The sequence below is a fragment of the Aristolochia californica genome, unplaced genomic scaffold, assembly GCF_029961685.1.
Source record: "Aristolochia californica isolate CCGP_79_NKW_82.1479 unplaced genomic scaffold, dmAriCali1.0.hap1 SCAF_7, whole genome shotgun sequence".
Taxonomy (NCBI): domain Eukaryota; kingdom Viridiplantae; phylum Streptophyta; class Magnoliopsida; order Piperales; family Aristolochiaceae; genus Aristolochia; species Aristolochia californica.
The window spans coordinates 6,182,414-6,253,403 of record NW_027182268.1 but is presented as its reverse complement, the minus strand read 5'-3'; the positions used below and the strand labels follow the sequence as shown (position 1 = coordinate 6,253,403).

General features: G+C 36.8%; 6 protein-coding genes across 8 annotated transcripts in view; 3 read left to right on the top strand and 3 right to left on the bottom strand.

Annotated features, from left to right (window-relative positions):
• LOC137937047 (DIS3-like exonuclease 2) overlaps positions 1-13,511 on the top strand; it is a 16,308-nt gene extending 2,797 nt beyond the window's left edge. Inside the window, exons 3-8 of one of the 2 annotated variants that reach the window (XM_068782078.1) lie at positions 1-52; positions 157-225; positions 441-2,678; positions 12,192-12,263; positions 12,360-12,609; positions 12,706-13,511. The exon at positions 1-52 is cut by the window's left edge and continues 2 nt beyond it. In XM_068782078.1, the coding sequence (XP_068638179.1) occupies positions 1-52; positions 157-225; positions 441-2,678; positions 12,192-12,263; positions 12,360-12,609; positions 12,706-12,773 (2,749 nt within the window). In that variant the 3' untranslated portion in view covers positions 12,774-13,511. Of the gene's footprint in view, positions 53-156; positions 226-440; positions 2,679-12,191; positions 12,264-12,359 lie in introns of both variants that reach the window. The other variant, XM_068782077.1, reaches the window with a different exon arrangement.
• Positions 13,512-23,863: 10,352 nt separating this feature from the next.
• Positions 23,864-38,175, bottom strand: LOC137936000 (calmodulin-binding transcription activator 3-like). Of its 2 annotated transcripts, none has more exons than XM_068780472.1 (13): positions 37,824-38,175; positions 35,409-35,528; positions 34,163-34,278; positions 33,710-33,798; positions 32,054-32,096; positions 29,904-30,084; positions 29,662-29,787; positions 27,956-28,272; positions 27,027-27,611; positions 26,200-26,885; positions 25,129-25,714; positions 24,677-25,000; positions 23,864-24,206 (listed from the first exon to the last, which is right to left on the bottom strand). In XM_068780472.1, the coding sequence occupies exons 1-13, from the start codon at positions 37,861-37,863 to the stop codon at positions 24,108-24,110; spliced, it is 3,312 nt and encodes a 1,103-aa protein (XP_068636573.1). In that variant the 5' UTR covers positions 37,864-38,175; the 3' UTR covers positions 23,864-24,107. The 2 variants fall into 2 exon arrangements, with proteins under 2 accessions (XP_068636573.1, XP_068636574.1); XM_068780473.1 differs by having other exon boundaries at positions 29,662-29,784.
• A 2,748-nt stretch (positions 38,176-40,923) lies between these two features.
• Positions 40,924-46,247, top strand: LOC137936638 (cyclin-dependent kinase C-2-like). The gene is made up of 12 exons (XM_068781440.1): positions 40,924-41,305; positions 41,856-41,937; positions 42,112-42,202; positions 42,296-42,325; positions 42,524-42,633; positions 42,722-42,794; positions 42,884-43,004; positions 43,188-43,305; positions 44,385-44,524; positions 44,686-44,743; positions 44,888-44,958; positions 45,097-46,247. Exons 1-12 carry the CDS (start codon positions 41,196-41,198, stop codon positions 45,632-45,634), a joined length of 1,542 nt encoding a protein of 513 aa, XP_068637541.1. The 5' UTR covers positions 40,924-41,195; the 3' UTR covers positions 45,635-46,247.
• A 419-nt stretch (positions 46,248-46,666) lies between these two features.
• LOC137936567 (probable mitochondrial adenine nucleotide transporter BTL3) lies at positions 46,667-50,181 on the bottom strand. The gene is made up of 4 exons (XM_068781315.1): positions 49,426-50,181; positions 48,398-48,701; positions 47,317-47,790; positions 46,667-47,178 (listed from the first exon to the last, which is right to left on the bottom strand). The coding sequence occupies exons 1-4, from the start codon at positions 49,851-49,853 to the stop codon at positions 47,110-47,112; spliced, it is 1,275 nt and encodes a 424-aa protein (XP_068637416.1). The 5' UTR covers positions 49,854-50,181; the 3' UTR covers positions 46,667-47,109.
• A 3,473-nt stretch (positions 50,182-53,654) lies between these two features.
• Positions 53,655-57,365, top strand: LOC137937527 (uncharacterized). The gene is made up of 7 exons (XM_068782592.1): positions 53,655-53,841; positions 54,891-55,008; positions 55,135-55,205; positions 55,631-55,912; positions 56,036-56,132; positions 56,512-56,617; positions 57,058-57,365. The coding sequence occupies exons 1-7, from the start codon at positions 53,818-53,820 to the stop codon at positions 57,134-57,136; spliced, it is 777 nt and encodes a 258-aa protein (XP_068638693.1). The 5' UTR covers positions 53,655-53,817; the 3' UTR covers positions 57,137-57,365.
• Positions 57,366-62,830: 5,465 nt separating this feature from the next.
• LOC137937084 (protein CURLY FLAG LEAF 1-like) lies at positions 62,831-64,004 on the bottom strand. Its single transcript, XM_068782133.1, has 2 exons — positions 63,673-64,004; positions 62,831-63,561 (listed from the first exon to the last, which is right to left on the bottom strand). Exons 1-2 carry the CDS (start codon positions 63,904-63,906, stop codon positions 63,148-63,150), a joined length of 648 nt encoding a protein of 215 aa, XP_068638234.1. The 5' UTR covers positions 63,907-64,004; the 3' UTR covers positions 62,831-63,147.
• Between the last annotated feature and the right edge of the window lie 6,986 nt (positions 64,005-70,990).

Sequence of the window (70,990 nt, the reverse complement as noted above, 5' to 3'; positions counted from 1 at the left end):
AGGAGCCGCTTTTAGAGCATCATTCCGTGTAAATGCTCATAACAGGCTTGAGGTAGGCCTATTCTATATGGAATAGTTGATTCTTTTGTTTTATTTTGTCTGTTTATTATTTCTAATTTAGTTATTGAATCGAGTAATTTTTGGATATATTTTCAGGCTTATTGCACAGTAAATGGAGTGCCTACTGACATTCTCATAAGCGGGGTAGTGGCTCAAAATAGAGCAGTGAGTTACTCTTTCTGGTCTTTAATTCCTTTATATGTAATTTTTTAGATATAGAACACTGTACCCTGGTGTGACTTGAATACAAGGCCTTACTCTAGAAGTCTTCCCTTGTGGCCATTGAGCCAAAACGAATGTACTATCCCTTATGTGATAGACAACTTTATTAAAAAAAAGTGTGATAGACAAGTATAACAAAAATATCTTGGTTATTGTAGGTTGAACGAGACATTGTGGCAATTATGTTGGATCCAGAAACCTCCTGGACCTGTATGAAAGCTTGTTGTCTTGAAAATTCTATACCAATGGATGATTTTAATGTGGTCTCTGATGTCTCCGAGATGATTGATGATAATAGTAAAGGGAAAGAAAATGTGGATTCTGGTTTTGAATATCCTTTATGCGGCAATACATTGCTTCAAGGGTCAAAGTTTTCTGGTGAAGTGCTTCATCTGGATATGGCAAATGGACATAAGCGTTCTTGTAATGGGTCATATGGGCAACATTCGACCACTGCATCTCATCTAAATGGTGGACTTAGCTGTGAACAAGGCAGTTGTGTGACTACAGTGGAAGAGGTATGTGCTTTGTTGAGTGCCTTCCCATCAAAACGACCTACTGGTAAAGTTCTGACAATCCTTGAAATGTCACCTCGTCGTGAGTCAATTATAGGTTTTCTCAGTGTTAAGCAGTTCATTTCTTATAAAGAAGGGTATAAGAAAGAGGTAAATGGGCATCTCTTGAAGAAAAATCAGAATCCCATATCATTTGGTGCAGAAGATTACATTCAATTAACCCCCACTGATTCAAGATTGCCAAAAATGATGGTTCCATTGAGAAGCTTGCCAGCCCACCTCCGGGAGAGACTGAAGAAGAGAGATGAAACAGTTGGGACAGAAGTTGTGGCTGCGAGAATCGATGATTGGAGAGAAGAATGTTCCTTACCACAAGCAGAAGTAATGCATGTTTTTGGTCGATGTGGAGAAATTGAACCCCAGATAGCTGCAATTGTATTTGAAAATAATATTTATAGTGGTAAATTTTCATCCGACTCTCTGGCTTGTGTTCCTGAAGTCACATTGGAGTTACAAATGACAGAGTTGCAAAAAAGGAAAGATCTTCGGGATCTTTGTATGTTTACAATTGACCCTTCTTCTGCTTGTGAACTTGATGATGCACTATCAATTGAGAGAATTTCTGATGACAGATACAGAGTTGGAGTCCATATCACTGATGTGTCTTATTTTGTTCAGCCTGACACAAGTATAGACAAGGAAGCGCAAATCCGTTCTGGTAGTGTTCATCTCTTGCAGCATAAGTTGCCAATGCTGCCACCTCAGCTTTCGGAAGACATTTGTTCACTTAATCCTGGCATGGACAGATTTGCTTTTTCTATGATATGGGAAATCAACCAAGAAGGCGATGTTATGGATCGGTGGATTGGTCGCACTGTGATTCGGTCTTGTTGCAAACTTTCATACTCGATAGTGCAGACCATAATTGATGGGTCATTTGATGCCGAATGTTTTGATGACTCTCAGGATGGGTTTCCTAAAATACATGGTCAGTTCAGGTGGCCAGACATTAGCAAATCTATCGGAAGCTGTCATGAGATCTCCAAAAAGTTGAAAGAGAAGCGATTTAGAAATGGGGCTTTGTGGTTAGAAAGCTCCAAACTTGGTTTTTTATTTGATGAGCACTGTTTGCCATATGATAGTGTATTTTCCAAGCAAACGGATTCAAATTATCTTGTTGAGGAATTTATGCTTTTGGCAAATAGGACTGCTGCAGAAGTGATATCTAGGGCTTTCCCTGATTGTGCTCTTCTGTGCAGGCATCCAGCGCCTAACCGTCAGAAACTTAAAGAATTTGAAGCATTCTGTTGCAAACATGGGTTTGAATTAGATGCTTCTTCTTCTGCCCAACTTCATCTTTCCTTGTTGAAGATAAGGGAAAAGCTCAAAAGTGACCCAATTATGTTTGATATTTTGATCTCTTATGCTTCAAAGTCAATGCAGTTAGCTGCATACTTCAATTCAGGCGATCTAAAAGAAAATGAAAATGAGTGGGCCCACTATTCACTGGCTGTTCCGCTTTATACTCATTTTACCTCTCCTTTGCATAGATATCCTGATATTATTGTTCATCGAGCTTTAGCTGCAGCTATTGAAGCTGAAAGAATCTGTATTCAGATGACAGGTGACAGTAATAATGGGGGTTCAACTCGTTGTGGTTCTGTTAAGAGTTGTTTTACCGGAATCCTTTTTGACAAGGAAACTGCAGAATCAAAACTGGGCAAGGATGCTTTATTAGCTTCTGCATTGAAGTACAAAGTTCCTACTAGTAAAGGTCTGACAGATCTTGCCGCTTATTGCAATATCAAAAAGTTGTCTAGCAGGCATGCAGAGGAGGCAGCTGCAAAACTTTACCTTTGGACTCTGTTGAGGAAAAAAGAGGTACGACATATCTTTGCTTTTGTTTTTTGCATGTCCACCTGCTTCGAGGGTGCTTATGCCACTGCTAAGTACCATCCTCTCTTTCTTCCTTTGAAGTGTATTGAGAGTGTAGTCCAGCCAATGCTTGTGGTTATGCTTAAGTTGAGGTTATTTTTTTTGTTGGTTCCATCATGTAAGACAGAGTTTTCTAGTTTTGCTGTATCCATGGGGACAGTCATAGGGTTCGGCATTTTATCATTGTCATGCAGTACATTCTGATCCCTTTTTTCTCTGTGTTATCTTCATTGCATAGTGTAGTCCGTATCCCAGTACAGTTCTGGTGTATGTTTGCGTGAAGCATTTATACTTCATTTTGGACATGACTTATGTATTTCTTTATTTTTATTTAATTTTTTAGAATTCTTACCTTTGGCTGTCCATATGGAGCACCGTGTTTCTTTTGTGGAAGGATTAGGTCTGTCACATGAATATATGTATCATTACACTTGTTCTTCTTTTTTGAGCCGTAGTTGCCAATATTTGAAGTGCTGGGTAGACAGGTAAAGATAAATGAGAGTCATTCACTTAGTAGTGCATCAGTTAGAGGGTTCTATTTATGCTTGTAGAGGGACTTAAAAGAAATAAATATGGCACTTTAACATGGATCTAGCAATTCTTTTTTAAAAAAAAAGGGATCTAGCAATTGTTAGATAATGGAGGAGAAAATTCATATAGCCAAGTGGGAGAAGTCTCTGATGGGATATGTTGGTCGTGATAATGAGATACTGTGGGCTTCCTTTTTTCTGGTCCATTAGATCTGTCAACAGGTCTGTTAAGAAACTACCTCAGTAATTTGGTATGACTCTCATTTAAGAATTTAACATGTTCATGATTATCAGTAACGAACTGAAATGAACCTTGTCAAATCCTTTGAATATGTCTGAAGGGATTAGAAATGCGCACAGCCTCCTGCAGAGAGTCCTGAAATGCTAGTATTCTTGGATTGTTTGTTGATGCAACTACTACAAAGATTATGCACATCTGACATCTTAGGTCCTTGATCTGTCTTCTATGGACACTAATTAGAGCCGTAAATGGACCGGATCTGGACAGAATATGGCACTATCTGGATCTGTTCCCTCTACAACTATCCAGATATCTGAAATCCGAAAAGTAGATAATTTTCCAAAATCTGATATTATCTGAATCCAAAAACCTGAAAGAAAAATAATAAAAGATCAAAAAATGGAAATAAATCCAAAAAAGATTCTGTTTCTTTGTTCCAGTCAAATCGCTTGCTTCGTTCAACACTGCTAGCAAAACTCTACACTACAACAGAGTGTTTCCATTGTTTCTATTATAGAGCTAATCACACAGTTCTCTCTCTTTCTGGCCTTATGTAGAATCATAGGAGTGAGCGAAGCAGTTGCATAGGCTGCTACCTTGCGCGCTTCTATCGATAGGGCAAGCGAGATGCATGCCTATCAACTGCCTTCTTTGGTGCCAGGCGTCTCAGGGCTTGACTCAACTAACATGGTCACATTCACAAGCTGATTTTGATCTCACAAGGAAAAGCAAGCAATCGTTTAGTGTAGGCCCCATTGCAATGGGCCTTGATCTAGTGAGGTTTTACTTTTTTGGGAAATCATTGCAAGGAAGAAGGATTTAATTGCACCTAGTTTGCTTTGCTCTTATTCGATTTCAATTACTATATGGAGACGGAGGTCGTCCTTAGTAATTACGTTCCAGCACAACACTGTCTTTCATAGTTGAAGTTCAGTTGGAATCCATCTGGTCTAGGAGCTTTTTACTATGAACCATTACCAGTGACTAGATTGAAGAATTTTGTTAAATTTAAAAAAAAAAAAGATTGAAATTTTTTGTTTGTGCCCTAGGAACGTTTTTGGAATTAAATAAAAATTTAAAAAAAGGGGAAATTAAAACCTATGGAATTGTTAGGTGGAGGGAAATATCATTTTTGTGGTTCAATAGAGACTAATCACTTATAGCCTTTCACTTTTACCAAGTCAAGAACAGAAGCCTTAAAAGATTAGCCCTTCTAATAGGATTTTAGGCTTAGTGGAAAAGTTGCTGGCCTAAAATATAATTTTGAAAAACTATGATGCGAATTTTACAAAGACCTTGGATGTGTTTTAAGTCACTATATTGTGTGATGGAAATGTGGCAGAAGTCTGTAAAAATTGTGGAAGCCTACTCAAATCTCTTTGTTTGTTGCTTCTTTCTATGGATGATGGCTTATTGTGATGACTTGTGCAATAATAAGATTTCTTGCGGTTTTGGGTTTATTAGTTGAGAAAGAGGTTCTTTAATTTACTTACTCATTTTAGGATGTGCATTGGAGCCAATTTTCACATAGAATTAGAATAAACACTCATATGTAGCCCTCCACCCATGCTCATGTGTAGGTACAACAAAAAGGGCCCATACGTGAGGGGGGGTGTTAAAGAATAGTTACACATGGATCAATTAGTAGAAGGATTTGGGGTTTATTAATTGGGATGAGGCTTCCTAACTTGTCTGGTCATTTTGGGTTGGGTTGGACCCAACTTTACCATGGTATGAGAGCAAGTCCTTATAAGTGGGCCTCTACCTAAATTGTCAATGTGTAGGAGTCACAATGAGAGCCACATGTGAGGGTAAGTGTTAAAATCTTGGGTGTATTAGTTGGGAAAGATCTTGGGTTTCCTAACTTGGACTAGGACACCTCTTTCCCAATTAATATGCCTATGATCTTTTTACTCATTAATCTATGTGGGACTATTTTTTAACTGTTCAATTTCTGGAAAAGAGAAAAACTTTATTGACTTATTGTAATTTGAGTACAATGAGCCTCTATTTATAATAGAAGAAACAAGTAGAATTCAATTACAACTAAACTATCCTTATCCCAGTTACACCCAAAGTTGAACACTCTTCAACGATTCCCGTCAAGCTAGAATTTATAACTGCAACTTGCAATGAAAAAGATTCTTGGTCTTGAATTTTCTTTTGCTAATTTTTTTTTTCATTAATGCAAAAATTTCATCTTTTGTGCTCTTCATTTCTTGAATATTTTGATCACATAAAAATTACCACAACATGTGGAACAAAATACTTCTTTCTTGTACTTCCTCTTCTTCTCTCCCTTAAGCTGGGGATAAAAAGGACAGAGAGACCCAACTTGGATAAAACACAATGCGGGAGAAGAAAATCACTCCTAGCCGTATGACAAAACTCTATACACTAGTAAAAACGGTCATAATCTGAAACACACTCTGCTTAATTTTAAAGGCGGAAAAATTGTCCAATTTTAGGGCACAACAAAGAGACTATTCACTTTTAAAGGGTAGCTCAAACACAAATCACCTCTTTGGTGAAGAACAAAAGACTTGACTCAAGCTGGATGTTGGGCACACGATTATACTTTTTAGGTAGTGGGTTTAGGCATTGCTTAGAAGTGATAAAAACACAAGATGATAAATTGAAGAAATACTAAAGGAAAACAACTTTAATCAGAAGAAGGTGACTATGCAACACTCATACTTCATTTTTTTATTTTGAAAACTAAGGGAGACTATAATGCTAGAATTTAATAAATTTGACCAAGTATAACTTTCTTTGGGGTGACCAGAGTTACACAACCAAGTAACAAAAACACAAAACTTGAAAGCAACATCGAAGCAAGATATTGCATACCTTGAATGAGTACATCATGGAGCGATTAAGTCTAACCAAAATTCTCCTATTAGAGGAGAAATTTGGCTAAAAAATTCTGATTTTAGGAGAAAAGGAAACTCAATTCATGTCAATGCATGGTGAGATAATAGGAGAGAAAATAAGAAAAAAAATAGATTTTTGGCAAAACTGACTTTTGGCACTTCTGATAACCATATCTCAAAAAATGTAGCTCATAATCACAAACGGTTTGTTGCTCAAGAAACTAGACTCAAAGAGTTTTAAATTTGTTGATTTTTCAGGATTCCATAGATAACAATCTTAGGTAAAGGAGAAAAGGAAAAAGAAGAAAAAAGAAAAGGAGAAGGGAGAAGAGAGAAGAGAATAAGAGAGAAGGAAGGGTGAAGAGACGTCAAGGGGAAAAGGAGAGAGATGATGAGTGCATGTGAGGGAAAGAAAAGAGGAGGAAAAATAGGGTTGTGGACTTATCCCAACCCTCCTCCTTAACTTTATTTATTGATGTAAAAAATACCAATATTACAAGTATACCATTCACCCCAGTAAGAGTGAATAAGAGACAAAAATTATAAACTAATTATATCAATGACTCCCCAACTTATTCATATTTTTCAACACTCCCCTTCAATAAGCAGGTAATGCCTGTCATTCACAGGACAATGATAAAAACCCAAGGGTACCAATAAAAAGTTTCAATGGACTTAAAAAGGGGGGTAAATAGGAGTTAAATAAAGGATAGTAGGAGAAAAGTTGCCAAATAATAAAAGGGTAATGGGGTATCAAAGGAAGATAAGATGAAGAAGTTGGGGTCATCATGTGTTTTATTGTTCGAAGTAATTCAAATTCTTCATCATATGAACCAATGCCGACAACAGTCAGCAAATCATGTGTTAAGTAGGGTCCAAGGCCCATCCCAAAATGACTAGCCAACTTAGAAGCCTCTTTCCCAACCAATAAACTCAAGAGCTTTGTACTCACTAATCCATGTGAGACTATTCCTTAATACTTCCCCTCACGTGTAGGCCCTCTTTTGTGGCTCTACAAGTGGATAATTTAGGTGTAAATGACTAACCAACTTAGGAAGCCTCTTTCCCAACTAATAAACTCAAGATCTTTGTATTCACTAATCTATGTGGGGCTTTTCCTTAATACTCCCCCTCACGTGTAAGCCCTCTTTTGTGGCTCTACAAGTGGATAAATTAGGTATATGCCCTATTTTGTGGCTCTATAAGTGGATAATTTAGGTGTAGGTCATTTTTCGTGGCTCTACAAGTGGATAATTTAGGTGTAAATGACTGGCCAACTTAGGAAACCTCTTTCTTAACTAATAAAGTCAAGATCTTTGTAGGCACTAATCCATGTGGGGCTATTCCTTAACACTCCCCCTCACTTGTAGACCCTCTTTTGTAGCTCTACAAGTGGATAGTTTAGGTGTAGGCCCTCTTTTGTAGCTCTACAAGTGGATTATTTAGGTGTAAATGACTAGCCAACTTAGGAAGCCTCTTTCCCAACTAATAAACTCAAGATCTTTGTACTCATTAATCCATGTGGGACTATTCCTTAATACTCCCCCTCATGTATAGGCCCTCTTTTGTGGCTCTACAAGTAGATAATTTAGGTATATGCCTTCTTTTGTGATTCTACAAGTGAATAATTTAAGTGTAGGTCCTTTTTTGTAGCTCTACAAGTGGATAATTTAGGTGTAAATGATTAGTCAACTTAGGAAACCTCTTTCCCAACTAATAAACTCAAGATCTTTGTACTCACTAATCCATGTGGGACTATTCCTTAACACTCCCCCTCATGTGTAGGCTCTCTTTTGTGGCTCTACAAGTGGATAATTTAGGTGTAGGCCCACATATGAGTACTTGCTTTGATACCGTGTGAAGTTGGGTCCAAGGCAAGCAACCGAGGATTTCTTCTTTAATAATAATATCTCAATCAAAGAGACGCAATAACAGCTGTGGTAATGAGCCAGTGCCCAAATAACACATACCAAATATATAGTTATATAGCAGCAAATAACCAGTAAATAATGAAGTTCCTTAGGAGTAATAAGGACACATGAAATAATCTGCAGCGAGTCTATCCTTGAATAAGGAACTTGTGCACCAAGTAATAAGTTGGAACCGAGTAATAGGCAGAGGTATAACTCCAGAACTAACAAGTTCTGAAACTGAGCAGTGAAAGATGAAGTGAAGCTTGTATTTGAAGGACCATCAACGGTCTTCTGTGGGGAGTGAACTGCTGTCATCAATCTCTTAATCATGCCAAATTTATCATGGATCACCTTAGTCAGGGGAGCACAACAATTGGAAGTGCAGCTTAATACTTCCAAGGAGTAAATTCCATAATCCAAAAACAAGTGCTGGAATTATCAATAAATCACCCAAAATTCCAAAGCATGTGCTGGAATTATCACTAAGCAGGTGCAACAAGGATAAGTATTCGAGACCTTGAAGCATAAAAATCAGCATTATGGAGCTGCAGTCGACGGCCTGTTGGAAGGAAGCATGAGATAGCGGCAAATATTACAGCAGCTTGTTTCTTTGCAATTTGGCAATGTCAACTCAATCAACTGGATTGCACATGTGCTGCTGTAACTGAATTACCAACAACAGCTGCTTCCCATATCAAGGCTGGCCCACCAGGTAGAATTTAACTCATTCAATGGCAACAAGGATGAGGAAGCAAATGTAAAGAAGCTGGTTGATCAAATTATCAGCAGCAAGAGCACGTTTATAAACAGTATAATACCAGCAGCATCTTGGACAGCAGTAAATTTCAATAATAACCAAACTATTTTAACTGTCTGCTGCTTCTATTTTATCAATATCAGTGATAATCTATAAGTTAAAATTCATTCACCAGCTAGATAAAAACAGTAAGAACGACGACATGTTTAGTGTCATCATCATGCTGGAATTCAAAAGAAAGGAGCAGGCAGCAGCTGCTTCTCATATCAAAGCAGGTGACAGATGCAGAATCTGTCGCGACACAGAGAGATTGTTGAGGTAACAGACGTAAAAAACTCCAGCAATTACCAATTATCAGAATTCAGAATTAAGAAGGCTTCTCAGCAGCTCACCATACCAGAATATTAACCTCTGCTGCTGTAGAATCAAGAGAATTCAAATCGAAAAAAGCTCTCTTACTCTGCTGCTCCCCAACGGCTACTGCAAATATTTTCCTCCCAATGTGATTATGCTGCAAGAGTATATAGCAGAAACATTGCCTGGCTCTTCTTCTGTAGCAATGAACATGAATTGCTAAGAGCTGCTGCAAGTTTTCTCAAAAAACAGAGACGAGCAAGTATTCAAACAGACTTGTCTTTTTCCTTCTGCCGCTCCTAATCGACGTCTGCAAATACTTTTCCTAACGGAGAAGAGTCACGGAAGCTCTGCTTACTTCTGCTGCTGCTAATCAAATAAATTCAATCTCTAACTGTTGTAATCCAGAACTCAAGTTGAGTTACAAATCTACTGCTACTTCGATGGCTGCTGCAATTTTCCTCTCAAAAGAAACCAGAGAAGAAAGCCAGCTCTAAAGCTAAGCCAACGCCTGGTACAGCAGTAGGTACAGTCAACAAGATACTAGAATAAATTCACAGCTAACCAGCAGCAGAACAAGCCCAAGTGTATACCATCAGAGAACTCAATGAGAAGCCATATTAATTCAAGGAAGATTGCTGAAAGGAAAACACATTAGAGTCAGTATGCAAAAGAAGCAAGACAGCATGAGGCAATATGCAAAAGAAGGCAAGACAGCATGAGGCAATATGCAAAAGAAGGCAAGACAACATAAGGCAATATGCACAAGGCAAGATAGTACAATTTTAGACTTCTCCTACAAACTTGTCTAAACTTGGAAACTTTTCTTTCAAATTAAGATCCCCTTGTCAATGTGGGACACACCTTCTAATCTGGGCAGCATGCAAAAGGAAGACTGCTGCAATTATGGACACAAACAACACATGTTTCTTGAATTATCACCAGTTGGAACTCCAAAGCTTAATCTCTTTGTTCTCTGGAAAAGGATCTTTCGGAAAAATAATTGTTGAGAGAACCCTTATGGCAACCAGTCTATGAAGCTCTTAAATTGATTAATGACATCAACAACAGAGAATGTATAATCTCATCCACTTATAGTTTGAACTCTTGGTTCATGAAGAAGCAAAAAAAATAGAAACTGATAATATGCACGAGGAGAAAAGTATAAGAAAAGAGGAGGAAGAATAGGGTTGTGGACTTATCCAAACCCTCCCCCTTAATCTTTATTTATAGATACCAAAAGTTCCAATATTATAAGTATACCCTACACCCTTGTAAGAGAGAATAAGAGACAAAAATCATAAACTAATTACATCAATAACACCCCAACTTATTCATATCTTCCAACAAAATTGATACCTAATTTGACACAATTTTTTTTGTTCTTGAACCTTTTATGACCTCTTGATTTTCTTTGTTTTGTAGCTTGAACCTTGCCGACTCCAATGCGAATATCTCCTTAAATATAGATCAGATTGTCATGAAATTTTCATCTTATGAAACTAAACTTCAATAACTTTCATCCAAGTATAACTTTTCTTCGTAAAATATACTTCTTTTGAGAGAAAGAATCTGATATATTTCGGACTCTTTAATTTGGCTGAACTGAATACTCTTTCTTCTTTGGCCAACATGCCATTGACTCTTCCGAGATCGATATCTCCCTCCAGAAAACTCAGATTGAGAATTGGTTGGATAGATAAGAAAATAGACTTATAGATCTTTCTTTTGATATATAATTCTCCATATAAAGTCTCGTTTTTTATAGTATAAAAATGGCTCAAAAGTTGAATCTTTCTGCTACTGCTGCTCAAACCTCTTTTGCAGTCCGACCTTTGTTGCTTCAAATATCAATTTCTCTTTTTAGAAAACTTCGATTGCCAAAATTCTTTTTTCTTTGGAAAGTAGACTCAAAGATCTTTCCATCAATATATAATTTGCAATATGAAAAGTTCAGTATGAAGATGCAAATGCCAAAAAAAAGAACAAGTACTATGACAACTTAAACTACTAGAGATGATAGATCAGAAAAAAGGATCACATTATCTTTGTGGTTTGACCGAGTCAACTCACAAAACCCGCTCTGATACCATGTTGAATTTCTAGAAAAGAGAAAAACTTCATTTACTTGTTGTAATTTGAGTACAATGAGCCTCTATATATAAAGAGGAAACCAGTAGAATCTAATTACAACTAAACTATTTTTATCCCAGTTACACCCAAAGTTGAAAAGACAAGTCCTAGAACATTTGACTAACTGAACATAAATAGAAGACTAACATAATTAAAACACCTTTAACCGAGACACTTCTGTAAGACCTCCTTCCATGAGACTGTTCTTAGACTCCGCCATATTAATTTGGGCTCTGTGAGAGTCATGTAGGACTCTTCGATACTTGTTCTTCAACACTAACACTTGCAATGGCGCCAATAGCCAATATTATATGACTTTCTTTACAAGCAAGTTTCTGCATTATGATCTAGTTTGTGTTTGTGTATCTAATGATATAAATTACTTCCAACTACCAATCCCTTAATTTTTTTTGTCTTTTCTGTGGAAATATTATATTAATTTTAGCATGTAGCTGATTCTTTTTTGCTTTCGCATTAGGAATTATGAAAGCTTGGAATATAGAGAAGAATAAGTGGTATTGCTTCTGCATTTAGCATGTTGTTTTTAATATTTAACTTCTTAACTTTTTATTGCATCTATGTGGAGATATTTAAATATATATATATATACACACAGCAGATCTTCCCTGTTTCTCTTCACCATATGTGTCCTTTGCAGGCTTTAATTTCAGATGCGAGAGTTCTGGGACTGGGGCCCAAGTTCATGTCTGTATACATTGAGAGGCTTGCAGTAAATACTTCACTCTGCTTCCATAACTGTGTTCTTTCTTCTGTTGATTAATTTAATTTGTTATTATATCTTATGATTATATCTGTTGAATTGCAGATGGAGCGGCGGATATATTATGATGAAGTTGAGGGTCTAATTGTTGACTGGCTTGAGACTACTTCCACTTTGGTACTTGATTTACTCCCTAATAAACGGATCCAGAAGAGGGGCAGCCCTGGAAAATTTCGCCCCCTTGAAGAAGTTGCATATGTTGTATATCCTTGCTCCACCAATTGTGGCAAGATGATTGTTGGAGATGGCAATCACGAGTTAAAGACTACCTTGACAAAAGAGGGACAGCCTGACGGTGAGCTTGACAATTTGGAGGAATATAAAACTGATCCTGCTGTTTTCCCGCTGACTGTTCGACCTCTTTCATCTGTTCCTGTGATGGTGTATGCAGCTGGTGGGGATGGTGCTGGACTTGATATAGGAACAAAGCTGTACCTGAGTTCATATTTTAGCCGCTAATCAAGGGATTCAGAATTTGACTGTTTCAACCATCAGGGGCTAATCTTTTTAAGGTACCTGGTGGTAAGTTCAACCAGGTCACAGCCAAAGAAGACAGATTCTGGAACAAATAACTTAGATGTAAAAGGTTTGGCTTTACAAGGTTTTGCGGTTGTAGATAATGCTAGTCTTGTATAGTGTATTCTCAGAAGTGAAGAAAGAGAGATCTCCCATGGCAGTAGCAATGTTGTGAATAAACTGACTTGGACAGTGAAAATCTGGTGGGGGAGGAGAGGTTTTCTGATACGGTTTAGGTTTGGTTTGTTCTGCTGAGGGATGAATAATTGCTTTCCGTCTTACGAAGCTGCTTGCGGGAATTGGATCAAGGTTTTTTTCATAGGTCCAAATTCTTATTTGGTGTCAGGTGATGATACACACCCTCAGCAAGAACATTAACTAGGTTCTGGTCCACTTGGATCATTTGCAATTCTATATTTTGCATAAGCCCAAATGTTTTTTTTCTTTTTGGGCTGTTTATGGTTTCCACTGGCTGTGACTTTCAAACATCAATCATATTTGTTCGTCTTCTTCTTCCTGTTTGTTCTCCTCGTCAGGGTCCTTTTTTTTTTTTTTTTTTTTCAGTTGTTGCGAAGGTGAGCATGGAAGCATGTCTCTTATTCAAACATTTGGTTATTTTGTTCTGATGGTTTTGATTGTGAAGTATGTTAAATTCTTTACTGTAATAGTCTGTACAAGCTTGAAATCAGTGGCAATAGAAATTAGTTTCTTTGCCTTTATGTTCTCTGCAGGACATTCAGTTACTATAATGGATTTGAAGCCTATTGATTCAAAAGTCCACGTTAAGGTATGCTCATTTTCTTGTTTGGACTATTAATTCAGATTTAATGACTTGATGTCATCATTTGATTGAAGTAGTATGTTAATGGAATGGGAGAAGTTGGTTCTAACATCGGTGGATTTTCTGGTCAGTTATCTTTCTTTTATTATTGAGATGGGAATGTCTCCACAATTAATAATCTGAGAAGCAAGAATCTACATGACCTGTGAGCTGAGACAGATTCATTCTGTTTACTGTACAAAGCTAAATTTAACCTTGCAGCTGTAGCCTCTCTGCGCCTTGACAAATGGGAACAACATCAGATTTTGAACTGATGGAGATTTCCATTTCAGTTATCTTGTTCTTAAGCAATGGAGGCTCTCTGTAAATCTGGGTCCTCCTCGTTCACTTAACTGCACGTTCCCTCTTTCATCCTCTCCCTCCCCTTTCCGCCCGAACAATGCCCAGTTTCTTATCTTCTTCCACACAGGAACCCACACGGTCGTGCTCTTACTGCTCTTTGTGAGCGTATCATGGTGCATAAGTGATTAGTCTTGTCAGTTCTGCTACTTTATCTTTCATCTTCTCAACCTCGCTCTTTACTTCTTGCTTGGTGGCTGACCAACTGCCCTCTTTTGATCTGTGATGTTTTCTTCGGAAACAGCATCTCTCTGCATTGCTTCTTTCATCTTTACTTGCTCTGTAAATAGGACTTGAAACTCTGTTTCTTAGGAAAATATGCTGCTGTGCTTACTGGTTAAATCTTCAGAACAAACATCGACTCTTAACCTAAATTTCTTTTGGAAAATCTCAACTTCAAATAAGCTAGCTAAACTTAAAAATAAGAAAATGAATGGTAACATAACTTGATAATATCTACTTCTGAAGTATCAGGTATAGATCTTAATCATGCTCGATAATTTCTAATCTGTTTCTTTATCTGAAGATTCTCAATTTACAGTGAAGTTAATAATATTGTGGTCACTTGAATAGTTCCAGTCCCATTTCATCAACTTGAATAATTCTTGTATCTGTATGGAACTTGAATATGTTCTTACTTTTATTTTATTATAAAATATTGATAAAATAGAAAAAAAAAACTGAAATGAACTCCAATCATGAATTGGTTAAGGTCTTTATGTCATTTTAGTTATTTTATAGGAGCATATAAGTATTATCCCAAGTCTAACAAGGGTTTAGGGTTGCATGAGTATATTTTTAGGCTTAATTAACAACATAACTTTGGAATACCGTATACTTAGGCTAATATTAGGTTATGGTAAACAAAAAAGTTTACAAAATGTGAAGGGGTAGAAGTGAAAGAAGAGTTTTCATTAAAAATTAATGATTTTACACTTTAATATGTAATGATAATAATTTTCTAGACTCACTTTAGCTCCAATTTTTTAGTAAAATTTTTGGTTCAAATACATAAACACTTTATGTTATTCTAACAATGACACTTAGTGCCAAAGATATACATTATTTGTCCCATGATAAAGGACTGGCAATGGAGCGGATCCAAATTCATTCATCCATGCATACAAATGGATGACCCTCTAAGATTGATCTTAAAAAAAATACAAGCTCAAATATGCGAATCCTTGAGTTGAACCCCAAGTCATATGAGGAAGTTGAATAGAACTTACGGCCCTATGGATCCCATTTATCCTTTTCATGTGATTTGGAGGGAATTAACTTACATACTAATTTTTATAGACTAGAAAATCTAAATCCTAGAAAAGTGCAAATACTAGCCTATGGATTAGGGTTATGTTTGGAACACAGAAAGTGGAGAGAAAAGAAAGAAAGAGAGAGAAAAAAGAAAAGAAAAGAAAAGAAAAGAAAAGAGGTTTATTTTCTCTTATTTGGTTGCCTACGGAAAACGAGAGAAAAAGTGGAAGAGAAATATAGTTTTTTCTTGTTTGGATATATGTGAAAAATAAAAAATAAAAGAAAATTAGTAAATTTTAAAATTTCGATGATTAAAATTTTCCTTTAAGTTTTTATTTATTTTATTTTCTCTCCAAATTTCATTATTTTGTGAGAAAAAAATTATTAACTAAGAATGATTTTCTCTCTCAAAGAGTCTCTGTTGCTAAATAACTGAAATTATTTTTCTCTCCATTTTTCTTTTCTGCGAGTTTCAGATATAAACTTGGAAAATCATCACTTATTGTCAATTGATTTCGTATACCATATTTTGTTGAGTCGAGGTAATAAACCTTGTCATATGAGTCCCCATGAATGACCTGATTCTGTTTTATACTGAGAAACTGCTAAAAAATTCACGGAATATTTTTCAAAACATTGTTGGTCTGGTACTAATATCTGAAAATTCCTGGTCCCTTTACAGTAGATGAGGATGATAAATGAAACCTTTCTCCTGTGTAAATGACTTCACTTTTAGTCTTCTTGATTAATAGAAAAAAAATAATAGAAAGGAAAAACGAAGGCAACCTCTCGTTTTGTGCTGCATGGAAGCAAGCGTCAAGGGAGAGCTTCTCGCAGTTCATCAACCTGCATAGCCTTCGTCGCTCGTGATGCGTTAATGATGGATGACTCTGACATTAATTCCATAGAAGGAGTAAATTCAGTCGCCACAAGATCTCCCTTTCCATCAACCATTTCAAAATTTCAGTGTCCATTACCTTCAGAAAAGTATCTAAGGCTCTGTACAGACCATCGTCGCAGGTTCTTGCATTACCGGGCAAAACGTCCGCAAGTGCTTGGAACTTCACCGGGGAGAGATTCGGGTCCGTGGCAATCTCCGCCCAAATACCCATCCAGCAGCTTCCCCACTTTGATTTTCGTGGTAGTTTGTTGCTGCTGTCCGTGCATCAGGAAATATTCCACGATCTTCTGGAGTGTATCGACGTTGTGGATGGTGCGTCCCTCCGTCGTCAAAACTGTTTTGGAACCATGGGATGAAAGTAAACGATTCTCACGATGAAATGAAGCAGCAGAAATTGAAGACAGGGTGACGATAATCATTAATTGTGTGTGATTTTCTGAATCTGTAGCTTTTCTTTTTTGTCTATTTCTTCGAGTGACTATCGCAGACGGTGCTCGTCGCTCTTCCCCACCTGGGTATCAGTTTTTGCAGAAAAAGTAGAAGATCTGATTAGATTTTTGTGGAAACTAGTTGAACAAGACAACAAACATCGCCTAAACGAAAACGATGATAAAGAAAAATGATGCAGTGACTACTGTACTCTCTCCGGAGATATCCATGTAGAATTAACCATATCATGAACTTCTAAATAACATAGATAAAATTCATGAACTCAAAATTGTAATTAGCGTCAATTTCAGGCAAACAGTGCTTCGTCTATCGTCTCCAGCGACCAGAGTATCTCGTCTATTGCAAAGGCTCTTCGATGGCAACGTTCAGGTTTGCGTCTTCTAGACCAAACCCATTCTTATAATCCTCTTTCCATCAAAGGAGACCACCAACTGATGGGAAGGTGAGAGCTTGTAACTAGAAATAGTTACAACCAACGACCACCCAGGAAGGGGAAACACAAAACGATGATGGGTCACCATGTGGTGATGGTTGACGACCCATGTGCATACTTAATATGTATCATTGATTATTGATACATCTTCAAGAATGTTTCCCATAGATATAATATCCTTATACTCAAACAAAGAAGATTAAATTACATGAATCGTGGTGGTAAGTCATTTAGAGCAAGTATTATATTCCACGTATTACAATGCAACTGTTTACTTTGAAGGAGAACCTTATGTGACACATTTATTTATTAATGAACTTTCATAATACTCATTCAGGATCACCTTATATTGTCATTCTCTAAACTTTATGTATACAACCAAATAAGAAAATACACAAATGAACTTAATGAAGTTTTTCAATTGACAAGTTGCGATACAAACATAAAGAAAATTTCAATTATATAAATTACTTAATAGAACTGAGTTTCATATGTTCAACATGTCCCTTATAAGCAACGGGTGGTAGACCCACTTTGTTTGCTTTGAGATGTTCTCGAATAGCAAAAACTTTATGTCAATATGCTTACTACGACTTCCGCTCTTATTGTTCTTGGCCAAAAATACTATTGCGGAATTGTCACAATAAATCCTTAATGGTTTAGAAATTGTGTCAACAATTTCAAACCCTGAAATAAAACTCCTGAACGCCTATGATGACGCTTCAAAACATGCTACAAACTCTGTTTTTGTGGTAGAAGTAGCAACCAAAGATTGTTTTGCACTTCTCCAAGAAATGACTCCTCTATCTAATAAGAAGACGTATCCTAATGTCAACTTTCTCGAATCAAGGAAGCTAACAAAATTACAATCTGAATATCCAATCACTTCCAGATGATCAGATCGTCTGTACGTAAGCTTGTAGTCTTTAGTCCCCTAAAGGTATCACATGACTTTTTTTGCAACTTTTCAATGGTCCAAACTGGGATTACTTTGATATTTGCCCAACATTCCCACTGCATATGCTATGTCAAGTCTTGTGCAAACCTGAGCATATATTAAACGACCAACTGTGGAACCATATGAAATTTTTTCATTTGTTCTCTCTTTAAATTATTTTGTGGACCTTGTTTCAAACTCAATTTGTCACCTTTTACAATAGGTGCAACACTAGATGAACAATTATTCATACGATATATTTCTAGAATTTTTTTAATATAGGTTTCCTGAGACAATCCTAATGTCCCTCGGGATCTGTCTCTATCAATCTTTATACCTATGACACAAGAAGCTTTGCTCGTATCTTTCATACCAAATTTCATCGAGAGAAATCGTTTGACCTCATGAAGTAATCCTAAATCACTTGAAGCAAGTAGAATATCATCTACATATATGACTAAGAAAATTATTTTGCTCCCACTAACCTTATGGTATATACATTGATCTATGATATGCTCCTTAAAACCAAATAAAGAAATAACATCATGAAATTTTAAATACCACTTATGGGAGGCTTGTTTTAGTCCATATATAGATTTCTTAAGTCTACAAACCAAGTGATTATTCCCTTTTGAAATAAAGTCGTAAGGTTGTTTCATGTAAACCTCTTCTTCTAGGTCTCCATTGAGGAAAACCGTTTGACATCCATTGGATTTAACTCCATATCAAAATGAGCTATTAATACCATGATTATCCGAAATGAATTCTTCTTTGAAACATGAGAGAATATATCGTGATAATCAATTCATTCTTGTTGAGTAAATCCTTTGGCTACAAGTCTTGCCTTATATCTTTCAATATTGCATAAAGAGTTTCTTTTGGTTTTAAAAAACTCATTTACTGCCAATGACATTTCACCCTTTAGGCAAGTTAATAAGATCCCAGACTTGATTTTTAGCCATTGAATCCAACTCTTCCTTCATGGCATCATTCCATAATGTGGATTTATGTCCACTCCTGGTTTGTGAAAACATAATAGGATCATCTTTAACACAAATGTCCATGTCAGATTCTTGAAGGTACTCTTCATATTCTGAAGAGATTGCAGGTTTTTTAACTCTTGAAGATCTTCCTAATGGTACTTCAACATTTTTAAGTTAAGAATGTTGAGTAACTAGATCTATAAGAGTATCCTCATGATGAGATGGTTCTTCAACTATTGGTTTACTTGAATAATTGGATCCTCATGATTATCATGAACAACAACCAATCTATGCAAAGTTGTAGGAGCATGTTGAGAACTTGTATGCTCCTCAAAAACTAAGTTTCGAGGTTGACTACTCCCACTAATCTCATTATTCTCAAAGAACCGTGCATTCTTAGATTCGACAATTCTTGTCGAACGAGATGGATGATAAAATTTGTATCCCATAGACTTTTCTGCATATCCAATGAAATATCCACTGACTGTTCAAGAGTCTAACTTTGTCTCATGTGGATTGTAGATCCGAACTTCAGCTGGACAACCTAAACATGTACATGCCTTATACTAGGTTTCCACCTTTTTCATAACTCGAATGGCGTTTTATGAACCGCCTTGGTTGGAAACCTATTGAGTACATAGACTACAATTTTGAGAGCTTCACTCCACAAAGACAATGGGAGATCGGAGTTACTAATCATACTCCTCAACATGTCCATTAATGTTCAGTTTCTTCTTTCAGCCACACCATTTTGAGACGGTGAGCAAGGCATAGTGTACTATGGCATTACACTCCTCAAGAAACCATGCAAAAGGACCTGGCAATTGTCCTATTTCAATGTACCTTCCATAATATTCACCGTTTAGGAGAATAATAGAGGAATCAAAGTTTGGGACCGACAAAGTTTGAAGAACTGTAAAAAATAGATAACAAGCTTAACATGTAATAAAGCTAATTTTTTAAAATATTTACCCATGTAAATAATCCAAACAAATAAATCAGCGTGCCGTTATAATCTTTCTTGTATGCTTAAATTATAATACATATGCAATTTATGTCTCTTTATGATGGGACCCATAAATTTGTTTGTAAAGGAATATTCTAGGCCTGTAAGCAACTAGAATTTTTTGCTTTCCCATCCTAATTAATCACTTAAATATAACATTTACCATGTAGGGTTAAATAATTATATCTCTATAATTAATCATAATTTTTTATGTCATTAACTTTATGTGAATAAACTTAATGTCACTAGACATTTGTATAATTAAGAATGTTGTAGTGATTACTCAATTATTCAAATGTATACAAAAAATATGATATAAAAATAATTGACTAAAATTAAGGTCAATTATTAATTCTTTATATTTAGGTCAACTAAAAATATACATAAAAAATGAATTATGCATAAAACCTAAATAAAATTTTCACAATTGAAAAATTAACATAATATGTACATGATACAACTATATGTGCATGCACAATTATTTCACTCATATGAATTGAGATGGCATAAAAAATAGATACTGCAATTTTAAATATGTATCAAATGTGTATCCAACGATAACACTTAATGGCAGATGGCCTAATGGTCACTGGCGCCAGAGTTATTTCCAGCGCGCAAGTTTGAATCCCCGTAAATGTAAAACTTATTTTGAGAATCGAGTCTGCTCAGTCCTCTTTTAGGCGAGTCGACACAACGAATTGGAATGGGTGAGCTGACTCAACCTATCTGAGTCGACCCTAACCGCCCGATTCGACCCTTAATGTCCGAGTCGCTTCAACTTGTTTGACTCGTCTCAATTAGTCCGAGCCTGTTCAACCGGTCTGAGTCGACTCGTTATTTAAATGAAACAACTTAACCTAAGTTTCAAAATTTTATTTTTTATTTTTTAATTTCTGTGCGTTGGAGGTCGTCTTCAACCTCTAGCCACGAGCAACGCAAGGGGGGAGCGTCGAACGTTGGTCGACATCGTCTAGAGGACACACAACGCTGAGGCAAGACGCCGGTGCTCATAGTGCATGCATAGAGTGTTGCTCTAATACCAACTGTAGAATTAACCATATCATGAACTTCTAAATAACATAGATGAAATTTATGAACTCAAAATCGTACTTCCGGACATGGAGTCAATTTTTGGCGAACAAAGTGCCTCATCTATCTTCTCCAATGACCAGAGTGTCTCGTCTATCGTAGAGGCTCGTCGATGGCAACGTTCAGGTTTGCCTCTGCTAGACCAAACCCATTCTTGTAGTCCTCCTTTCCATCAAAGGAGACCATCAACCGCTCTCCTCTCTCGTCTTCTCAACCCAGACTTCATCTTAGCCACGTCTCTCACTCTTCTTCTTCGTTCCCCTCTTTCAAATTTCGTGATCTTGTTAAACTGTGGACGGTGTCCCGTCTCCACGGAGTGGTAGGACTTGATCCACTTGTCCAAGTTTGGTGGAAAATTCGTATTTCAAAGTGTATGATAAGCAATCTGGAATGGGATGGTTACTGAAGTGCTTTAATTTATGAGAAATCTTCTATGGCACTATAAAAGTGCGGTTAAGTCATGAATCTAGCCATAATCTTTAACGCTTAAACAAGTAATTAACAAGGACAAGAATGGGTCCTTTTGATGGTTGCACTTTGCTAGTCCGGAGAGTACTGCATCGACAGATTCCAGCCCGGTGAGTTCTACTCTTTTTGTTTTTTTTTCTTGCTAGTTTTCATGAAGTTTCATTCCATTTGATGAATCTCGATTTGGATTGGGAAGTTTTGCGAGATTATAATTAAGAGAGAAGAACGAGGAAAGAGTCACAAAGATTTCTGCTAGCCAATACCGAAACAAAAAAAAAAACAAAAAAAAAAAAAACAAGAATCTGAAAATTTTCCTAATGCATGACAAAGAAAAAAAGTTTTTTAATTAATTAGTACACTTATTTTATTTTTTAATATTTTAAATATAAGGTAATTAAAAATGTACCGATAAATTTGATTTTTAAACAGTAAAACAATTTTTTTTAGTTTTTTTAATTAATAAATATTTTAAATCGATAATAAAAGGTGTTAAATAGGTAAAAGTATGATTTTTTATTAATTGATATTTTTAATAATATATTATTTTAAATATAAAGTAATAAAAGTGTACCGATAAATTTGATTTTTAAACTCAAAAATAAAATTTTCAATTTTTTAATTAAAAATATTTTAAATCGATAATAAAAGGTGTTAAGTAGGTAAGATAAAGATTTTTTAATTAATTAATATTTTTAAAAATTATTTTTTTAAATTTAAGGTAATACATAATGTATCGATAAATTTAATTTTTAAACTCTAAAATAATTTTTTAATTTTTTTGTCAATTAATAAATATTTTAAGTCGATAATAAAAGGTGTTAAATAGGTAAGAGTAAGGTTTTTTAATTAATTAATATTTTAATAATTTTTATTTTAAATATAAGGTAATAAAAAGTGTACCAATAAATTCAATTTTTAAACTCTAAAATAAAATTTTCAATTTTTTTCAGTTAATAAATATTTTAAATCGATATGAAAATGTGTTAAATCGGTAAGAGTAAGATTTTTTAATTAATTAATATAATTTTTTATTTTAAAAAATAATGTACTAAAAAGTGTTCTGATAAATTTTATTTTTAAACTCTAAAATATTTTTTTCGAATTTTTTTTCAATATATAGATATTTTAAATCGATAATAAAAGGTTTGAAACAGGTAATAGTAAATTTTTTTAATTAATTAGTATACTTACTTTTTTTAATTTTTTTAAATATAAATTAATAAAAGTGTATCAATAAATTTTATTTTTAAACTCTAATATAAAAAAAATCGTATTTATTTAATTGATAAATATTTTAAATCTATAATAAATGGTGTTAAATAGGTAAGAGTAAGATTTTTTTATTAATTAATATTTTTTAATAATTTATTATTTTAATTATAAGGTAATAAAAAATGTATTGATAAATTTAATTTTTAAACTCTAAAATAATTTTTTTGGAATAATATTTTAATTTATAAATATTTTAAATTGATAAAAAAGTTGGATAATAAATTAAGGGTTTTTGTGTCATTTAATGATGTGGCATCCTATATGGGTGATGACATGTATGTAATATGACGTGTTATTCGACTCATCAAATGGTAATATGGCATGATGATATAACTACACGCATTCAGTCAAGGCTAATTTGTCCTGACTGTACACATATGCAGACCGGTTAAAATTGGGTATTTTCCTAAATAAGTTTAATAGTTTACCATTTGTCTAATTATGTTTAAAAAAGTTGTAAAAACCTAAATGTGCCTTGAGGATAAGAACCTATACTGAACTAGACGGCCACATGGCATGTGCTACAAACTCATTTTTTATTAAAATATTCTTATACTTGAATTTTGGTTATAAATTAAATTGACAATAATGATAAAATTGTTATAATTCTAAGTTTGATTTATATATATGAAACCGGTCTATATAAACCACTTGTGGGAGGGGCTGGAAATCGCTCCTCTTTCTTTATGCTCCACAAGCACAAAGAAACCCTGCCTGTATGTTGTAGATAAGACTGGTTCAATCCACCTGTTGAGCTCTAAGGTCGAACAACAAAGGCCATCAAACTTTAACTGGAATTTCAGTAAGAGTAGCAATGGACAACAAGTACATGGGTGCATCCATGGATTCGAAGCCTCCACCACTGGGTTGGGCTGATCAATCCAAATTCAAAGCTCGGACAAGTCAGAAGGGACTCACCCAAAATAGAAGGGGTAAGTTCAAATTTCACAACAAACTTTTCAGGACACTTACAAGCCCTAGTCAATTTTCTTCTCTAAAACTAACCTTTGCAAGAAAAACCAAGAGCAGTTGAACAACTAAAAAACGGCACTCTGTCAAATTGAAACAAATAAATCACATATATAATCAACAGGAGAACAAATAATGAAACAAATAAACTCTGATATCTTCAACAGGAGACTACATTTGGATCAAACTGCTTACTGATTAAATCACATACTAATCAATCTTACGTTTGTTAGCTCACATTACAACCCAAGATAAGGCTACAGTGAAATATAATTAGTGCTATACATAGGTTTATCTCAAATATCCGAGGTCAACCTCAGCCAAGGCAACCCATTTCAATTTGCTGTAGGCATTAAGGTATCATCTTCCAAAAGGGTTTCCAAGTCCAATCGATCATCCCCCTCAGCTGCTTCCATTGAATCATTTACATAAACCTGTAAAATGACACGAGCAATATCATCATTTGGAGCAAATAAGCAAGAAACAATGCAAAAACCAATCTATTAACCCTTTTTCTTACTGTCTTTCGGTTTTATCTCATCACATTCATAAACAGGGTTTAAGCCCATCAAACATGTAGATATTTGCAGCAACTATTAATCATGGGCAAGAGCATAGAGAAAACTTTTGCCTTTTCTTCAACCTCAAGATGCCTATGAGGCTTGATAGTCAAGAAATCATATTACATGATACTATTTTCAGCTTTTCAGCCAAAGCACAATCTAGTAGACTCAGTAAACTATGGCTGCAAGCCTGTAACCAGGTCAACACTCTGGCTGGACCCAGCATGAACAGAGCATACACTCATTATTTTAGATCTTATATAAGACTAATTTAGAAAAACCAACAAACAAAACTTACAGGGCTCTGTATTTGTTTACAGAAGCAAGGAAAGAAAAAATACCCTAGTCTCTTGGATTTCTGAGACGACATTTAGAAGCCTTCGGTACTGATCCCTAGCTTCAGGGTACTGAACCATGGACCTCACCCTAGCTAGTGCCTTCTCTAACCTTGCTTCTGTCTGCTTTCTGCCCTCTTGCAAGAAATCATAATCATCCTCCTCAGAGGGCCCAATCTGCATGGAGGGGCCCTCAATCAGCGCTTCTGATCGGAAGCCACGTAAACCACTCCTTTTACGCCTCCAGCGCAAGATTGCTTTCTCCACTATCCCCACAGACCAGATGATTTTTTTGTAATGTTTCCTTACCTGGTGACCCCTCACAAGAGCCTGTCACACACACACATTAGTATTTGACACATATCTAACACCCAAAAAAAAGTTTTGTTTTCTTTTTAAAGATGAATGCAGCTAACTAGAGTATCAAAGCCAATTAAGGTAGTTAAAACCAAACACACCTGAATCTTAATAATGCGCTGCCGAATGATCAAAAATTCTTTTCTTCCTTTCCACCCACGAAATTTGTTTTGTATCCTAATAGCAGCGGTGTGTACAGGCTCATCATGATGTCCTGCTCTATTTGACTTAACGGATATCAGAGAGAGGGCACGCTCATCTGACATTCCAAATTTTTCATCACCATACTCAATCAATTTCTTTCTATGAAATGAATGTACTCTGAAGACTTCATGAATTCGAGCTGCAGCCTGTGCAGCATTTCGAACAGCAGTCAGAGAGTCCTTAAGTGAAAGACCTTCTAGCACATCTCCCTCACTATACTGGGTAGCAGTCCGTTTTGCAATTGTTTGAACTGCTTTAGTGTCAGAAGATTCCAATCGTTCAGCATCTTTTGGATTCTCCTTTATAGTGAGTCTTTCAAGATGGGATGTCAAGTGAGATTCTGCAAGGTAACCAGCAATCCCTTTGTGTCCATTACTTGAAGCAAGATCTGCAGGAGTCCTTCCAGAAGGAAACTGTGGTGTCGGATCTGTTAGTGCTCCAGGTTCTCCATTCAGTGAAACTAGGACAGCAACTGTTCTTTCTCTGTTAGAAATTAGTAGAAGGAAGAATCAGGACCATAATAATTCAAAAAATGTTAATTCACATCAAGTCACAGAAACAAGTGAGTGGGAACTCCATCTGTGAATCTGCCAATGTAAGCGGACCAGATTAGTTCCAGGCAAACCCCGTCAGAACTTCGAGTTCCTACTCTACTGCGACAAGAATTAAGAACATCTCACCAAGTTGTGAAAGATAACTACAATATTACATTTGCCTACTCATGCATACAATCTATTCATGCATTATGTACACGAAAGAGATCCAGTGTAGTCCAGAGTATCAGGTCTAATTGCATAGGGCTGAGATGACTCTTTATTAAATTTAACAGTTTCATTACAAGACTAACTGCATTCCAGCTGGGGTATGTTGTCAGATAAGCTTGGACACTCACACCTTGGATGATTGTGACTGTCAGAGTTCTATATTATTTACAACAGAACAAGAGTAATGTTTACAGAAGTCTTTACCTTCCATAAGATGCTGCCCAATGAAGAGCAGTCCATCCATGTGCATCACGAAAGTTGACATTAACACCTGCAGCAACTATCGGATCTATAGCCCAATCATAACCAAGGGCAGCCACTAGATGAATTACACCTTGCCCCTCCTTGTCCAAGACATTTGGACCTTTACCATCTTCAGCTGCCTTCACAATGAGCCATGTGCACAATTTCTCCTTCAGTAACTTTTGAAGCAACTGCTCCTTCACTGTATCCACAGAGAAGTCCTCATTAGCAGTAAGATTCAACATATGACCCCATTCATTCTCATCTTCTCTAAGTAAAGAACTGATTTTATTGTTTATATGAGGTCTCTCGACAACTGTAGAGGAGGAAGGGTCAGGACGCTCAACAAAGTCCAGAGTCAGTAACTTTCCAAGACGTAATCTTAGAAGCAGTTCACTTGTAACTTGCATATCCATGGCCTCTGGAGGCTGAACCCTATATTCAAACTCCCGCACTTCACTACAAGCCAATCTGTTGGAACAGGTGACATAAAATGGTACCCGTCCAGCATTGTGTATTGGAGCAATGCATCGAAGTACCCCATCTCCTAGAACCTCTGCAGGAACCTCCAATTCCCCGAACATACATGACCATGTACAATCTTGTAACTCACGCTGATTCTTCAGGAATGTTCCCATAATCAAAACCTGATAAATCATGGATCAGACAATATATATTGACCAACGTTTTTGAGCCTTCATAAAAAAAAAGTTAATATAATATAATGTAATGTAATGTAATACAATAATAAAACATGACAAATTTCATACAATATAAAGGAAAAATACCTTAGTTTCCAAGCCTGAGTAGGCCCAGTTAGGTGAAAAATCATCAATGCTAAAAAGTTGATCCTGGGCAAGTGAAGGGCCTAATAAGCATCCATCCATCTGCACTTGAGAGGACATGGTGGAATCTTCAATGACATTTCCATTCTCATCAGTTGTCCAGATATCACCAGAAGTAGACTGAATTTGTGTGTCATCCACCTCTCCCAGCTCTATACTCATCCATCTAGAGAAGCTATCATGTTTCTTTAATCCTACGTCTTCTGTTTTACAAATGTCTATCAGCGAGTGTTTGGGAGCAGAAGCAAAGTTGATTTTTTCTTCTCTACTTCCTTCATTTTCCTCACACACATTTGATTTTGCAAGTGGGCCAGCATCTGAGATTGTCATGTGCCTTTGGAGTGCATGTGGCAATGGAGATCCATTTTGGTGATCAGAGACTAAAGATAAAGTTTTAGGACCATTATGATCCACATAAGTATCTCTATGGCCTTGAAATCTAATACTCAGATCATCTGTTGACTCTATTTGAAGTTTTTGGTCCATTGGCCAGGCCGATAAAATGGAAGAACCACTTCCTACATCAATCTGGTAGCAGCAGAAAAATAAGAATTTATGTGATGGCCACGAAAACAAAACAAGGGTTAATGGGCAACTGGTACACATATGATGGAAACACAAGACTCACAAATAATGATAATTCACATTGACACAAAGATTGGCAAAACTATAACAGTAAGTGATGTACCACTATCAAACAGATTGTGCAACTTTCATCTTTGAATGAAAAATGCAAACAAATAAAACAAAAACTTTCTAAATCAATATCAGACAGATTCATCAACACTACATATTTGAGTGAAAAGATTAAATAGCCTTTTAAGTAACAAAATAAGAGGGTACTGTGTACAGAAGGCCTTCACCACTATTACCTGCCATTTTATTTCATTCCCTGGAGCTACCCCAGCCTCTGGCTTGACACCGAATTCATCAACGGAGAGTTGACCAAGTTCTACAATTTCTTGCGGAGGCAAGCCCTCTATATTGGCAGGTTGAATGGAGTGCAGAGGTACACTTTCAAGGCCCATTGAACAATGATTGAAGACCTCTTCCCAAGATGATGTCACATCAATTTGTTTTTTAGGTTCATTAACAGTCAAACCAAACCCTGCATCACTAATTGTTCTGGAAGCAACTCCCTGAGAAAAGTCCAACCCAGGAATGTTTGATTGCTTCCCCTGATAACCACCTGCAACAGTGCCAGAATTTTCATTATTAAGAAAAAAAAAATTGAAATATAAAAGAGCTGAGGATGGCTTTAAGCCAAGCTGGACTCCCTATGAAACAACAAATCCAACATACATCTCACACAATGATGTAAAAACCAAAGTGGCCAGTAAACTGGTACCTTGGCTATTTCAGTTCAATCTGGTTGAACCATTGGGACATCATATTGAATACACATCCAAATACTGCACACATACACATATATACAAGAATATTGCATAAAGCAAAGCATACCATGATGGCTAGAAAGTTGCCTGGTTCCCATGACTATGGTTCCTCTCTCATCTCCAACACTTTGAACTACAAATTTTGAATCAGTTTTTATTCAACTAGCTGAGTTGCTAATATGGTCCAGTTCTTAAGCACTGATCTCAAGGTTAGAGAACAAAGGCATTGTCTTTTCAGGAAGGGAAAACTACAGGCTTCATTGTGATGCCCATAGCTATGAACAGAACCAGAATTAAGTGGTAACATTCAAAAACAAAAAGGAACAAGTAAATTCAAAACCCAGATCAAAGAACCTTGACCAGAGGCAGAAGAAAGATGAAAGGATGAGAAAGAAAGACAGAGAGAGAGAGAGAGAGAGAGAACAGTTAAGAATAAGAAATTAGAAAAGACATTAAAGACTACAACATAATTGGAAAAAATTAAGAATATGAAAGTGTTTTTTTAATCGTATAGATACAGAATATGTTAGAAGTTCTTTCAAAAAATAAAAACCCAAAAATTGTTAACACACTTTACATCTGTCACATAGCATGTACTTCTCTCCCTTTGGAGTATTCTTAATGGGGAGTTTTTTTTTCTAATTGTGAAAAACTAGACTAACTAAAATTAAAATTTAAAATAAAAAATTAAAGCTGTTAATTGGAAAATACTGATGCATTTCTGAAAATCTCAGAAAACTTTTTCTAGAACTTCTCTAATTGCATTTCACTGGGTAAATTCATCTTGTGAATATATCTGCAAGAAGTGTTTATGGCAATGATGATGCAGATAAACACTATATATCTTTTCTTACCGAAATAAGTACATCATGAAGGTCAGTTATTCAATAAATATTTGGATATTTTTTCCCCATTAATATTTTCAATCAATTATCAACTAAAATTTTAGAACATGAAAACAGGGTCAAACTAAATACTCTTGCTTGAACCAGATTAATTTCGCTTAACTGGGCTTCAGCTCAAATATTGAATCCAGGTTGAATCAGGCATGGGCCTGACCAATATTTCAATCCCAACCTAGACCTACTATTTAATATATTTGTATGGATTGGACAGTTCCCCTGATCCCCTTTGCACCTCAGTTAGAACAAAGAACACCAAAGCTCACATAAGGGTGTGTATACCTGAATATTGAGCAGGGAAGCAAGCATTCAAGAGACCCATATCCATCTGATTCATTACAGGTCCATCTTCAGACTGCTGCACCTCAACGAAAGAGTGGTATCTGGAACTTGCTTGATGGTTATCTGCTGCACCGAATTTCGCTTTAGTTGCACTGAAAGGTGGGTTCATGATTTAAAATCAGATTCAGTGTGTTTACTTCAGTAAAAATCTAAAAACATGGTAATGATTCAATCAATTTTACCTGATTCGGTGTCTTCATATTCTGACATCTGTCCACTGTTAAGACTAGAAGTATCTGTAGTTTGTGAATACACTTGGTTATGGTTTGGAAAGAAATCACTATTCACAGAACTGCCATCCATTGGGGGACTTTGAGAGATTTCCTCAGAATCCTTGGCACGGCTATAGCTTGTTTTGTTACCCTGAAGATCATGAAGATCAACACTGATCAAGACATATTGGCAACAAGAAATGAGCAATGTAATCTGATTTTAACACTATATATAGGCTGTAATAACTATAAAAAAAAAAATTCAGTATGAAATTCCTCAACGCACTTAAGTTTCTGCACACACTAATATTCAACAAGTCACTAAAAAAATATAATAGGCTCCTTAGTGAGATTGGATTTTGAAAGTCAAGAGAAAATTTTAAACTCACGGATTTATGAACATTATTAAAATCTCAAGGATTTAAAACGTTGGTGATCATTGAATTTTAAATAAGTCAAATGATTTTGAAAGTTGTGCTTGTGAAATACGATGGACCTGTAAATTATGAGTGGTAGATTGATACATTTGTTTTTTGAAAATGAATTCATACACAATATTAAATCAAAATTAAACAAAAAAAAATCATTTTCGTTGAATAAGATTGCAGAGATGGCAGTATCGTAATTTTAGATTTAAGAGAGGACAACAGTTAGTATCTTAAATCACACAACTTCCTGGTATGTGTAGTCTAAGCAAAGCATCAAGGGCATTCTAATCAATGTCGCAATTAGTGATTAGCTAATAAAGATAAGAAGTGGAGGAGCTGATTAGCAGTCTAATATCTTCTCATTTTCTTGGACGGAAACTTCCTGGTGTCCTTCTCTTGCTTAGTTTTTCATCATACTTCAATCTCACATTATTTTCAATTTTAAGTATACAAGTATTCCAAAACAAATATTAAACAGATACATGATAGAGTAAATAATAGATTACAAATTATACTATTTTTTTTTTATGTACTAATTATACAATTTGTAAAATAGTTTATACATTCAAGAACATAAGTTATGGTTTTGCATAATAATTATAGAATAAATATATAATTAATTTATTCACTCAAAATATTATTTTTTATTAATGAATTAAAAATATCAGAAATTTTAAATTAATTAAAATGATTATGAATCCAAAACTATGTTATCTATGTAACAAATTTATTTACTTATTTTTTTTCCATACTAAAATAATTAATTAGCCACTAACTTTAAAGAAATTATTAAAATTAGAGGAAAAAAGGGAGGGGAGAGCCTCCTGCCACACACTCCCCCCCCCCCCCCCCCCCTTTTTTGTTGCCTCCTCTTGTCTCCATTTACCTACTTCTATTTCCTAGCTTTTGTTGAACTTACTAGGAACAACATCTATTTCTTTTTTAGTAGCGGAATCACAACTTTTACATGTTGAATTTTCCCAAAAAGATGTTGTCTTCAAAAAAGATGTCCAACTCCAGGTGTTCATCATATTTCCAGTTCAATTAGTATAAGTGTTGAGTGGGAAAAAGTCCCACATTAAGAAATGGGAAGAAAAAATGAGTTATAAGATTGAGCAATAAGCCTTTCGTCTCCCTTTATCTACTTCTATTTCCTTGCTTTTGTTGACCTTACTAGGAACAACATCTATTTCTTTTCGAGTAGGGGAATCACAACTTTTACATGTTGAATTTTCCCAATAGATGTTGTCTTCAAAAAAGATGTCCAATTCCAAGTGTTCATCATATTTCCAATTCAATTAGTGGGAAAAGGTCTCACATTAAGAAATGGGAAGAAAAAATGATTTATAAGATTGAGCAATAAGCCTCTTAAGTGGCTAGTCATTTTGGGATAGAACCGGCAATCCAATAATAAGTGTATCTTTTAAACCAAATCAATAGTGAGATGAAGTTAAGCATTTGAAAACTTCCGTCATTCAAACCCGAACCAAGCATTAATCTTTTCTTCTTATAGTTACTTCTCATTGCTAAAAGAATGAGCTAATTATTTTTTCAACATATGAAGATTGCTATTCAGTTAATAAAAAATATAAATTATGAAACCTTTGCTTGACGCATGAGTGAAACATATTACGAACTCAACCATCTAAGTTAGAAAAGTCATTGATCAAAAGAAATTTCATGATTTCTGACCTTTACTTCACGATAATGGACAAGAACTATGTGCATGAAGTCCCTGCAACACCACACAAACATGACATAGCAGAGTTAATAAATACAAAAATAATATTCTTAATCAAACAACATAACGCAATGTTATGCAACCCATCCGGAAAGAGAGACAAATCCAGTTGGACCCAAGTCAACCTAGTTTCACCACCAATTGAACCATTGATGATGTCAGAAAATGTCATCACTTAAATTTTTTGATAAATTTGGAGAAGAGAAAGTGGGGGGGACTCCTTTCTTTATGGAGTAGGGAGGGCAAGGGCTCCTCCCCTGCTACAGAGAATCGCAGGTGCTCCCTCCCCCACCGATGTAGAAAGCAAAGGGGGAGGGGCCAACTGGTCATGAGGGGAAAAGCTTCCCCTTGCAACCCCACTCTGAGATCTAATTGTTTGGGTGAGCCAAGTAACCAGCAAAAACCCAGTTGGTCCAACAGGTTTTGATTGATACCTAGGTTAGAGGTATACCAGACCTAGTCAAAGGATCAAGCCCTGTTGAACCATGTCCAAGCAGTAGGTTTGGTTCAGATTGATAACACTAACATAACAAATAATATTTGCATATCATCCTACACAAAAATGCTAATTAACTTTCAAGATGCTAAAATTTGGGAGATCTGCAATATGTAATGAGCAAGCCACCCAAGTTTTCTAGCCAGTCATCTGAACAATAAATTAACCACCCAAGTTTTTAATGGCAACACGAACAAAAATTTGATAAAGAACTTTTGTCCACATAAAAATTGCAAACAGAGTTTCTTCTTGTCCACGATAACATATTTCTAAAATGAACAAGTAATCTCACATATCTACTAGCACTTCACAATGTTTAAAGCATGTTGAATCATGTTTGGCAAGGCCAATATTTGATGTACAAGTAACCATAAATAAACATAAAGATTAACAAAAAATAATTATGAACAACTGACAGGTCAGAGATATTTTGGGAGTCAATGCTGAGGAAAATTTTTTAAAAAATGTTATGAAGTTGGGTCCAAGGCCCATCCAAAAATGACTAGCTAACTTAGGAAACCTCTTTCCCAACTAATAAACTCAAGATCTTTGTACTCACTAATTCACGTGGAACTATTCCTTAACACTCCTCTTCACGTGTAGGCCATTTTTTGTGGCTCTATAAGTGGATAGTTTAGGTGTAGACCCTTTTTTTTAGCTCTACAAGTGGATAGTTTAGGTGTAGACCCTCTTTTTGTAGCTTTACAAGTGGATAATTTTAGGTGCAGACCCTTGGTTCTACAAGTGGATAGTTTAGGTGTAGGCTCTCTTTTGTGGTTCTATAAGTAGATAGTTTAGGTGTAGGCCCACACATTCTTTAAAATAATATACAAACAAGTATAAGGGTTATAGGTTGCATATAAAAATATTCTGGCAATTTGCTACACTTATGACCCAACAATTCTTGACAAGTAGCAAGAAGCAAGAAAAAACAACTCTTAATCATATGAACAAGAAAGATACTCTATCAAGACTTGACACAAATCAACAAGAAGATTGAAGAAAGTGAGAATGAGTAGTTTCTCCTGTATTATTTCTACTTTGAATTTTATCTTAGATGGTTCTTCGATGTAGAGCATATCGGCTACAATCAAACATGTCAGGTACTCACTCTTCGAGCATCCAATAACTACGTCTTTGGAAATGTTCATTATCCTCTCCATGCGCATAGTAGCAATGAAGCACATCCACGCTTCCAGCCTACAATTTTTTAATCACACATATTCCATAAAGCAATATGTCAGATACAACTCTAAAGTATATTGAAATGAGGAGAAATAAGTGATGTTCATAAAATCCTTCAACAAGAGTAAAAGAAAAAAAAACTTAAAGAAGTGTAAAGGAAAAAAAAAACTAAAATAAGTGCAAAAAAAAACAACATAGAAAAAAATTGAAAAAAATCTAGATTAAACCAGAATATTTTTGGACTATCTCTACAATAAAGTGATTTTTCAAAACACATGTATAGATGTCCTTAGATGTTTCTATGCTTTGCAAAATACAGATATGCGTATCCTTACATGTTTATAAACAAAAATAAGAAAAATGAAAATTTTGTCCTCACTTTCAGCCTCTCATGCGCTTCCTTCACAGTTTTCCCATCTTTCTTCTTTCGCCAGTTGTGGCCATCCTTTCTGAAGTACCTTAATACTTTCCGATCAAAAAGAAAAAGCGAACCACCTAACAAAACAAATGCATTAAACCCAACTAAGCTATCAGTGCTATATGAAATAGAAAAGGCAATAACAATTGAAAACTCCTCATGCATCATATAGAAAGTATGACCAAATAAGCTATCTAAAGTCTAATCTATATTCTGTACACCATGCATGCACAAAAATTAATGTTGTATCATCATCTCCAAGATACACAGAACAGTGGAGGTATCCTACAAACACAATTTAGGGCAAATAGAATCATCAGTAGAAGGAGAAAAAATCTCACAGTGAACTTATTTTACCAGCTAAAGTAATTCCAGCCATCGAGTTTTGCTTATATTAATATAAACAGGCACCTTTCTAGGTAAATAACATAAAATCCTAACTCTGACTAGTCCTTCCATACAAGTAAACTGCTAAGAAGTCTACAAAGACAATTTCCCAAAGTGTGTGTCAATAAGATATGATCTTGGCTTTTTTGGATACTATTCTAAGTTAGCTTTTTGAAAAGAATACATGCTAGTATAAGATTTACATTGATGTGCTGAACACATTAGATAGGAAGTACATGTGATGCCAATCAACTCCTCAAGAAAAGACTAACATGGTTTCAAAATAAGGAGGGAAGAAAAAACACAAGAGCCCTTCTTCAACCCCTTTTTCTTAGAATGTTCCTTTAACTTCTGCACAGGTTAATCAGCAGCAAACACTCCAAAACAAATTAAAAGAATAATTAGAAACAAAAATCATTGCAAAAGTGCATCTTTTCTAAACACTGATAATTTTAGTAGTTAAAATAAGTAGTGGAAAACAGGAGGTCAACATCCTCAGCCAAAGTACTACAAACTACATGATACTTTATTTCTCTGTATCCAGAATTTCAATAGATAAGAACTCACCCAGATATAATCAAACAAGAAGTTCAACAATAATGAATTCATTAACCAACCCATATTGTTGCAACATAAATGATTTTGCACTCACTTTCAAGGCTCAGACAATGACTATAGAGGTTTGACAGTGCTCACAGTTATATCCATTACCACGTAGTAGATATAGCTAAATAAATGACAAAAGAATGATCCTCTCATATAACACCAATAAAATTTTAAAAATATGCATAATGATCATATTTTGACCAGAGAATCATACTGGGTGGCTTATTTGGAGGCTCTGGAGCTATACGAAACTTCCTATAATTCTTAAGAATTTCACAAATTTCAGCTGGACGCAACCATCGATTTTCTGCTTCCACGAGAATCTGCTCAATATCTGCAAATCCACCAACCATGCAATCAAAATATAACCCAGAAGATGAGATACAACAGATTTGTATAGAAAATGTCTAAATTACTTGAGCATTACTGCACATGCTTCAGGAAAGCTGTAAGCTTATAAAATATAATTTAGCTGTTACATGTGGAATACCATATTCACCATCCATTTTGGAGATGGCAAGAGAGAACTAGCTGTAAAGCTTCACGTGAATTTTTTTTTTTTTAATTATGAAAATGCATGCAAATCTAGTTACTTGTTTCAGTTACAGGACTTTGGAATCCTAAAAATTTTCTGAAGGACATATAAAGGCAACTTCGTACAGATGATGCATTCCATATGGATGCACATGAAATTGACTTTCCCTTGGGAAATGAATATACAAAGATCCACCAGAATCACATTGGTGTTTCATAATATCTAGCTACTGTAATTTTTTTTGCAAACTCCTATTTGCTTGTGAACAGAAAAAGGGATGAAGAAGATAACTGAAATCCTTACAATTAATTTTTTTGTGCATAAGGCACATTAAAAACAAAAAATCTAATCTTCTAACTAGGACATATCACCAACAGAAATTTAAAAAATAAACCATTGCCCTACATGCTCTAGGTGGGTAGTTATTTTGTTCTTTCCATTTTTTACTCCTTTTTCTACTTTTGGTGCTTTTGCTGTTGTGAATTCAAAATTCTGCGTTCACATACTTTAAAACTTTTTTGAGTTTCTTTTTTCCCCAAGAAGGACAAGCCATAAAATGCACCCAACAGGTGGATATTGGATAACCGCCCCCTCCCTCCTAAAGTGCCAAGTAAAGAGAAGTGACTCATCTATGCGATCATGTAGGATGGCCATGACAATTGGTGTATTTCTTTGACAAGTTACGGACATTCTCCAACTCATCCATATGAATCTCACAGAAGCATGTCCAAAGAGAAGTAAACTCTCAAGCACAATGGTTGGACATGCAGGAGTGACTAAATAGGGTAATTGATTACAAATCGTATACATAACTCATATTTTCTTCTAGGCGATAATAATCCTTTCCATTAGATATTTTTAAATATTCTTTTTTTCTCTCATTAACTAGTTCTCTATCAACAGAAGTTACCTGATCCTCACAAAAAATATTAAGCTTGTGATAGTCTTCCTACGTTTGTCTTTTAATTTATCATACTGATATCTAAACCAGGCTAGAACCATGGAGCATTTTCTCCGTAAGTTTTTGCTCTGTTCCAGAATTTCCAAACATCATAGGTGATCTTTTTCTAGATTCAGTCACAAACAAACCTCCAAGGTGTACCAGAAACACTTTGACTTGATCAAGACCATTTTTTTTTCTTCTTAGAACACAAGAGCTCATGTTGAGAAATTCCACAACTCCAAGGTACCCCCCAGACATCCTTGAGACTTGAACCCAAGACCTTATACCAAGAAAACCCCAAATGCGATGAGGTGACAAGCGAAAGGATGAAGACAAACACTATGTCACTACCGCCATCATCACCATCACCACCACCACCACTATCATCACCATCACCACCACTGTCACCGCCATCCTCACTATCACCTCCACCACCACCATCATCACCATATCTTTGTTCCAACTATGTTGGATAGGCTTACATGAATCCTCCTCTCCATTCAATTCCATCATTTGCTCGACTAACCTTCTAGTCTTCCCTCACCACTTCCTTCCATGTCAATTTCAGTCTTCCTTGATTTCTTGTTAGTTCCTCACTTGACTTATAAAAAACCTTTCTAACCAGTCCTATCAAATTGGACTCGTACATTGACCATTTTAAAAGACTAATTTTGTCATGTGTGCTACTCCTGATTGTTCCCTAATAAATTCATTTTTTATTTGCTTTTTTACAGATTCCAAACACGTCCATGAAAACGCTCTCATCTCAGCCACTCTCATCCACTACAGCTGTTTCTTCACTGTCCAATACCCTGCTTCAAAAAGTGAGTCTTTCAAATGATCGTGTGGCTGATTTTAACACCTCAAATGATAATCTCCCCTTGAGTAGTTACTCCTCATTAATCTCCCTTCACCTCCAACTGATTGAGTATAGGTAACACAAAGGATTTCCTTGAGATCAGCACACATGACTAAAATATATAAGTCATAAAAAAGACTTTCCGATCCAATTCACTCAGATCAGAAGTAAATTTCCGACGCAGAACAAATTAGAAAGGAACACAATTCCACTAAGAAGAACCAAAAAAACTGAATCACCATAATAACATAGCAAACTAAAGAAAAGTCATAAACATTCAACTGAATCTCACCCAATTGAGTATTCAACCCAAAGCGCCGGCTGTCCGCCATGACTGGAGCAGTGACAAACAGTCCTCACCTCTCCTCAACCAGATCTACAAAGCACACACTCTAAATTTTCCCCAAACCGTAAATTCAAACACCAAAACCCCTAGGTTCCCCACATCAGAAACCTCAAACAATCAGCTGAGGTAGAGAACACCCACGAGAGAGACGGAGGGGAGGCTCGCCAAGATATCCAGAAAAACACATAAAAATCGCTAAAACAACTACAATTCAACAAGGAGTCGGGAATTCTGATGCGAATTCGCAATAGGGGAAGCTGCAGAAAAACAAAAAAGAGAGACAGGCGCCGCCTATTTGGAATTGTCAGGAAACTGAAATGGACTTGCTCACTGCACAGTAGAAAGATTTTCTTCAAATCAGCTAATTGACGCTAATACCCTACTCAGTACGGATCAATTACAGGCCTGATTAAGCGCTCGCCAATCACAGAGAACACCCTTTTCAGGATTGACTTTCAGGTCTTCTTTTGACTGTTTGCCCTCCAATTTTTTAAATTTTCATTGGTTAAAGTGTGCTTAAATACAGGTGGCGTGCACTCGCAGGGCTCTTTTTGGGCTTGTCGTTTTTAATGCGGGGGGCCCGCAGACACAAAGTTCGAACGGGCCTAATTAAGTACTAAAGGTGTATGTCGCAGGAGCTACATGAATCGGTGTACCCGTGACAAGAGTATAATCCTTGATACGTCGACCACTTCTAAGTAGTAGGTAACCCTAATTGCAAATACGACCTTCAAAATTGCATATTAATTTTAATAATTTTAGAATCAGTTATTTTAATTTTTTTAATTAAATTAAAAATAAAAACATAACCACTTGTCTTACCCTCATAGGATGATCATCAGTCAGTCGGATATCACATCATTCGCACCGATATTGAAGGATCCAAATTCAATCTAATTATAAGTTGAATATCCAAATTTTAAAATTAAATATAGTATCTAAAAATAGATATTCAAATTTGATCTATTTAAAATAAAAAAATTGATGCTAATATTATAAATCTTGAATGTACAACTACTATTAAGAGTAATTCTCTCAAATATTATAATATTATCACTCATTTTTTCTTTGTCCATTCATTAAAAAATATTTAAAATTAAAACCATTACATAATGTTGCCAAATTTGGAGAAATTTCGTATTAAATATTTTCATATTTGGATCCAGATATTTTTGGATATTATCCAATCAAGAATCAGTCATTTGTATTCGTTTAAGCCTTAATCGGCCACCGTGATTTTTTAGGGAGAAATGGGTTGCCCTTCTAGTATGAGCCTAGTGCAATGCATGAGAAGAAAAAACAAAACCAAACAAATAAAAAAAAATTAAGTGAACATTGATTGGTTCAAGTCGGATTTCTAACCACTCAACTTAACCTTGAACCTTGACTTCTAATCCCGACCTAAAAAAACTGGGGTTGGAAAATTGTTCCCAATATCACCCCTTTTTCTTTCCCTTGATCTAGTACCTTTTTAAAACAAATTTTGTTGCTTGATAACATCTTCTTGAGAATGATAGATTGCATTAGCATAGCTTGACAACATAAATTAACTTGGAATTAATCTTGTCACATGCAATTCATCTTCACCAAGATTTTGACACTAAGACTAATTTCCTAATTGGATTATATAGTGCTTTAAAAGATGTTTTGGTCTTTACTTGGTACACGAGCTTATTGTATTATTTATATGCTTTAAAATTGTAGTGATTTCAAACATGATCCTCTTCGATGTTATGTTCGATCTGAATGTGACATCTTAGATAAAAAATTTCTATTAATTTGCATAATCAATATGTAATGGTTAATTACAGACTTAATAAAAATTAAAATTATCATCATACCTTTATTTTATTTTATATTAAAAAAACACAAAAAATTATAGAAGTCCACACATGGGCACCCAATTTTTTTATGGAAATCTACCTCGCCTACAAAAATAACTGTAACCACTTTAATCTGGCAAGCAGGGGAATACTCTTTTTCCTCTCCTCCACTAGGTGGAGTTTTATTTATTTATTTATTTATTTATTTATTTTTGTTGTGAAGCAAAGGAGAGGAAAGGAACCCCCTCTAGCCAACAAACAAAATAGGGAGAATGGGGCTCCACCCCTTCCCCATCTCTTCTTTGGGCAAAAAGGAGATGGGGTAGGGTTGGAGCCCCACCCCCTCTCCCTTTTGTTTGTTGGTTGGGGGGGGGGACCCTACTCATCCCAAACCCTATGTAGAGGTCTAGCATAAGAGAAGGGAAGACAATGCCCTTACCTCACTATTAAGCAAAAAGTGTAGGGAGCTTAGGCTTCCTCCCTTTATGGTCATGTGACCACATCAGGTTGGTTTGGTCAATCAGTTAATTGTTAAAATCCAATTAATGTATTGGTTTTTGACCAATTTTCAGGTCTATATGCCATGATTTGATCTAAATGAGGGACTTGATTTGGTTGAACTCATTTCAAATAATTGGTTTGATTCAGGTATGATAACATTAGGTATGTGAAGACTCCATGTTCATCGGTTGGAGATGTGATCTCATTAGACATATCCCTTAGGGTTTGTTTGGAACCCTAGAAAAGAAAATAAGAATTTGATCATTATTATTTCTAAAAATAGTTAATAAAAATGAAATAAGGATCAAATTCTTCTATTCACTAACTATTTTAGTACCCCTACCCCAATCACCACCTATTGAAGGGGAAGCGGCATCCCTTCGACTCCTAGTCTAATAGAAGAAGGGTTTTTTTCTTCCTTTCTCTCTCTTCAAGACGTGAGGAGTCCTAATAGAAGAAGGGTTTTTTTCTTCCTTTCTCTCTCTTCAAGACGTGAAAGACAAAGAAGAAGAGGGGGAGGTGGATTTTTCATAGAGAAAAGTGGATCCGTCTTTTGAAATATATTTATAAATAATTTTATTAAATTTATTTTTCTACCCAAAATTTTAAAACTCACTCGCATTGGATGGCTGTGGAAATTATTGTTCTCCAATCGACCTATTTGCCTGCCGTTGTAAGGCCATGAAGGATATAATATAAAGAGGGTATCTATGCAATTGAACCTAAAAATATTGTTTGTAAGCGAAATCTCCGTAGACTGAAGAACTGGGAGTGAAATTTCTGCTTCTCTGTCCCAGCCGATTCGACGAAGCTTTCTGCTGTCTGCTGGGTTCCCCAGATTTTGAGGATATTCGAAAAGATTGGTGTTCCGAGACCCTGAAGAAGTAAAAAAAAAATCCTCCTTGTATGTCCCCTGGATCAAAACCCTTGCGTCGTAGAGGGCAACCTAAGCTAAACCCTAACGACCTAGAAGGGACTTAGCTTGTGGGAATAGATGGCTCTGGCGGGTCCTGGGCAGCTCAATCTCGACGAGTCGCCCTCGTGGGGGTCCCGAAGTGTCGATTGTTTTGAGAAATTGGAGCAGATTGGGGAGGGAACATATGGGTAAGTTGATAAAGATTTTTGTTCCTTTCTTTTAATGAGAAATCATGGACTTAAAACTTTCCTGCGGATTGTTATATGATCATTTCATTGTTGCTGTATTGAGGGCTTTCGGTTTTAAGATTATTCGTTTTGACTTGCTGTTTGTCAAAGGATAAAAGATGCCTAGGTGGCAAATCTTTCCGCAGGTTGTTCTCGAGATTGTATTCGAAAAGTTGCTATATGCAAGTTGCGTATGAGGCATTTAAATTTATTGTATGATATAATGCAGTTGCATATTGAAATTAGTAGTTTCATGTGAACCAATGTTGAATTTCGCTAGTGGTGTAAAGCAATTTCATGTTTAACTCGTTGCCCAAACTAGTCTCCTGTGGCCTTTTTAGGTCTAAGTATATGATTTTGTCCTTGCTTTTCTCATTCAAGTGTTTCAAGGATATTTGTCTTGAATTTTCTTGGTGTTTGTTCCCTCATTTGTCAGTGTGGAAGTTTCCTCGTCAGTGGGATTACTTTGGTAATATCACTAATACTGTTTTCCCTGTGTTCCTTTTTGCAGTCAAGTATATATGGCTAGGGAAATTAAAACTGGGGAAATTGTTGCCTTGAAAAAGATTCGTATGGACAATGAGAGAGAAGGGGTATCTTTTTCTTCTCATATTTGGTTGCTTATTGTTATGTTTGTTACGTTTCCTGTTCATTTAAATTAGCAGGTTTCTGCCTCTATCTTGTGCAGTTAAAACTTTCACTTCAGTCTGTTCATATGTACATCTTCAGTGTAGTCTTAACATGCTTGTCTCCATCTGGTTATGCAGTTTCCAATAACAGCCATACGTGAAATTAAGATTCTAAAAAAGCTTCACCATGAAAATGTGATTCAGTTGAAAGAGATTGTGACATCCCCTGGTACAACCTTATTTTGAAAATTTTGAGTTGCTGATTAGCTTATTTGGCTTCTTGCCTGCATATATCTGAGTTGTTTTTTGCATTTGCTTCCAGGTCCAGAAAAAGACGATCAAGGAAGATCAGGTTTGTTTATTGGACTTTTCCTTAACTTATTTTTTCTTTTGATAGAACTTGCCCATTTTGCTCTTTTCACGTACTCCTAGATACTTCTCTCTAAAATTAAGATTGTACTCATTGTTGTCGCTAATTCTTACTTGCGGATCCTGCTGTTGTTTATAACTTTTCTGCGCACTTACACCAAAAGTTGCTTGGGACATACAGATGGTAACAAGTACAAAGGTAGCATCTACATGGTGTTTGAATACATGGACCATGATTTGACAGGCTTGGCAGATCGTCCAGGCATGCGCTTCACAGTTCCCCAGATCAAGGTACGATAATTTCATAATCCTTGAGAAAGTTTACTTTCTTGATTGTGTTTGCTTTAGAATTAATTCTCCCAATCATTTGCCTTATCAGTGCTATATGAGGCAGTTATTGACCGGGCTTCATTATTGTCACGTTAACCAAGTACTTCACCGTGACATTAAAGGTTACGATCAGATGCCCAAGTGTATGTTTTGATTGGGTCTGACTGTTCTTGCAGCTGATATGACTGTATTGTGTTGTTTTGCTTGGCAGGATCTAATCTGCTTATTGATAATGAAGGAAATTTAAAGCTTGCAGATTTTGGCCTTGCACGCTCCTTTTCCAATGACTACAATGGGAACCTTACAAATCGTGTCATTACTCTATGGTACAGGTAAGAGGTTATGTTGGAATTATGAAAAAAAAAAAAAAGAGAGAGGTTATGTTGGATCACTTTTTGTGCAAAAATATAGGTGTCCTAGTTAGCATTCTTCGTTCCATATTTTTTGTAGGTTATCCACTAATATTTCATTTTTCTTCTTATTTATTGGGTTCAAGCTTCTTGTTGTGTTGACAGACCTCCTGAATTGCTCCTTGGAACTACAAAGTATGGGCCAGCTGTGGATATGTGGTCTGTAGGTTGTATTTTTGCTGAGCTTCTTCATGGAAAGCCAATATTGCCTGGGAAAAATGAGGTAACCCTTGCTTAGGTGTCCTTTTGTTTTTGGGTAATTCTCCGTGTAGCTTTTACCCATACTGTACCTGGATGCCCCTCTTCTTTCCACTGAATGCGAAAAACCTTTGATGGAACATATTTATTTGATGGTCCCCTCATCTCCCTGCCTATATAGGCTTCTGGCCTAACATGGCTTCTTCAGAACCCTTTCTATATATTACTTCAATACTTATCTTGAAAGCTGCTATGTATACCTTTCAAATTGGATAACACATGATGTGAGATTGCCATCTTATTGGAATCAGAATAATCATGTAATGCAGTTGAAAGTGTTTTTAGCATGTATAACTGGGATAAAGTAAAGAAAAAAGAAAATAAAAAGAAGACGGAAGGAAAAGAAGCAGCTAGAGATCTAATTGGACACAAGATATATAACGAACTCTGCTCGCTATATAACACCCAACCCACCTTTCACCTCTCGTCCCAACCACCACCACCACCACCACCTCCACACACTCGCACACACATGACTCGAAAGACAAAGAAAAAACCAAAGCCAAGATTTTGGATGACGGCATTTGCCAAGTGGAAAAAAGTCCCACATTGAGAACTGTTAAGAAAAATGATTGAGTTAAATGGTTGAGCAATAGACCTCCCAAGTGGCTAGTCATTTTGGGCTGGAATTGGGTTCAAACTAATAATGGTACCAAAGCAGGTTTTGTGCATGGGCTGAGGTCCAGTGTGTGCTCCCCAATTTGTTTGTGTTGTGCGGGCTCCATGAGGTGAGAGCCAGGTTGTTTGTATGTTGTGGACTCATTATATGTAAGGATAGATATGAGGGGGATTGTGAGGTGGGAAAAGACCTATATTGAGCAGTGTTGAGAAAAACGATTGGGTTATAAAGTTGAGTAATAGGCTTCCTAAGTAACTAGTCATTTTGGGATAAAACCGGGTTCAACTTAATGTTGTTGTTTCTTTGGTAACTCTAAACAATTGGCATTCTAAGTGGTTAGCCTTTTTTTTTTTTGTGTTTCAAAATTTTGGCATCTATTGCTTTAAGCGATTTTGATTTTTTTGCTCTTTTTATTCTTCTGGTAGCCCGAGCAATTGAACAAGATTTTTGAGCTGTGTGGATCTCCTGATGAGGTCAACTGGCCTGGGGTCTCTAAGATCCCCTGGTACAACAATTTCAAGCCATCGAGGCCAATCAAGAGACGTTTGAGAGAAGTTTTCAAACAGTAATTGATTTTACAGATTCCTTGTTCCTTTTAAGATCTATTACTTTATTGACTTTTAGATTTATCTCATCTTATCTCTGTAAAAAAGTTTTTTTTTTTTTTTTTTTTGTTCTCTCTGGGCAGGAGTTCTGCTCCTAATTGTTCTTTCTTCTTGCTAACAGTTTTGATCGCCATGCGCTGGACCTGCTGGAGAGGATGCTGACACTAGACCCTTCTCAGGTATCAACTCTTATATGAAGTTATTTTTAGAAAAACTCAAGCATTACTGATTTGATCCTGAAATTATTGGTATCAGTAAAATCTGTACTTCTGAGCTTTTAATTTAATCTTTAGTTTTTATATTTTTTTCTCATTTTTTTCTAGAGAATATCTGCCAAGGATGCACTTGATGCTGAGTACTTCTGGAATGATCCTTTACCTTGTGATCCCAAAAGGTTAGACTCAATTTTTGTATTTTCATTTATTGTTAGGGATTATGTGTCTGGAAATCCCAAGTAGATGAATCACCGTTCTCTGTCCTGAAGCATTATGAAATTTCATAAACCTGAAATAGTCATCATGTAATGGCACAGCCTGCCAAAGTATGAATCTTCTCATGAGTTCCAGACGAAAAAGAAACGGCAACAGCAGCGGCAACATGAAGAAACAGCAAAGAGGCAGAAGCTACAACATCCACAGCAGCATCAACGCCTCCCTCCCATCCAACAAACAGGACAAGCCCACCCTCAGCTTCGGCCCGGACCAAACCAGCCAATGCATCTCTCCCAGCCACCTGTGGTTGCTCCCAATCACAACTATGGAAAGCCTCGGGGGCCATCTGGTGGGCCAAACAGATACGCACAAGGTGGGAATCCAGGTGGAGGTTACAATCCAAACTCTGGAGGACCAGGTGGGGGTTACACTGGTGGCCCATATCCACCACAAGGACGTGGAGCACCCTATGGTGGAAGTGGTATGCCTGGTGCAGGTCCTAGAGGTGGTAGTGGTGGTTATGGTGTTGGAAATTCGAATTATCCTCAACAGGGTCCATATGGTGGTGCTTCAGGTAGTGGGCGAGGCTCAAACATGATGGGTGGTAACCGCAATCCACAATATGGTTGGCCTCAGTAAATGAAAAGGGATAGGCTCTAGGCAGTTTGTACGTGCTTCTATTCAATTGCAGTGGAAAGATCACTAGCTGATGAAAGTGAAACGATGTTATCTAATCACATTCCAAAGCAGAGATACTGTGCAGAGCATACATGAGCTAATTGAACCAGCGACCTGAGTTTTAGTGCAAGCAGCAGCTGCTCAAATTAAAGTGAAGACCGGTTTTGCAGTAGTATGAACAATTCATTTAGAATGTGATGATTTCTGTTATTGGCTAGGTGAAGTTTAAGTCAGAGGATGTGTGCAGCTTAAGTTTTGTCTGAGTTTAGAAGTTCTGTCACTTGGGATTCAATGGATATTGACTTTTGCAGCTGTCATGTGTTTGATTACTGGGATTGGATATCCCATTATTCTGTCCTTTGAGAATGGGAAGCTGTAGCATGTTTACTTGTAAAGTATGCTCCTTCTGACAGATTGCCTGGTCTAGTTGCTCTACTGACAAGGTTTATACTTTTGGTTTCATTGTATTCTATTGATAGATGAAGCACAAACTCTTTCTTTCAATTGTTGTCTTTATAATAAATCCACCAGGATGTAGCTGCTGCATGGAATGAAGCTATTTTTAAATTCCTGATGAGAGAACTCCGAGGGGATTGAAATATACCCTTGAAGGAGAAGACTTAGATTATATGTTACTTCTTTCTTATTTCTTCCTTCAGTTGTTAAATGTCATTATCCTTGTCTAATCTTATATCCAAGTAACATCAGTTCTTTGTTAAATGTCATTATTCTTATTGAGTGCCTGAAAGACGGAAAAGTGGATGTGCTAAATGCTACTTTAAAGCTTCTACACCTCCTTCCTAGAACAGCTAAACTAGCCAACTCTGATCACCAATCACTGCTAGTATACCCTTTCCCCTAAAGCAGCGATGCTCATGTGCACCTTCAAAATAGGGCACGCTTTGGTCTACTTTCAGAATTATTTTCTCTCCAAAACTTCTTTCCTTCTGAAGAATTTCTTGTTTTTTACTTTCACGTCTCCCTGTTCTTTCTTAGTTGAATAATACACAACCATTACATAAGATGGAAAACAAAAGTTTTTGCTGTCAAAACAAAGAACTCAAAATAGTTGTACAAAATAAGCCAATAACAACTTTCAAGAATTGATCCAAGTGCACATTCGTTTCTTGGTACTGAGGTAAGCTACAAAAATCAACTGGACTGAACCATACAGGGCATGGTTTTGGACATTTAAAACTATTTTGAGGATGACATTTCTTTTGTATGAGGTCAAGTTATTTTACTTTCCTAACTAGGAGACCAAGAAGATGAAATGGTATGGATGCTGTGAGACCTGTTAAAATCCTTTCACTTTTTTTTATTTATGCCTGAGTCCAGCTTGCAAAATCATTATTCTCTAAGCAAGATCCAAAAGCAGCTAAACTCGGGCATAAAGGTACAGTCAGATTCGTTCAAGAAAAATCCAAGTTGTATTATCATTCAACCTTGAGAACAATCTTCATGAATTCGTATATGAAGTAACTGATAGCAGCAGATGGTAGAACCTGAAAGAGACAGGAGTACAAGAGAATGAGCTGGAGCTAAATGCATTCTTTTCAGTTTGTAAAGAAATGCTAATAAATCAAGTAGCCATTAAAGAACAATCCCAGGACAACTTGTATACTGAGATCTTCACACATTACCTGCAATAAGCTGGGAATTAGACCAGCATAAAGAGCCGGGACACCACCTCGCTCAACTATCTTTATGCAAGTTGCAAATGCATTCATTTTAGTGGCCTGGACTTGCATTTGAAGCTGTCTTCTCAACACTTCAAATGGGTAAGTGGTAACTTCTGCACATGCGCCAGCAATAGCCCCATATACTAGAGTCCTTACTGGCCCCAGTTCCAGCTGATCCAAAGGATTCAGTTCTTGCCCTTCTTGTAGTTGGTTCATCAACAAAAGTCTCTTCTTGCCTTCCGGTGAGTGTAGAAAAGCAGTCTTCAGGATGTCATAAACACCATAGAAAACTGCACCTGAAGGTGCCATGCTTATGATGGAGGGTAGTAAGCCCTTGTAAAGGGAAAAGAAACCCTCAGTTTGGATCATGTGCCGGAATGCACTAACTACACCACCTAAGGCTTCCCCACCTGGCGCAACCAACTTTGTTCGGATCTGAAAATTTTCAAAATTTAACATTAGGCAAAAGCAGAAGTATAAATGATAAAATAGTCAAACATGAATAATAATGATTCAGCACAAGGAAGGTCAATAAATTTATCGCTTCAAGCACCGAAAAAAGGAAGAAAAATCAGTTGTTTTCATCATGACTTTCTCAATTGCACATGATGCACAGAAAACATTAAACAAACACATTGATCAATATAAACTGAATGCATAAATGTGCCTCTTTGCATCATATGCTCTAATAAGATGGATTGGAGGAGGTGTTCTGTGGTGCGCACAACTGCAAGTGTTTGTGTATAACACCAAAGAGGTAAGTTTGATGACAGTAATCACATAAAACTGGTCAAAACTATAATAGATCCGATTCACATCAATTCCTCCAGATCAACTATTATGAAACCACAGCTGAAACATCAACAGGGAAACATGAAAAGGCCAGCTTTGATGATAAAAGCATCTATAATGTATAATATTTCCAAAGTCAATTGCCCACCATGATACTAGTAATAGCAAATTTACTACCTTTCCTATAAATTTCCAGAAGGTCACTCCACAGAAAGGAAAAAACAGATAAAAGTGAAGATACACTACGTACAGTGTCCATTGGCAAACAAAGTGTGGTCGCTGTAATGCCAGCAGCAGCACCAGCAAGGAACCGCTCAAAATTTGTAGTTTCTTCATTTCCAGATATTTTGAGCAATTGTTTTCTGTATGTATCATAGGCATAAAAATTAACCGCCTTAAATGGTGCTGTACGGAGAATGTTGACAAAGTTTCCTTTCCAAAAACCTTTTAAGCCCTGGGAGATACCAATAGTTTGAATCAGCTCAAACAGGTTCTTCTGTTCGCCACGAAGTATGTATTCAAGCTTTAGCCTCTCAAGTGGAGCAACAAAAGTTCTGGTGCAGGAGAAGACACTTTTAGAAACAAGGCCGAGAAAAAAAAAAAAAGATACATGAAATGGTGACAGAATACAAGACTCAGTACTAAATGCCTGAGGGCAAGAATTCCTTAGGGTTGACTTTGTCTGGAAATGGTTTCAACCAGCCAAAATTGATCCACATTATTAAACAAACAAGACTCATTTTCTTTGAATAATTAATATTAAAAAAGTATTAATTCATTCATTTTATTGCTATTAAAGTTCAGCAGGATTGCAACAGCTATTGGTTATCGAATATCAGGACCAAACTGATATATTTCCTGATGCACCATATGCAGAAGCTGCATGCACCGTTTTCTATAGCAAATTTTGACATTTCTCTGAAGAGGAATAGTAATGGTGCTAAAAGTAAAAAAGACAAAATAAATGATCTGATTTTGCAGATGCCAGTCATTGTCTTAATTGTAGAACAGCCTACGAAAGTGTGCTAGATCATGCAAAAGCATTGCGTTGCGCTGAACATTCTGACAAGTTCAACTGATAGCAATTCACCCAGTCATGTCCATTCTTTTGCCCAAATATGTGGTTTGAATATTCAAAGAAATCTATGAAACACCTACAGAAGATTAGAAGGAAAGAAAACCCAGCTACTTCATGCTCAGAAAATACACAATGCAAGTAAAAATCTAACAGAAACCACAAACAAACTAATCTTTCTGCACTGCTCCAGTAATACGAACCTGGAAACCATGGCCGCCACGGCCCCGGCCCACAAATGCTTTGTTGTGTTCATCGCCCTTGCACCCTGATGCTGATATGGAAGCTTTTGTCCCACCTTTTCTTCTTCTTCCACCACACTCTTTTCCTCATTTTTTTCCGCACTTTGCCCTAACAACGGCGACGACGGTTGGACAAAGCCTTCGTTCCCTTTAAGAGACAAACTAATAGACAAAAAGCCACTGCTGAATCCCCCCGAAACCCTCAAATCCACCGCTCTCCTCCTGCCTGAATCCGGTAAAGAAACAGTTGAATTCCTGATACCAACAGAAGCAATAAAGGAAGACGGAACGGACGACTCGAGAAACAATCCTCCGAGAAAGACCGGATCCGGCTCTTCCGATATCTGCAACGAAATCGACTTCTTCGAACAGGGCTCAAATCTCAGCATTGTACTAGATCAAATAACGAACTGACACGAAATGCAGACACAAATGCAAAAAAAGAAACCAAAAATTGCTGTTTAAACTACAGTTTCTACTGTAAAATTTCAGGGATAGAACGAATTTTATCATCCATTATCGGAAAAGGGAAGCTTGCAGGAGAAGGGAGGATCGGATATTTCGAGGGTTCCCGACATGGAGAGATGTAGACGGGGAATTCTTAGGCCTTGCTTCCATCGAAGCACTACGCTGAGCAGAATCGTTTTTACTCAGTTTTCTAATTATTCGATACCTGACGCTATAGCCTGCACTCTCGCGCTAAAGTGTGCCTCTGGCACGCCCTTCGGAGCCGGCTCCCCGGCGGTTCGGTTAACCAGGGAGTAGGAACTTAGACTTCCTACCGAATCCAGCATGGAACCTAAAATTGATTGTAATCGGACTCGAACCTAAGAATTTTAACCAGATTGCCATCTTAGAGTTCTACTAACGTTAAATTACTTAAAAATTTAAGGGAAACAAAATAACTAGGGTTGATAATGAAAAAATTATTAGAAAAAAATTCCCTTTAACCAATTTTATTGCATTTGTGCCACCATAAGAAATAAAAGAATAATTAGTTATAACATTTGTATTTATATTAGAAATAAGATAATTTTTATTAAAAATAAAAAAATTAAAGTAAGATATACACAATAAAAAATCACATTAGTGCTTCCTAATTTGTTTTACCAGTAATAGGAAACTCATTTTCCTATCTTTTCAGGGAATTTTTTTTCGTTTTTTTACACTTCCCTATTGATACAAATGCGAGTTTTAATGGATTCTCAAGGGTTTTTATCTGCAATGTACATTTGTAATTAGGGTGGAAGGTTGTTACTTGAATGCAAGTTCTAGTTGCAGGGGGGCTCAACTTTCAAAAATAAATCCAATACAACCAAATGATATGAAAAATAACAAAGAATAAGAAAGTATTTAGTCTCTTTCACTTCAATTATTTTACAGTAATAGTGATAGAAATAGAACCAAGTTTCACTTTTTTGGGTAATACCAGAATGAATGAAGCTTAACGGGAGAAAGAGGTAAATCTGCAACAAAACACATTTATGGATGCAAGCCCTATACTAGGCTTAGACAAACCCCATAACTTGCAACTCTCTCTCTCTCTCTCTATATATATATATATCTATTTTTTGAATGTCTGACTGGTTTATTTAATATTTGAAAGACACTTTGAATTCTAAAATCAAGGGTAGGTAATTGAACAATATTATCACTATCTATCACATTAAACTTCTAAAATTAAGGACATGAAATGTACAGTGACATTAATATTACTGTATATTATTTCATGTCACATTAATATATAGTGACATGGAATGGCTTATCAATGACATGTTTTTTTTTTTAAATAAAAAAGAGAATGTGTACCTGTATATATGATTATTGGAGTAAGATGATTCAACTAGCCAACATAGTGGGAAAATGTCAATATTTAGAGGTTTGAATATAAAAAAAGTTTTACAAGTGTTATGAAATTCAAACTAGACCGGTCGGTTCAACTAGACTTAGTCCCTTATTTAGGTTACAAGACTTATAACTCGAACAAAGGTCAAACTTAGTTAACTTGATCAGGATTGTTGGTTTAATTGGCAAAATAAGTGATTTGTCTGGCTAGTCTAATCACTTTCACTTTAGGGGGAAAATTTTCTCCCTTTTTCCATAGTCTATGAGAGGGGGATCTTCCACTATCATATAATGGTATCAAGGGTAGAGGATTCTTCCCCTGTCTTGGAAAATACAGAGGGAGAGGTGTGGGGCTCTACTCCCTTCCCCTTTGTAATACTAGATCGGGAAAAAAACTTCTTCCTTCAATTGAAATTATTCTTTTTATATGTTTTCATTTTTAATTATGACCTATTCATTATGATATCAACCAACAATCTAACCCAATTAAACTAGATTTCTATCACTTCTTCGAGTCGATGACTAGTAATTTTTTTTATGAAATTGACTAGATTTGTAAACCAAACTACTACAAACAACCTGAGCATTAAAAAGATTATGTATGCCATAAAAATGACCAATTAAGCTAGTTGCAATCTAAGTACGACGTAATAAGCAAGTTTGTAGTATATCTCTTTACTTGTAGTGTCGGTATCCAAAGGAACAACTAAAAGAAATTTTCTCCATATTGTTGATATGTGTTATATGTTAAGCTATAGGGATACCCTTTTATCAACCCAAATATCAATTGATTTTAGCATTTTATTATTTTTTTACTTGACACACGCTTGATATGGCACTAAAATATTGATAGATATAAACATTAATGCACCCTTCTACTTGGTTAAAACATAAGCTGGTCTATTAGATATTTTGGTAGTTGCCAACCTTTTTGTCCATCCACATATTGTCACGCTGCCAAGAGCAACTAAGAAAGCATATTTCTTCCATGGCTGAAATGAGTAGGGGTGTGCATGAAGTCATGTTAAATGGAAAACTTGACCCAACCTTAAAAACCTAGGTTGAGTTTTTCTTCCTCACCTCGCGAGACAGGGATGGAGTTGGGGGAAAAACCTGCACAGTTCGAGCTCGATTGACCGCCACTAGAAGGAGACATTGCATTTTGTTAGCTAAACCTGACTTGAACATGACCGAACTAACATCTATACCCTTTTTAAAATTATAATTATATAAATTTACTATTTTTATTTGTATAGTATAATTTTTTTATGCAAATTCTTTAAATATTTGTATAATATTAAATAAATAATATATTAAGACATGGGCTGAAGCAGAAATGGGTCGGGGATACAGGGACAAGGTGGAGACAAGGTCAAGTTTGCGGGTAAGAGGATTGTTCAGGTTTTTTTTAGGTTGTACTTCAGGGTGAAAGGTTCAAGGTAAGGTAAGATAGATACCCCCTCTTGAAACTCAACCATCTCTCCTTTTCAAGTTATTGAAATTAGTATGTAAAAAAGCAATTCAATATTATTATGAGTTTTTATTTTTATAGATAGATAAATATATAAATAAACGATAGGTTGGACTCAGGGTCCATCCAACCTATAAAGATAACCATTTTTTTTTAAAAAGAGTTACTTTACTTGGTAAATATTATTTATTTATTTATATTGAATTATTATTAAGAAAAATCTAACACTAATCAATTTTTTAAAAAAGAGTTACTTTACTTACTAAATATTATTTATTTTTTATATTGAATTATTACTAAGAAAAATTTAACACTAATCAAGTTTTAAAAAAAGAGTTAGTTTACTTAATAAATATTATTTATTTATTTATATGAATTATTATTAAGAAAAATCTAACACAATCATTAATGATTAGGAATACGAAATAGATATAGAATATAAAAATATTGATTTTTTAAAATTAAAAATAATATCCACTGAGGTACAAGAAGGCAAAGACTCACCGTCAAGCGGCCTAAAGAAAGCGAGCATTTGTACGCAGGTACGGCGAAAAGTGGGGCATTATTGGAAAATCATTGGGCTTAATTGCCTGTGGGGCCCATTGGCGTCGGTAAACACTCGATATGGTCTGAGCCCGTGAATGCTTCTTTGGCTTCTCGTAAGTCGCTTCACGTGCATGCAACGCCGCAAGCGACAAAACCCACGTTTGTCTTTATTTAATACCGTCATTACCCTCACATTATTTGTGAAATGTCCTTTCGAGATAGTTTTTCGGAAGGGGTGACGAGGGTTGGTTGGGTCTTTTGGTTGTTTGAATTTGTCGGGCTCAGCGCCCTCTCACGTTCAGGAGCTTTTACTGGCTGACGCCTCGGACAGGAGCTCTTCCAGCGTTCTAAAGTTCTCTCTCTCTCTCTCTCTCTGTTGCGGCCCTGTGTTGGCTTATGAGAGTACTGTCGGGCGTCTCTGGGATCTGAAATGGCTGAGATTTGAGGCCGTCTCTGTGGTTTTATATTGACGGTTTCGCTTTTTCTCTGCAATGGCGGTCGCTACGCCCTGTAAGGTAAGGTGTCTTCTGAATTTCTTTTCAGTTTCAGCAACGAGGAGTACGAGGTGATGGTAGGAACTTGAATCTACTTGATGAATTTTCGAATTGGTCATTTACTGTTTTTCTTAGTTAGTGGTTTTGCCTGAGTATGGCTAGGAGTTTATAGTGTACATTGAGATTCTTGTGAAATTATGCTGTGTTTGTTTAGAACGGCTTGTGATACATTTGTGTTTGTTTTTTTAGTTGTAAGACTCTTTAATTCATGGACTCGTGTTTGTAGTCATTGTATCTTTGTACTCTATGTAGCTCCACTGTCTTACAGAGCAGCAGGGCTCGGGCTTTCCTGTTGTTTGTTGAGTTCTTTCTTTCTTCTTTTCTCCATTGCAGAGGTGCAGTCTTTGACGAGCTCCAGATCTATGTAGCTAAAGAACAGGGTTTTGTTGGGCTTCTTCACTGTCTGTGGCAGAATGACAATCTTTATATTTTCACTCATTTTTGTTTTTTTCCCAAGTAAAAGTCAAATGGTTTGGGATCTAGTGAAAGCTGGTCTGTTTCTTTGCATCTGTGGCCTCTCTCCGCTAACCCCAATTGTACTAGCATTCTGTTCTCATACTCATTATATTGCAACCATCTCCTGTTAAAATTTCTCGCCTGACGTCTACGTACGGCTTAGGTTATGCCGTTTCGTTTTCAGTTTTCTCAAATTTACAGGAGCAAAGAAATTGAAATTGAGTTTGTTAGATTTTGGTGTTCGCGTGAATTGACCCTTAATGTTTAAAATTTGGCCTTTCTGTGAGTTTGAGATTTCTTTTAATGTTCAAATGTGCTTGGCAATGACGAAACTGAATCCATGGTGTTCTATGGTCACTGTATTCTTTATTTTGCACTCACAATACATTTTACATCTATTTTCTTTTCAATTTTCTGCTATGCTCACATGCTTGCAATGAGTCATCTCCTTTATAAAGTTGAATATTCTGAGAACACAACTTCAATTTTTTGAGAAGTTATAAGTTATATACCTGATTCTGCATATGCTGACTGAAGAAATCTGTTCGGAACAGATGAATACTCATTCGCAAGAGATTGTTAATGGTGTCTATGAATTCCCCCTGAGATGCTGCTCCTGTTTTCGACTACTAAAGCCTGAGGCAGATGTTGTTGCTGATCGTTACTGTCTAGGTATTTTGATTAATATGGAAGCCTACATTTGTTTTTATTTTAGGCTTATCTCCATTTTTTAAGGCTTGGCGTTATCCTCAGTTTTAAGCAATGTTTATTTCTATTTTTATTGCTCTGGCATTTCAGATGTGTTCCCAGTTCTTCTAGAGCAACCTTCCTTCCCCTTGAAGCTTAAATGCTCCTGTGGCAGTTTGCAGGTAAATTTATTGGCTAAGTTTCTCCTTGTCAATTCTTGTAGTCAAAACTTATTACAGACATACTTCTTGTCCCTATAGAACAAGGTAGGTTATCCTGTCTTTACAAAAGGCAGTCACCAGATCATGTTAACTGTGCTTGTCCACTGTTGTAATGGTTAGACCTAAGTCAATATAGTTTTTATATTCCCCAAGGCATGACATTGCCTCCCATCCGCCCCATCAACAAGGTGACATGAATCACCAGCATTATTCTCTTGTTCTATTACTTTCTTTTTGGATCATATAGGCAGCTAGGTTTTAAGTTCACAAAGTAATATAGGTATCTTGATCAGTAGCTGTTTTATTATTTTTTTTAACCTGTTTGTTTAACAGATTCTGAAACATCATCACATGACTTCAAAGTTTTCATGCTCTCTTGTGAACAGGGCCAAGACCTCTGCACTATTTCAGGGAAAGGGAATACTATTCAACAGATTCAGTCACCATTAGCTGTCTTCCGATTACTAGGAGTTCCATCTCTAACCAAAAGCCAGATCTGCTTGGATGATCCTTTCCATATCAGGCATGACATTGATCTGCAGATTGAGAATGGTGACAAATTTTCATCTTGTGGGGTTGGTATAGACATTAGGGATGAACCTTGGCAAACGGCCAAAACAAAAGATGAACATCTTGGGAGCTCATACAGAACAGACGGAGCACCAAAAGTATGACTAGTAATTGTTCCATAGTCATTAGATATGAAAACTCTTTCTGTTCTTTCCTTCAAGATTTATAACTCATGTTGCTCTTCTCATTCAAATGGATGTAAAATGGCTCAATTTTTTCAGAGAATTCTGTTGAGGAAAAGCAGTCTCCAGAAGGGTGTGAGAGTAATGCAATTCTTACTAGACCAGAGCTCTGTTTTACTAAGATGCTCCTCAAAAGGTAATCGCATTTTGCTTTGAATACTTGTAACATTACTGCATATTTATAGGTGTCATAGTGATTGCAAGTGTTAACTTTCTTTTTATTATATTTTTATTTTTAGAAGTGTGGTAACCATGTCAAATACCATATTTAAGACTACTCTAGACTGTTCAAAGAACAAAAAAGAGAATTGAAAGCCTAGAAACTCTACTCCAACATTGAAAATGTTATCTAATTCCAGTTAGAGGGAATAAGATCCTTGAGAAAATTATCATCTGATTCAATAGGTATGCTTCAAGATGGAGTAAGTGATGTGTCAAGTGATTAGTTTAGTCGGTCCTGTTGCTTCAGTTTCTTTTCATCTCCAAAGTCATTTGATTTTCTGTTTCAATTGTAGACAAGACAAATAATTCACGAGCAGTTGAAGCACCCGGTTACCATTGGAGGAGAAACAAGCATTCCTTAATTGATTCAAGGAAAATTGCCCTGTTCTTTTCCATCTTGTAAGATCTTTCACCCTTTTCTTTTCTTTATACATATATTAATTTTTTTTATCCTTATTTCATTTATTTCTGTTAGAAGATATGATGAAATGTCATTTTATACGGAAATATCCAATACACAAATTGCAACAAACTAGGCGTTTATGATGTTCTCTCACCAGCCTGAGGGGGAGTGTTGGAAGATGGACCAAGCTCAAACGTCCAAGAGAGCCATCTTCTAACACTCCCCTTCAAACTGGGGGTGTGTATAGGATTTTTCCGTATAAAATGTCAGTCCATCATATCTTCCAACAATTTCTTTTTGAAGTTTTATTTTAGTCTTTTTTGAAAATTTGGATCTCTATACTTATTTTACGTGGGCATGAAGTGGCCACACCCACTTTGTTTGGTTCTTTACTTGTTACTCATTCTTATGGATGCTTATTTGCCAACTTTATCAGGTCGAGCATGGGAACTATGATTTTGATATATTTGACACTTCGTATCAAACATATAAGTGATGAACATGCTGGTGTCTAATTGAGCTCTATGCGACTTCTTGAAGAATAATTTTTGGAAGGTTCTTCGTGTGTATAAGTTATTTCTTTGATGTTTTGCAAATGAGATTTGGAGCTTGTAGTAGCTGATCTACTTCTTAGATGATTGAAATTTAGGGTATAGATTTAGGTTGGTTTGCCTTCCATTGTATGTTAGTGAGATATGCATCTATTTGTTTACTCATTGATCCAACTCAGAGGTGGATTTAGCATGGCGATTTTGTATTTGATAATTTATTTTATTAAAAATTTATTGGATAAGTATAGTAATATATTAAATTGATTATTAATTTTTATTTATTTTCCTAAAAAATGCACTACCAGGTCCATTTAATTTTTGTTTGACCCCTAATTCAACCTAATTAATTTATATACTATTTTTAAAAAAATTAAATTATATAATATATAGTTAAAACAAAAAAGAATTCCTAAATTTCTAAGGATGTTTTTTTATAATATAATAATTTTTTATATAGATCAATTTTTAAAAATATTTTTAATGAATGATGGATTGAACTATGAGCCGGAACAAGTTGGGGACCCACTCTTCGAATTTCGAAACTTCAAATTGCCCTAAAGATCCCGCGGGAATCGCTGGATAGGCGGTTCGCAACGCCGCAGAGAAGCTGATTCTCGTCTTATTCTTACATGGTCACGGCTTTTTCACCCAAAATCCCCATAACAGAGCTCAAGACCCGTGGCGAAAAGAAAGCAGACAGATCAAAAGAAACATAACCGAAATCAAGTGAAGAAGCACGGCTGCTTTCGGAAATTCTGAAGGAAGCAAAACTGTTACTCAGCGAAACCCCTGCGAGCCGAATCGTTCAGCAATAGAATATGGTCTAATTTATAATTATTGGTGTACATTTCAATTGTTAGTATACATTTCACAGAATTGTAAAAAGAATGTTACTGAACTGAGGGTTGTTTTTAGGACAAAATGCATGATATGGAAGTTCCTATCCTCTTTATTTAATCTTTGACATCGATGATACTCCAGATAAAATGTCTCTCTCAATTTTGGTCTCATTTTGTAGTCATTGTATTGTTGATTCTTTCTATTTTCAGTTTGGTTCGTTATTTAATATTGTTCTTTGGCTTTTGTTTAGGTTAAATAGGATAATGGTGCAACTGCTGTTTCTTTTTGTCACAGAAATATTTTGCATTCACTTTAAATATGGCCTTATTTCTTGTATTTCTGTGTTTAGATAGCTTTTGCCAATTGATGCATTTTGGTGGTCATTTTCGTTTTATGATGTATCAACATATGCTTGTTTGGGAGTAGCTAAAACTCTGGGGTTTCTCATAAGTGTTAAAGGAAAGTTTATCATCTTTTAGCTTCTTGTTTTAGTTGATCTTGCCCTGGACCTAATGCAGGTCTATACAGGTTCCCGATTTGTTATTGATGGTTGTGCAACCTTCTTCCATCGTGATCGGTTTACAGAAATTAAGAGCTATGAGGTCATTTCAGTAACTTTTTATCCTAATTCATTCTTAAAACTAATGAGATCTCAATGATTTTAAGAGTGTTATTTCTATGCAGATTGAATTTAATACCACTCTAGTACAATTTATTCAAGAGTTAGGGATTCAATTGAAGGAGACACATATGCGTCGTTTGGTGAAGGTACTACAAAATCCTATAATCAAGATGTTTTTGGCTTTTCTTTGTCTTTTTTTTTTTTAATTGGTTGTATTCATTTCCAAATTTTTTACGTTTTTCTTCACAGGACAATGTTGCTGTGGTTGTGATGTTGGAACTTAAGGAAAATGATCCAGTTTCAGATGTTCCACAATTTGGAAGTAGCAGTTTGATATGTGTGGTATTTGTTTAGGTGTTTTTGCACTTTTCAGTTCCAAATAAGCTTCTAAGTGGGATCTTTGTGGATGTTCAAATATTCACATGTTCTTCTAAATTGTGTCTTTCCTTTTCAGGCTAATACTCATACAATTGCTTGTAAAGAGCTCACAGATATCAAACTACTGCAGGTGCTAACCTTTATTGTTGAAACAATTCCAGTTATTTCTTCTGGACATGTGAGTTGATATAGATTACTTGAATCTGTATCCATCTGTTATGTAGTTATACACTCTTCTCGGTATATTGAAAAGGATATTGGTGATAAAAGAATTCCTTTGCTGCTTTGTGGGATTTAAACTCTCCCTAAAAGGTGCTCTCTCTCCCCCCCTGCTCCCATGTTTTATCCCTATGAAGTTGGTGATTCTTTTAATGTAATGGGGCAATTCTCTCACTAAATACTTGTTGATGTTTGTTTGAATTGTGGCATTAGTTGAGTACAGGAAGACATCTGTTTTTCATTTTGAATTTTATATCCTTGACTTGATCATTAAATTTATGCCTTGCATTTTCTACTACAATGCTGCTTATGATCTTATTTTGACGGGCAAAGTAGATCCAAGACATGAGAAGCTAAAAGTTGACCCTACTGGCATAATTTAACAAATTGACCTTTCTCATAAATTTACATTGGTATGCTTTCCTCTCTTTTTCATTTGAATGGTAGACCTCATAGCCACGACAAGACTACTATTGACTCGTAGACGCTATTGGTAGATCATTCGGAAACAAGAATTATGTTTTGAAAGATATAAAGAGAAAAAAGCAAACATATGATTCAAAAAAAGAAAGAGTAACACATTACTTGGAATGTATTAGAAAGTTGTTTTTAACAATATTGAACATTAATCGGAATGTATTAAAAAGCTGTTATTAACAATACTGAATAAATTATCTTACATTTATAAAGTAAAAATGTTTTGTTTTAGTTCAGCAGGGAAGGTTAGTTAGACTAAGAATCAACAATCCTTGAAACTAGAAAAGGTGTAAAAACCGTCCATGAAACTAGAAAAAAGGTGTAAAATTTGAAAGGGAAATTTTAATTGAGAGGATCTGTTAATGTTGAAGCCCAGTTGCATTGAATGACTAAAGAAAGTGTTATCGTATATAAGGGCTTTCTTGTACATTTGTATCTTATAAGGGCATTATTATAATTTATGTTTTAAACCTCTATATCTATGTATCGAACAGAAAATCAGAGATCGTTTTTCGATCTCTTGTTTCGGAAAATCAAAATAAGCTTTGGAAAATATTGTCATGGTATCAGAGCTTCATTTCAAGCCTTGAATTTTTGTTCAGAGCTTGTTCGGCGCCCTCAGTGGTCTCAGTTCGGCGTTGGAGGTCCTCGGTGACTGCTCGTTCGGGTGAGTTCTATTTCCCTCTTTCTCAGTTCGTGGTATCTTGGATCTAGGTCTTGATTTGGTTTCGGTGGACTCTCATGGAGTCATTTGCGTCGTCGGGGAGGGTTTTGTGGTGTTCGACGGGAACATCCAGAGAGGGTTTCGGGTTCGGATGGTCGATTTTGGTGTTCGACTGGCACTTCCGCCAGTAGTAGACGACGTTTGGTGTGCTTTTGTGGCAATCTGAGACTCTCTGCCGCGAAAATATTTGACAGCAGAGCCGGCTGGAAGAGGAAGGCAAGTAGACTCATCTCGGGCTCGCAGTGAGAACCTATAATGTTGAAATGACTTGTCTTTAATATGCATGTTGCGCCTTCGCTAACAGACCGGTCTTTTGGCGCAATGGTAAGTAACATGGTATCAGAGCAGGTGGTCTCGAGTTCGAGTCCCGCTCCCCCCGTTTGTTTCGTCCCCGCATAGGTGGGACTTTGTCTTTGTTTCGTCCCCGCATAGGTGGGACTTTGTCTTTGGCCGTCCCCGTATAGGTGGGATTGTGCATTTGCATTTGTACAAGTGCGGGGGAGTGTTGAAATGACTTGTCTTTAATATGCATGTTGCGCCTTCGCTAACAGACCGGTCTTTTGGCGCAATGGTAAGTAACATATACGGTGCTTTGACAGTGCAGTTTAGGTGTTTGCAAACTTTCCTCACTGATTTTATCATGTCATTTGATAGGTTAGACTCGTTCCCTATCCGTTTTACGGGTAAAAATTACATTGCCTGGGAATTTCAGTTTCGTTTTTGTTATGGGAAAGGGGTTATGGGGTCATATCGATGGGACTGAACCCGCACCTCGAGAGATCGAGGCTTTGTCCAAGTGGACCATCCAGGATGCTAGAATCATGATCTGGATCCTTGGCTCCATTGAGCCTCATTTTGTTCTCAACCTGCGGCCTTATAGAAATGCGGCTGACATGTGGAGTTACCTTGCCCAAGTTTACCATCAAGACAAGTTGGCTCGGCGTTTTCAATTGGAGTATGAGATGACTAATTTCACACAAGGCAGTCTATCCATCGAGGAATATTTTTCTGGTTTTCAAAACCTTTAGGCTGACTATGCCGACATTGTTCATTCTACTGTTCCCATTATAACTCTCTCTGTTATTCAAGCAGTGCATGAAACAAGCAAGAGAGATCAATACTTGATGAAGCTCCATTCCGATTTTGAAATTGCACGGTCTAATCTGATGAATCGTCATCCTGTCCCATCTCTAGTTGCTTGTTTCTGTGAACTTCTCCGTGAGGAGCAACGTCTAGCAACTCAGGCTGGCATCGAACATCGGGCTAACGTTAATGCCCCTATCACTGTGGCTTATGCAACCCAGGGGATGAATCAGGGATGAGACATGTGTGTTGTTCAGTGCTATAGGTGTAAAGCTTTTGGTCATGTTTCTCTGGATTGCCTTAGAAAGTTCTGTAACTACTGCAAGAAACTCGGTCATGTCCTCTGTACTTGCCCCATTCGACCTACAAGAAGGCCCTTCTATACGATAACAGAAAGCTTACCTAATCATCTTTGGTTCAGGTCAGTGCCTACTCGACCTTCATTCTGGTAGAGTGGTGGCATTGGTGTTGACGAACTCAAAAGTTGTATATATTTGGAGACAACAGAACCACATTTTGCAAATTACAGACAGAGATTCCTTGGAACTATCAATTACATCTTCTTCTCCTGTGAGCTTTGAATTCATTTCTAAATGAATTTCCTCTTCCTAATTCATCAGCTTCCTGTTTGATATTAAAATGGATTGTGGCTTTCCGAACAAAAATCAAATTGCTTGTGGTCGTCTATTCCTTTTTTCTGTCTTACGATGCACAGGATTGAAGTACGAAAATAACGAAATAAGAGGTGGTATGTGCTATATGTGGTTCAGTTATCGGTCTGATAATCTGGTCCCTAACACCCTGCTGGTGCACCTCTGCAATTAATAACACGTCTAGTTGTATCAGTCAGTGGCAACTACAGGCAACGGCAGGGAAGATCACTAAGAGACTAAAGGTACTTGTTTAGAACCCTTTTAAATTTGAATCGTTTCTTATCTACCTGCAGTAGTTGGTCACTACTACTTTCTAAGAAGTGATCTCTTAGATCTATCTTTATTACTGGTTGTTGTTTCTTAATCTTTTGAGACTGAGACCTACCTTTCTGTATCTTTTAGTCAGTGTTGTCGTACTTATGGATCGGATTTTAGTATTTTTTTTAGTATTTAGAAACAAAATGGATCATCGTACCATATCAAATTTAAAGGGGTCTTGAGAACTCCATCGATAAGTCGAGCTGCACCGTGGAGTGGGCCTTGACCGTATTTAATAATCTAATCCAAATTCGTTTGCTGTTACAGTCATTAATCGCCTGCGCCTAAAGTACACAAAGGCAGTAGGTTGCATGTTAGTTGCAGTTTACAACGATTCATTAAAGCTTCACCCAACTGGGAAACGGAATGAGATTTTTCACGTGCAACCCATTTTTGGGGCGGAGTCTTGGCCTGGGTGAGCCCCAAGGCTTAAGAAATCTAAGTAACAGCATCCATGCCCCTTTTACAAACACAACTGTTCTTTCACTATTAATAAAACCTTCTCTTCTCCATGTAACTGGAAAACATTTTCCTTACCACTACGCATACTCTAATTCCTATATTTACAAGGCAATCGATTCCATCTTTCTTTAGTTGTCTCTCACTCTCTCATTTATTCTTCTTTCTTTCTTGCAGCAGTAGTCACATGATAGGGTCAGATTCAATCCTTGCAGCATAGTAGCCTGAGGGTGGTGGGATTGAACTGGATGAAACTGTTCTTGTGTGGAGGGTGCAGGAACTTGCAATTGGGACAAGTGGGGGAGGATTTGCAGAGCATCACCAGCATATGACATCTCATGCACACAGCCGCCATCATCTCTTCCTGGCCCTCCTCGAGCGACACCCATGGCAAAGATTTGGGTGCTCCGTGGAGACTGCCAGAGTCTTTCGATGACGACGAATCGTTCGAATTTTGCGATGGGGTTTCAGGCTCCGTCCAGGTGGCTTCACAGGGAAGGTTGAGCTCGAGATCAAGACTCATGGGGAGGGAGGAGGTGAAGGGCTCCGGGCTCTCTCTGGGGTCCCGGTTGGTCCTCTTGTGAGTCCGTGTGTTGTAGAAATGAACTTGGCCGGACTGCATGGATTGACAAGTATTTGATCATCGTCATGCATGATGAACTCTTTTACGTATAGAAGGAGAAGAAGAGATGGAAACTACTGGGTTGTTCTTGAGATTGGAGCTTACCTGAAGATCCAAACATTGTTGCCACTCTGAAGGCAGGGGAGTCTCGAGGCGGATGCCGATGTTAAGAAGGGGTTGCGCAGATTCGGTTTTCGAGAATTTGGAAGCCTCGGATTGATCCCGAGTGGTTTCGTCCTCCATGCATCCCCATTTCCTCTTCTTGGATGAAGAGTTTTCATCTAAGTAGTCGGTTATACTCCTCTGCTCTGTTGGCGGGGTTATCTGAAAGGAGACCATGGATCGAATCGAAGATTCAGAGACTTTTTCTGACGAAGAAGACGAAGAAGAAGAAGAAAGAAAGTAAGAAAGAAAGGAATGGATAGTTGATCGAGAAAAGGGCGAATGTGCGAGGGTTTTATAGGCTAAAACTGATCCATATTTGCAGGTTCAGAACTGCAAGCGAGAATCTAATCGAATAGCTTTAAAAAGCATTGAGGGGTCCCTCCAGGGTTTGACATGTCCCCTCCTCAGCAGCTCGGCTCTTCTTTCGGTTCCCAGCTGGTTATAAATTCAATGTGGGCAGCTCCAGAAACTTAAGATACAGATCATAACTGTTGCAGAAGCCTGATGTGTGTGTGCATTACGCACAGACGACCCCCCAATAGAGAAGTCCAGCCAGTAGCCACTTTCCAAGCCAAGCCAAAGTCAATAGGGAAGCTGCCAGAAAGAGCTTCAAGATTGGTGACTGAATCCTAGAGAGAGAAATGGAGAGGAAAAGAAAAAAAAATAGAAAGATGAAAATGGTGTCATTAATGGGAGTCTGTATACAGTTGAAGGAAGCTTGAATGCCATCGCTTTTCCTTAACTCCAACTTCCTCATCTGGGTCACTCAGGGAAGCCATCTTTAAAGCCCCCAACACCCCTCAAATACCCAATTAAAACAGTCACAGCCAGGCGGGAGGAAACAGATAAAAACCACCCAATTTTAATTTTTCTCTCTTCAAAGGTGATGCACATATCACCCATCTAACTGTTGCACTTTAAAAATTTTCCCCACCGGGTCACTGCCTGGGAAACCTCCATTGTTGGTTGTTGCCACTCTTCTGTGTGAAAATCAAAGTCACTCATGAATCTTTTGTTGGAGATCCTATCTAGTTCAATTTATTTTCAAAGAGTTTTTAAGGTTTTTAATTCCTTCCTCTTCAAAAGTCACCCATCTCGAACTTAAAAAAAAAAAAAAAAAAATCAATTTAAGAGGGGACGATTTGGGATTCAGGCCTTACAGAGGAAAGAATTAAATGGATTTGTATAGGGAAGAGAGAGGGCAAGATGAGTTTAAAGCAGTTGAAAGCTGTAGTCATTGATCTTGGGTTCATATCCACCTGCCTATATTAAATCTCCTTGAATTCACTTTAATGCCGGATTCAAAGACATTCACAGGTCTCCTTCTCTACCACCCCCTCATCCCCATATGACCTCACTTACGCCTCGTTTCTCTCTTTCTCTCTCTTCTCTGGTTTTCTGTTAAATGACTAATTCACCTTCCCCTCTCTCCCCATTTAAGCTTCGTTTGCTTTATGGAGCAAAATCATTGAAACCCCTCTCTCCCCCTCCTAAGAATAAATGTCCTAAGCTACTACAACCTCAAAATCATTTATTACACAGTGCAATTGCCAGAATGCCTCCGCAAGTGGCTTCAAAACTATGGCTACTCCACCTCATCCTAGTTTTTCAATTGAAGAAAATCATCTACGTTCAGTCAATTACTGATCTTAGCCAGTGAGTACATTCCTGCAAGAATTGGGTACAAAAATTTCAGTTTTCTTGGAAAGCAAAAGACCCTTCTGTTCTTCACACAGTCGGCTTATATGAGTTCCCTGCATCACATTTAAAGTTTCGAAAGGAAGCAACTGCCCCCAACTGTTCCAGTGGGGTTTTCAAGCTTATGAAAACGGTTGTTGTGACAATGGTCTACCTGTATTAGAATAATCAAGACTCTGGGATTTCTTGAATTGCGTCTCAGTACGTGATGGAAGTAGGTTGCCCATTGATGTGGGGATGGCCTTGATTTTATCTCACTTGCAGCTCAGAAAATCTCAGTGGCGATATCAATGATACATGTAAAACTTGAATTCTAATAGGAGCAATTGGATGATTCTAATTTCTAACGCAAGGAGAAGAAAAAAATCAGAAGAAGATAATCAACTGAGGAGTATGAGTAGGAGTGAGCATGGATCTGTCCTCCTCCAAAACGAATCGTTTCCAGTAACGGCACTTCCATCGTCTCCGGCGGAAAGAGCACGATGAACGCCGTCATGACCACGTTCCATCCAGCGTAGAACAAGAATGTTCTGTACTTGAAGTGGCACGGCATGGTCAAGAACGTTTGAGCTAGCACGAACGCGGCCACGAGATCGACAGCTATCGTCATGCTCTGCCTCGTCGGCCAGATCTCTAGCGGGAAGATCTCGCTAGGGACCAGCCAGCTGAGGAGGGCTACGTTCCTCGAGGCTCCTATCTTTGCTCCCCGCACACATGCCATGGCAACCTTTAATTATTTGGATAATTCGATCTCATCTGAACTGAAAGCAACCCAACCGTCCGATTAAGCAAAGTTTACCATGCAGACGAACATCTGGACCTCACCTTCAGTGAACAATATTTGCCGTCCGTACCTATCAACACGGAGAAGAGCTCTGCGGTCCCGCTGAAGCTACCCACGTTGGGCGAGACTGCTGGGGGTGTTGGGTACGAGGAGAGCACTAAGCGTCGTGATGACGGAGGGAACGGCCGCGAGGCGGAGGGTGAGGGTCGTGAAGTAGTTGAGGAGATTGACCCACCACACCCAAGATGAGCATGGGCACGTCCATGGTCGCAGCATTGATGACGGCGCTTGAATGGAAGGTGGCGCCGCCGATAAGCATGGTGAACTGACGGCCCAGGGCTTTGTTCAGATAAGTCGCCGCGGGGTCGCAACGAGGCCGGCGACGTACAAGGAGGAGGTGAAGGAAGTTCGAATCTGGCTGTCGTATATGCAGCACACGTTCTGGTCCGTAGCCGCCCTGTTTTTTCTTTAGCAGGGTCAGGAAGAGCTTCCCGAGGAATGATAGCTTTAGGGAATCCGCTTTCCTCGGAAGCAAAAGCCAACTCCGTGGTCTCCCCTTCCTCGCAATACCCGCCCCACGGCCTCTCTTTTACGCTAAACGTCAGACTGAAACTTCTACAACACGGCCTAAACTATCGTCCCGGAGCTGTGTTTAAATTTGACGTTCATTATCAAGGACAAACAACCATCAACGAATGGACGAAGAAGAGGAAAGAAAGAGGAGTCGTAGTGATCTCAACCAGAGTTGACCAACGAAAAACATGCATGAAACCCCAGAAAAGAAGCCGAAGTCAAATTATCAAGCAAGAAGAAAGAAAGAGAAGATGAAGAAGAGATTATCATTTTACGAGAGATCCCAATGTCGTATCCGAAGATCAACCCTCCTTACGCGGCGACGATGCATGTGAGGATCACCGAAGCCGTTAATCTCCCGCTGTAACCGTAATCCTTAAGATTCCGGCTGCGGTTAACATAAAATTCTCCACCGGGATCCTCTTCCAGCAGAAACAATTTCGTCGTTCTCCTGTCAGCTGCAGCAGAGGGAGAAGCAGCCGCAAAAGAACTGTTTTCCCCTACATTTAAAATCTTGGCCTGTTAAACTGAACCGCGAACATGTCCGGTACGTTATGCTACATGGTGAAACCGGATCAACTATAGTCTGTAAGATCGATACGATTGCATAGATTAGTTCGTTATGTCAAATATAATAGAATAAACTTAGATCGATGTGTTTATCAATTTAGACTGCCAGAAGATCTGTTCGATGAAATTACTGCACCAACGCCTTTACGTGGATGGCACTGAAGTGGGATTTGTCCCTCTTAGATTTGTAAGGCGAAGACAACAAAAGCTCACTCTCTACCTCTTTCATCCTCCCTCTGTCAGCGATCTACAATGACTTTTCACCGTATTTTTCCTACCAACCATTCAATCAGAGCAAACTCGTTGCTTTCGCTTCCGTAACAAACCTTCTCCAGTAACGGTGCTGCTCCACACTCTGTGCGTGGACTCCAGCGGCACTCCCTTCATCTCCGGCAGGAAAACTGAGACGAACTCCGTCATGATCGTGATCCACCGGGCGTAAAATAAAAACGTGCTTGTACTTGAAATGGCAGAGGATGAAGGTGATAGTGCAATTGACTGCTCTGGCCGGTGGGTGGGATCTCGATCGGAAGGATTTCACTTGGTATGAGCTAGGAGAGGGGAACCGAGGACCAGGCGAACCCGGTTGCGTAGAGTCGCATTAGGAAGAAGAGAAGAAGGAAGAAGCCTTTGGATGGTGGCTGGTAGCCGGAGATGCCTATCTTCGCCGCGAGTATACTAGCCACGATCACCGGAACCAAGACTGTTGGGCGAGTCACTGGTGCTTACAGTGAAAAAACGAAATCACCTTACTTTAAAATAAATACATAAAAAAGTGGATATGAACAACCAATGATGCAAAAAAAAAAGCTCATCCGTCCATTAATGGCGGACTACTGAGTTGTGAATGACTTGAAACATGGAAAAGAGATTCATGAGTTATAATAGCGAGACTGGTAGATGGATCAGTATCACATTGTCTCCATCAACTGAATCCTCCATTTCAAGCTCACTCCCTCTCAACCGCCATCACACACTATTAAGCCGGTAAGTGGCCTTTTCTTATACTATTCAGAGCCACTTATATACTAAAACACATGGGTTGAGGGCCCGAATTTGATTGGGACTTATCTTGAATAGAAGGGTCAAGTTTGGATCTGACCCCAACCAAATCAGGCCTTTGTTATTTATGTTGTTATATGATTTTTTATTGTCTTTAGATATATTATATGCTGTTATGTTTTCTAATTTAAGATTTTTGTATATTTTTATTAATTTTTATTTTTTTGTTTATTTGCACATTTACTTGATTGGTAACAAGGTAAATAAATGACCTGAAAAAATAGTCCGGATGGAAAAATTGTAGAATATTGGAATGCTAATTAGATGGAATTAACCTATTTTGTCTCGTCCTTATACCATGTATATTCCTAATCCTCTTAAATATTAAGACTTCATATGAACTTCTAAACATCATGAAATTCATAAACTTCAATGGAAACTAACTTATATTCTCCTACTTGACTCATTCACATATTTAATATGTATCATTGAATATTGATACATCTTCAAGAATGTTTCTCATGGATATAATATCCTTATACTCAAACAAACAAAATTAAATTACATGAATCCTGACAATAAGTCATTTATAGCAAGTATTACCTTTCACATATTACAATGCAATTGTCTTCTTTGAGTGAGAGCTTTATGTCGCACATTTCTTTATGAATAAACTTTCAAATGCTCATTCAGGATCATCTTATATTGTCATTCTTTAAACTTTATGTATATAACCAAATAAGAGAAGACAAAAATGAACTTAATGAAGTTTTTCAATTGATAAATTGTGATGCAAACATAAAGGGAATCTCAATTACATAAATTACATAATAGAACTAAGTTCCATATGTTCAACAAGTCCCTTATAAGCAACAGGTGGTAAACCTTTTATCAATGGATCAACAATCATTAATTCGGTGTTGATGTGTTCCACAACCACTTTGTTTATTTTGCCATGTTCTCGAATAGGTAAAAATTTTATGTCAATATGCTTACTACGATGTTCACTTGTTCTTGGCCAAAAACATTGTTGCGAAATTATTGCAATAAATCCTTAATGGCTTAAAAATTGTGTCAACAATTTCAAGCCCTGAAATAAAACTCCTCAACCATATAGCCTACGATGATGCTTTAAAACATGCCACAAACTCTTCTTCTATGGTAGAAGTAGCAATCAACGATTGCTTTGCCCTTCTCCAAGAAATGACTCCTCCAACTAATAAGAAGACGTATCCCGATGTCGATTTTTTTGAATAAAGACAACTAGCAAAAGCAGAATCTGAATATCCAATCACTTCTAGATGATTAGATCATTTGTACATAAGTCGGTAGTCTGTAGTCCCCTGAAGGTATCACATGACTTTCTTTGTAGCTTTTCAATGGTCCAAACCAGAATTACTTTGATATCTGTCCAATATTCCCACTGCATATGTTATATCATGTTTTGTGCAAACCTGAGCATATATTAAACTCCCAACTGCGGAAGCATATGAAATATTTTTCATTTGTTCCCTTTCTAAATTATTTCGTGGACCTTGTTCTAAACTTAATTTGTCACCTTTCATAATAGGTGTAACACCAAATGAACAAATATTTATACGATATCTCTCTAGAATTTTGTTGATATATGTTTCTTGAGATAATCCTAATGTCCTTCGGAATCTGGCTCTATCAATCTTTATGCCTATGACATAAGAAATTTCACCCATATATTTCATATCAAAATTCATCAAGAGAAATCATTTAACCTCATGAAGTAATCCTAAATCACTTGAAACAAGTAGAATATTATCTACATATAGGACTAAGAAAATTATTTTGCTTCCACTGACCTTATGGTATATATATCATGATATTATTCGTAAAACCAAATGAAGAAATAACATCATGGAATTTAAATACCACTAACGGGATGCTTGTTTCAGTCCATATATAGATTTCTTTAGTCTACAAACCAAGTGATCATTCCTCTCTGAAATGAAACCTTCAGGTTGTTTCATGTAAACCTCTTCTTCTAGGTCTCCATTGAGAAAAACCTTTTTCATATTCATTTGGTGTGTCTCCATATCGAAATGAGCTACTAATGTCATGATTATCCGAAATGAATCCTTTTTTGAAACTGGAGAGAAGGTATTGTGATAACCAATTCCTTCTCGTTGAGTAAATCTTTTGGCTACAACCCTTACTTTATATATTTCAATATTACTTAAAGAGTCTAAGAGATGGACAATAAAATCTATTTCTTTTACTAATTGGTTTTTTTTCCCTTTAATATAACCAATAAGTCTAAGAGATAGATTTTATTGTCCATCTCCTGGAACCTTTCTTGTACTTATTGGTTTGTTTTCCTTTAATGCAATCCACACGTGTACTAAAATCAATAAAATCATTAGCCTCAACGACTCCATCATTAACCAATCTTTTAAGTCTATCAATGGAGATAAAACTACTCTCCTATGTGACAACATGGAGGATTTCACATTTATAAAACTACGCTTAATTCCAACATTAGTACCATGCATAGTAATAAGATTGCAATCAAATGTAGGGTTTAAAAGAAGTTTGAACAATCCTTCATCTAAAATTCCATTTCCAACAAGAACATGGTCTTTCTATAGTTGAAGCGAATTT

Bases quoted from the DNA above. Each gene is read 5' to 3' on its own strand.
- LOC137936000 (XM_068780472.1), bottom strand. From the start codon at position 37,863: ATGGCGGACAGCCGGCGCTTTGGGTTGAATACTCAATTGG. The intron at 35,529-37,823 runs GTGAGATTCAGT...GTGGATTTGCAG, and splicing joins TGGGTTGAATACTCAATTGG to ATATTGAGCAGATTCTCGTG. The intron at 34,279-35,408 runs GTATGATTCTCT...TTGTTTTGTTAG, and splicing joins GCCTCCAAATAAGCCACCCA to GTGGTTCGCTTTTTCTTTTT.
- LOC137936638 (XM_068781440.1), top strand. From the start codon at position 41,196: ATGGCTCTGGCGGGTCCTGGGCAGCTCAATCTCGACGAGTCGCCCTCG. The intron at 42,203-42,295 runs GTACAACCTTAT...ATTTGCTTCCAG, and splicing joins AGAGATTGTGACATCCCCTG to GTCCAGAAAAAGACGATCAA. The intron at 43,306-44,384 runs GTAACCCTTGCT...TTCTTCTGGTAG, and splicing joins TATTGCCTGGGAAAAATGAG to CCCGAGCAATTGAACAAGAT.
- LOC137936567 (XM_068781315.1), bottom strand. From the start codon at position 49,853: ATGCTGAGATTTGAGCCCTGTTCGAAGAAGTCGATTTCGTTGCAGATA. The intron at 47,791-48,397 runs GTACGTAGTGTA...GAAAATTTTCAG, and splicing joins TTTGTTTGCCAATGGACACT to ATCCGAACAAAGTTGGTTGC. The intron at 47,179-47,316 runs GTAATGTGTGAA...TGTCTCTTTCAG, and splicing joins TAATTCCCAGCTTATTGCAG to GTTCTACCATCTGCTGCTAT.
- LOC137937527 (XM_068782592.1), top strand. From the start codon at position 53,818: ATGGCGGTCGCTACGCCCTGTAAG. The intron at 56,133-56,511 runs GTAATCGCATTT...TTTCAATTGTAG, and splicing joins ACTAAGATGCTCCTCAAAAG to ACAAGACAAATAATTCACGA. The intron at 56,618-57,057 runs GTAAGATCTTTC...CAACTTTATCAG, and splicing joins GCCCTGTTCTTTTCCATCTT to GTCGAGCATGGGAACTATGA.
- LOC137937084 (XM_068782133.1), bottom strand. From the start codon at position 63,906: ATGGTCTCCTTTCAGATAACCCCGCCAACAGAGCAGAGGAGTATAACC. The intron at 63,562-63,672 runs GTAAGCTCCAAT...CAATCCATGCAG, and splicing joins AACAATGTTTGGATCTTCAG to TCCGGCCAAGTTCATTTCTA.